Source organism: Anopheles moucheti, chromosome 2, assembly GCF_943734755.1.
Source record: "Anopheles moucheti chromosome 2, idAnoMoucSN_F20_07, whole genome shotgun sequence".
In the NCBI taxonomy this organism is placed as follows: domain Eukaryota; kingdom Metazoa; phylum Arthropoda; class Insecta; order Diptera; family Culicidae; genus Anopheles; species Anopheles moucheti.
In genome coordinates, this window is record NC_069140.1 from 67496504 (window position 1) to 67568592 (window position 72089).

General features: G+C 41.2%; 2 protein-coding genes and 2 pseudogenes across 2 annotated transcripts; 2 read left to right on the forward strand and 2 right to left on the reverse strand.

Moving 5' to 3' along the window:
* Window positions 1–5923: 5923 nt before the first annotated feature.
* On the forward strand, window positions 5924–7081 carry LOC128298565 (uncharacterized). Its single transcript, XM_053034332.1, has 3 exons — window positions 5924–6047; window positions 6516–6732; window positions 6925–7081. Exons 1-3 carry the CDS (start codon window positions 5924–5926, stop codon window positions 7079–7081), a joined length of 498 nt encoding a protein of 165 aa, XP_052890292.1.
* A 9970-nt stretch (window positions 7082–17051) lies between these two features.
* Window positions 17052–38555, forward strand: LOC128298368 (uncharacterized). Its single transcript, XM_053034124.1, has 12 exons — window positions 17052–17181; window positions 17383–17619; window positions 28690–28857; window positions 33815–34203; window positions 34314–35723; window positions 35850–36122; window positions 36234–36380; window positions 36422–37078; window positions 37189–37722; window positions 37764–37844; window positions 37957–38298; window positions 38340–38555. The coding sequence occupies exons 1-12, from the start codon at window positions 17052–17054 to the stop codon at window positions 38553–38555; spliced, it is 4584 nt and encodes a 1527-aa protein (XP_052890084.1).
* A 10685-nt stretch (window positions 38556–49240) lies between these two features.
* LOC128298379 (uncharacterized) lies at window positions 49241–57021 on the reverse strand (annotated as a pseudogene).
* Window positions 57022–71830: 14809 nt separating this feature from the next.
* LOC128298390 (uncharacterized) overlaps window positions 71831–72089 on the reverse strand; it is a 549-nt pseudogene continuing 290 nt past the window's right edge.

The window sequence follows — 72089 nt, forward strand, 5'->3', positions numbered from 1 at the left end:
ATCGACCTTGAAAAAGCATATAACAAAGTCAAAACAAAAACTTTAATAGAGAAAATGATAGAAACTCAGATACCAACACAAATAACCAAATGGATTCAATCATTCCTGACTGTTGACACGACTTGACATGACAGCGCCAGGTTGATGGAATAACAGGTGCGCTAATCGATCAAGCGTTGATCGATTAGCGTGTCCTAAAAACACCGCAAGGAAAGCAGGGTTCGGCTCGATCGAAGGGTCAACATTCTGCGATCGGCCGAAGAGGATTTGGCGAATCCGAGCGCGCGAAAAGTATATGCCCAAATAAGGTGCTGTTTAAGGTGCAGGAGCATAAGGTTAAGGGACGATGCGTGCCCAACGATGCGTGGGAGAAACGTGACGATCAGTTGCGATTTAAAAGCCAAAGCGAGAAGTGCCTAATTTGTTAAAAGTTGGCTTTGCGTTATGTATATAGGTATATATATATATATATCGAAGTTTAGTTAAAATAAAGCAAACTAAACCCAGCTAAACAAAGCCACTTATCGATCGCAGCTACACCTGACTAATAGAACAATAGAATTGGAGAGCAATAATCAAATAATTAAAAAACTAGTCACAGATGGACTACCCCAAGGTGACGTTATGTCACCAACCTTATTCAATTTCTACACCAAAGACTTACACAAACACTTAGATAACAACCACATAAAACTAATCCAATACGCAGACGATTTTGCCATAATTAGAAACGGAAAAACACAACTAGAACTAGAAACAAATCTACAAAATGCAACGAACATCTTCGCCCAAGAAATAACAAAACTGAACCTAACCATCAATACAAGGAAAACAAAACTCATGACGTTCGAAGGCAACATAAACAAAATAATAATTATCATCCAAAACAACCCAATTGAGGAAGTACAACATTACAAATACCTTGGAAATATCATAGACAGAAAACTTACATTCAAACCTCACATAGAATACATTAAGAACAAAACAAACACCAGACTAAACATAATAAAAATTTTATGCTCCAGAAAAAACAATATATATCCACACAAAGCCCTTAACATATACAGAGCAAACATTCGAAGCATAATAGAAGCAGGAAGTTCTTTCACAAACAACAGCACCAAACAAATCCAAAAAACTTTAAACACAACCATTAACCAAGATCTAAGAAAAGCAACAGGTTGCACTAAAACCACGCCTATAAACACTTTACATGCTTTAGCCGCAGAAATCCCTTTCAATATAAGGAACAAGTACACAACGCGGAAAGAACTAACAAAAAACATAGTTTTCTCAAAACCAATAAGATCACAAATAGAAAGACATCAAAAAACCAACTACAAAAAAAGGAAAAAGACCTTTCAAGAGTCACTATTTGAAAAAGACAAACACAAATATACACACCTATGCATAGCCACAACAAACAATATTGAAGAACAAATACGAATAGACACAACACTAATCAGTGAAATAGGAAAAAAAAGTAACAATAACAGAGACAAAATGAAACAAATAACGTTACAAAAAATAGAACAAACAAGCCAAAACAGACCATCCATATACACAGATGGAAGCATAATTAACGGTAAAGCTGGAATAGGGATATATATTAAAGAAAAGAACGTACATACATACCTCGATTACGGCATAAAAAAATACGCATCCATAACCACAACCGAAATTATAGCGATAAACAAGGCCCTCGACAAAGCAGATGAAATGGAATTAAAAAAACCAGTTATATACACGGATAATCTAACGGCATGCAACATACTCAAAACCGCCCAACAAAAACTACTAATAGAAGAAATAATATACAGAATAATAAAAATAGACACAAAACTCAAAGCAGAAATAGTTTGGATACCATCTCACACAGGAGTAAGACGGAACGAGATCGCGGACAACCTAGCGAAAAAAGGGACCATATCTCAAGTTCAAATAAACAACAAATACAGATATCCGGATATCATAAAAATCTTTCAAACGGAAATGATTAAGGAAACTAAAGAATGGTACCAAAAAACAATAAACAACAAAGGAAAAAAAATCGTCAAATTCCAAAAAGAATTAAATACCGAACCCTGGTACAAACAAACCATCTTAACAGCTAAAGAAGTAAAAATCGCAAACAAAATCCTATCAGGGCACGACCTCTCCGAATTCTGGCTGGAAAAAATGAAAATAGTTCCTGAAGGAATTTGTAATATCTGCGCTTGTCCAAACACCGGGTGGCATAAAATTTTTGAGTGTCTAAAATACATCAGAACCACGGAGATTAACCTGAATTCCCTAATTCAAAAATGGCAACAAAAATCAGGACGCACTTTAAAGAAAATTAAAGAAATGATTGACAATAACAATATTACAATATAGGAAGTCTATAGAAAAATAAACAAAGACAAAAATACAAACATCCTAACACCAGAACATTTAGAAGCAGACAATAGAACAAAAAGGAGATTCCTAACCCTACTGTAAGAAGAGTAACAAGAATCACCCTATACACTCAATAAAATAAGATATTCTGACATAGAAAATTCAAGACAATACGTAAAGCTTCGAACCCATATCAAACCACAAAAAAGAAGTTCTTTACTAAAAAAGAATAATTAAAATGCGCCAACTATTCATAGTGATGGCTGACGACCCTTTGCTGGACAAAGGTTACGCCAAGGAAAATCAAGAATAAAATATCTTACACAACAAATAATAGGAACAAACTCCATAGACACATAGGAAAAAAACAAAACAAAAATAGGATCAAGCAAAACAGGAATACGAAATACATGTTTTTCAAAGAAATAAGACACCAACCTTCTAAGCACCACCCCAAAAAAAAACCAAATAACAATATTAACACCCAAAAAAAACAAAAAACAAAAATATATATACATAACAATAATAATAAAAAAAAACTAAAATGACACACTAAAAAAAATAATAATAACAGAATACAAAAAAAACAAAGAAAAAACAAACCCACAAACCATACTAACTGGAAAAAAATGAAGTGAAAACGAACGAGCTACTATCCTAACCAAAGACGTCTAACACAATCTCGGTGACGGAAGATAAATACTGACCCTACAACGCACAAAAACGCCAAACACAAAAAAAAGACAAGAGGCGAACGAAGAATGTAAACAATAACAACATAAACGCGGAACAGAAGACATAAGACTTTTGACATTAGAAAAGCACCCAGGACACAACAATACAACAACAAAACGCAAAGGAAACGGAACGGACTACGAAGAAACAACAGAAATTTAACATAAAATCGATGACAGAAACTAAAAACAAAACTCACATAACCCACCCGGAAAAATAACACCAAACATAACAGAGAAATGGACACGCAGTCCGCCTCTCTCACACACAGGATGGTACGCCTCTGATTATGACAACAAACGTCATAGGAGGTTGCAACCCATCACCCTAAGAAGAAGAAGAAGAAGGTGATAGATTACGCAGATTTCGAAAATCGAATCTGAGGGCAACGATCGCGTCAAACCGATGGCGCAACGGCCATCGCGGGAAAAAAATGATATAACGCACGCGCGTAGGGCAAGCTCGCTCTCTTGTTGCGACGAACCGTAAAGAATACTGCGTTTTTTTAAACCGCCAAAGTTAGATTGGAATAAAATTAAAAGTTAGATTGGAATAAACTAAACGGTGTCGTTTTATTAATGGTTAACACGGTCGTCGAGGAGCCGGCAAGTTGCGTTTGCAACACTTGTTAAAGATCTAAAGTTGGTTTCAAACGTTGAAGTTGGTCATTTTTATGAAAATGAGTGTTGAAGATCGTGTTAACGAACTTGTTGAAGAGTTCACTAAGACTGGACTCGTAAAAAAGTGCGTGGAAGTTGGTTTAGCCATAGACGGAAATAAAGAGGATTTGGCTGAACGACTAGTTGAAGTTAAAGATGCTAAGATGAACGCTTCGTTTTCAGTATTTCATGATGCAGAGGCTGCTGCGGCAGGCGCACAGCCTAAGGAAAATTCTAAAATTTGTGCACAGCCTTACTCGTTTCGTGATGTGGAGGACGGTATTTAGCCATATAGGCACAATATCGCAAAAGATATAAGAAAATGGCTCGAAGACTTTGAAGCGGTAGCTAATATGGCTTATTGGTCCGACCAGTGCTAGTGATGTGCATCGTCGGTTGGTTTCACGTACGAAAAGAAAGAACGAAACCGCATTACAGTACGTGTACGAGATGCAACAAATCACCAAACATTCGCCGATGGACGAGGAAAGCTTAAACGAATACATCGCCGATGGCGTTACCAACAATACTCGATCGCGTGCGCAGTTCTACGAATGCAAAACTATTAAAGAACTTCAGGAGAAATTACGCTAAGGTTCCCGTTGTTAGAACCGAGGTAACGACCGACGTTCCCGTTCCGGGAAAACGTTTGTACAATTGCGGTGATCGTGGACATCAAGTACAAACGTGTCCGAGCAAAGAGCAAGTCCTAAAGTGTTTCGCCTGTAGTTCCTTTGGACATCGCGCTACTGAGTGTCCACAAAAGAACGTTTCGAGAACAAACATGATTTTGGATAATACAGAAATGATCGAGACTATTATCAATACCACGAAGCTTCAAGCTTTGTTTGATAGCGGCAGTCAGCAGAATTTGATCTCCAGAACGACCTACAATCAAATTGGCGATTCATCATTTGCCCACACCACGATGCAATTTTGCGGATTTTGAGGCGTGAAAACTAAAGCGATCGGCTGCTTTGTCACGGACCTGAACAATAGATAATACGGTATACAGGGAAGTGAAGTTTTTCTTAGTACCCGATAAAAGTATGCCGTATCATGTTGCTTTCGGCAGGGATTGCTTGAATCTGTTCGAAATAAACATCACGTCATCCGGTGTCGAAATAATTCCGCGAGAATGTGCCAGTGAAGTATTGTTGATGCAATGATTATTGCAATTCATTATTGCAATGATCAAAAAATAAATGCTCAATTGAAATACGTTGGTAAAATACAAAAGCTTATTGCTAACTATTTTCCAGCTACACAAGTGAATAGTCGAGTTGAAACGAAAATAATTTTACACGATGAAACTCCTGTACGTTCAACTCCGCGAAGGTTCGCGCCTGCAGAAAAGGCCGTGCTGGAGAAGACAATAGACGAGTGGTTACCCAGTCATGCAAAGGCGAATTTTTTTGGTTGCATTTCTTTTGTTCCCCAGTCATGCAAAGGCGGAGTTTCTTGGTCGAGTTTCTTTTGTTCTTATTGTCGAGTTTTGTGTCAAGTCGGATTCGAGCAGACCACCGACAGGAAGACGAATTCGACCTTCACGCACACACTCTCACCGCGATGGTATATAAAGCGCCGCGTAACCACGCCCGCTTCAGTCGCCCGGCGGCTTTTGCAGCGTGTGGACCTACGCCGGGTCGTAGCAAAAATATGATTCTATGCAAAAAAGGGGAATGGGGGAGCTAGCACCACTCTGTGGCTCTCTCGAGAGAGCCATTATCAGAGAATGATACTCTTTTTCCCCATACTATTTGTGTGGCGATAGTGCTGTAACTAAAGAGAACATTGGATTAAGTCGGTCGAGCAGCAGCAATAGGTACATCCTTCAGGGTCGCGCGAGTAGCTTCCCAATTGACAACTGGTCTAAAATAAACGCTATAATTGTAGAAAAAAATGCTCGACTCTGCTCGAGCCATACTCGAATCGCTCGAAACTGTATGTGTATGCATGACCAACTGCTTTTCGAAACGTGAAGTGTGCTTGTGTGTGTAATCCTCCGTGTAGCGACTTGGCAACCATGATGACGCTTCATCTATGTTTACATTTTCTATCGGTGCTACTGTCACAATTTCAGCTTTCAACTTATTTCGGTCGTGTGTTTGAAATTTTACCAGCAAAGAAAAACGATTAGATCTATCGAAATGTCTTCGCTGCCGTTGAAGAGAAGCCGCAAATTGACGAATCGGGCCAACAAGACGCTGAAGGAGTTATTTTCTGAGCACCATCGCGAAGAAAGCCTGGATGCGGAAGTGCCGGGAACGAGCCGTTGGTGCCTCAACATAGCGGTAAGTTTTTGCTTAATTATTTAGCTAATTTGAACACTTAGGATTGTTTGGTGTAATACAGTGTGTGGAATTCAGTGCAGTGACGAAATAGTGAAAGAATTCTCCTTCTTTGCCTTCGTATGTGTTGTGAAATTACACCCGGAGATCCCCAGGTAACGGCCGGCTGGCCGGCTTGAGCATCCTAGCGGTGTTTGCCGGCAGAACGTTTTGTGTGAAAGTACGGTTCGATACGATTCGTGCGTTCGGAAGATTATTTGCGCACGATGAAATCTATGAATTGCCCACTCTCACCGAAATAAAAAAGTGATTGAACGATGGGCGTTAATGTGAAAACATCGGGTCATGTTTGTACTGTTGCGTGTGCTTGTTATTGCTAAGGTTTAGCATAACAAAAACCTTATTACGATTAGCCGTTAAGTTTTGTTAATATCATTATATTGCAATAAAGGATTACTAATAAACTCAATCCGTTTTACAGATTCAACGTCGCAGGGAGCCAATCAACCCCAGCAGATAGAAGATTCGTCGCAGCCTGCAAACCCGGCCGTCACAAGCGAAATTAGTTTTAATCTTTCTGGTGGTGGTGTTCATGGGGATGCAGTTTTAGATGACTTAGATGATAGTTATAGCGTAGATCAAGAAGGTGGTGGGAATATTAGATTAGATAGTAGTTTAGAAATTGTCGAAGAGGAAATTGTCGATTACGCGAGTAACCTTTCTTCTGATAGCGACAATGAAGATGTTATTGGCGAATGTACGACTGCTCATAACTGTAGAAACCACCGCAATATTAGCGATTGCTTAAAAGATTGGGCAGTCGTGCATAACCAACCACGTTCATCAATTAATGAAATTTTGGCTATTTTCAGACAATGGACCGACCTTCCGCTTCCCAAGGATTCACATACGCTGTTAAAAACATCAACCACCATCAGCCAGGAGATACGAACCGTTGAAGGGGGAGAGTTTTGGTACAAAGGAATTGAGAATAAGCTCAACAGCTACTTCCAGTAAGTAAATATTTGTAATATGTTCAGCAAAAATGTATTCCTAATTATGTGTCCATTATATTATATTTTAGGTCAACTGTTCCTCCAACGGACCAACTAACCATCATTTTGTCCACTGACGGGCTTCCCCTTCATAAAGGTGCACCAACACAGCTGTGGCCCATCCTAATGAAAGTGGTAGAGCTCCCCCAAGCCCCAATCATGATTATTTCGATGTTTTGCGGACCGGAAAAACCAACCAGCCTGCAAGTCTTTTTGAGGCCGTTGGTAGAAGAGCTGAATGCGATTCAACAGAGAGGATTGCAGCTCTGCGATAAAGTTGTGTAATTGAAGCTTCGCGCTATTGTTGCCGATTCTCCAGCACGAGCGTTCATTAAAGGTCTGTATGATACAAACAACATTTACAACATTTACAGTTCATTAACAAGCTAACTCATTGGGATTTGCAGCAACAACCAACTATAATGGATATCACGGCTGTATGAGGTGTACGTGTGTCGGCGAATATCATGCTCACCGAATGATTTTCGACACGGTTGGTGCTCCCCTACGGACGGATGCAGGATTTCGAGCGAAGGAATGTCCGGGTCATCATCAACTATGGCGCTCGCCCTTAGAAGACTTGCTGGGTTTCGACATGATCGAGAACGTGCCAACGAGCGATCGTCTGCATACATGCGATCTGGGAGTGACCCGTCGCCACCTATTATACTTAGTGGAAAATAAGTATTCCAATTTCGCTCCTTTGTCCTCTGCAGCAAAAATGTGGATATCGAAATTCCTTACCAACGTACAACTGCCCTCTGAGATTAATCGTAAACTTAGAGGGTTAAATGTGATACGTTTTTGGAAGGGTTCGGAATTTCGATCATATCTTCATTACGCCAGTGTAGTGCTGATGGAAGAGTTTTTAAGCGTGGAGGCATATAGTCACTTTTTGCTTTATTTTTGTGCAGTGACTATATTTTCTTCCACGTATCATCAAAGACATTGGGATCGTGCAGCTGATTTTTTGAACAGCTTTGTTCAGCAGTATGGGGAGATTTATGGCCGTGAGAACCTCACCAGCAACGTCCATAATCTCCAGCACATTGCTAAGGACGTTTTTAAATACGGACCGCTAGACGGTTTTTCTACGTATTGTTCTGAAAACCACCTGCAGGTGATTAAACGGTCGATTCGATCGGGCTTTCGGTGTGGGGTGCAAGCTGCAGCACGTTCAGAAGAACGGTCTGCATTGGGGATGGCAAGTGATAGTACGAATCGTCACTATCCACGTTTGACCACAAATGGGAAAGGCATTTTTTTGGCATCCGATTTTTCTCTACGTCCATTGCCTAGAGACGAATGGTTTTTGACAAAGGGTAACGGGGTTGTCAAATTTTTGAATGTCGTTCAAACAAATGACAATTTTACGATAGTGGGTAAACAATATGATTACAATTTGGATTTATTTTCATTTCTTTTCAGCGAGGATGATCCGGAGTCAATGTTTTCTTCTTCGGATATCCTTATATATAAAATACCAGATGATGTTACGACACAAAACGTAGAAGTGGATATAGCAGACATCAGATGCAAACTTGTTGCCGTTCATCCATCTGTTCAACCCAAATCAACAGTTTTTTTCCCTCTTTTGCATACACTTCGGTCCGAGTAAGTGTGTTCAATAATGTTAGTGATAATTTTTACTAATGCATAAATTGTACTCTTTTTAGCTAACTCCAGCAAGACCGAAATGCGAGACGATCGTGCTTGACCGTGAGTAGTTCATAGATTATATCCAGAAAGGACCGTATACCTGATAAGTTAGTAAATTCAAATCATAATTGTATTTTGAGTAGTCAAAGCAATTGTGATTTATAAACTAGGAATGCAAGTTGAGGAATAGTCATAATGAACACATAATGAATCATTAACAATTTTTTATTTATTTACTAACATTTTTTTCACGTTTGTGATAACACTTACTAGAGCTTTTAATCACTCCTTTAAAATTAGTTGCGCTGCTTTGAGCATTGTTAAGTTTTATTACAAAGAATTTTTTTTACATCTTCCTCACCTACTACAAACCCGACATCCTCACCTATGGCCTTAAATAGTCGCAAAACATTAAATTTTTCATCTAATCTTATTTTCGGACCAGATTTTCCCCCGCCTCGCCAGCTGCACTGCACAACAAATTTTTTATCAAATAGTATTTGAAACGCGCTATGCATTCGGCTCTTCACATCTGTTTCCGATTCCAACCTATCGACAAGAGTTTTATGAATTTTTTGAAAATAAGTTTTTTCATGGAGCTGATCTTCAAAACACGTTAATTCTTCTTCAGACGTAATGAAAGGCAGAAATGATGACGAGTGCTGTTCTTCTTCCATTACAGCTGTTCCATTGGGTCGATGGCTTCTATAATCCGTCAAATTCTTCATCTAGGCCCAAAGAAGCATCAACGATTTATTCATCACAGCTAGTTGGTCTGCCGTGTCTTTTCCTTGCTCAGAACGCTCTGGAACTGGGTCCGGTGTTGCAGCAACGACAGTTGATGATGCTGTACTGCAGGATGCGACTTTATATGATGTTGTAAGTATTGACCGATAAAGTTTTCCTGGTTTTAAACGTAATTGATTCCCTGTTATTCCTACATTCTCAGGAAGGCAAGCTGTCGGTGGTGCTGAAGCGATGCTGGATGGTGTTATAGTATATACAGGTAACCTTGAAGATGTTCGATGCTGGTTATTACTGCAAGGATTTTTTACTAAAGGTGTTGGTCGGTATATTTTTTCGGTTTTTGTAACTTTGGGATATGCTTTCATCTGTTTTAGCTCATCTGTTTTAGCTGTCGATGGTGATGTTGTTTGCTGAGAAGCTTTAACAGTAGATACTGGTGGACAGCTTTTAATTGTTAACTGTGGAAATCTAGCCGCCAACGCAAGAAGCGAGGAATCCGGTGCCTTAGATACCGATTCCCGAGACATTTTTTCCTGCAAGCGAATGAGAGTAGGTTAAAAATCACTTTCAAATACAATATCAATATTTAACATACCTTTACGTTTTTATTTCAGCTTCTGTACGCGATACTGGGTTTGGTTGGGAAGGAGGAAAAGAAGGTTCGAACACATCGGTGGACAATGCCAACCTGGACTGACGATGGCCTATGGACTATGCCGAACTACTCTGGACCAAGGGATAAGGATAAGGAGGAAGAACTAAACCCTGGCAGAACGGACCGATTATGCCGGAGAGCGCCTTATGGTGTCACACAATCGCTACCAGTTACGGACAATTGTGTGACATTCTATTTCCACTGTGACAAAAACGAGCATTGTAGATTCCCAGATTTCTCGGAAAAAATAGTGATTGTTCTTGCAGTCGTACCCACGTACCCACCCCCGAACTTTTCCCCACCCCCGAAGATGCGAAATTCAACTTTGTATACATAAAGGGGCAGTGTTCTAATTCCGCAGTGCTTTAATTCCAACAATATAAAACGTCACAACAACGGCCCTTTTGATTTTTAATTTTTTTGTTTGCGCCTTTGGCTTTTGATAGCTTGGATGACAATGGTAGCGCTAGAAGAACTGCATGAAAGCAAGCGTCGAACTGGTATAAACGTGCCTTAAACGTCTGCGATTTAAGGCACATTTAAGGCGCCACTTTAAGGCACCGACCGCTCGAAAAACGCTACAATTCTGCTATAAAATGTCAGTTGGGTTGGTTCACGTGCGTTGCTGACGGTTTATAAACAAAGCCTAACGGGAAGGATTTTTGTCATTGAAAACATTGAAAAACATTCAAATGGCTTGGCGATTGGCTGTTTTTTAATAAAACATAAAATTGAAGGCATTTTGAAATATTTTTTGCATTGAAAAATAATGAAAAAAAAATTTTGAAAAAAAAAACAGCGTACGCTGTTGGAAACTCGACAGATCCCACCGCAGTACATAGGCGCGTACGCTGTTGTACGCTTTGAATAAAGTTCGTCTCTGTTGAAATAGTTACGTTCCATAATCCAAACCGCACCTGTAGCTCTATAAACCTTGGTCAACCGTCAAGTAGGTTTTTGGTTTTAGTTAGTTGAAAACTCTCAACTGAATAGGCTGTATTCAATTATTACGTTCAAGCACTCTGAATAAAAACTCTCAACAGGTTATGGGCCCAGCGAGCCTACCAACGTGCGATAAGTTTTAGTGGTTTAAAGAAAGAAGTGAAGATTTTTCTTTTTTGCGAAGGTTTTGTCAGTGAAGTGCGAAAATGGCCAAAGACATCAGCTTCGACAAATTGAACGGACGAATGAACTATGCGTCCTGGGAAAAGAAGATGTTATCTTTCCTGAGAACCCGTGACTTGTATAAGTGCGTATTGCCCGCTCCGAATACTGAAACGGACGAAGAAAAGGTGTCGCGTGCTGTTGGTTGGTTATTCCTAGCCTGTGAAGACCATGTTGCGCATCATTTTGGAAAAGATGATAGCCCATTGCAAATATGGGAATCACTGCGAAAAACATTTGCCGAGACCGTTATTGGTTTACATCTTCAGGCAGTGATGACGATTTCACACACGTATATAAAGGATTGTGAATCCAATGACGACTACGTTGGGAAGATGATGGAAGCATGGCGGCGCTGTAGTGAGGTCGGCATAAAATTCGAGGACAGAATAGTGGCATTATTTATACTAGGGAACCTTGGACCTGATTATGATTCGTTCCGGCAAGGTATTGTTGGAAGTGGTCAGCCATTGACGGTTGAACGAATAAAGTCAGGCCTTCTAGAGTTGACGCCAGTACAGAGCAAAAGTACAGAAGTGGCGTATTACAGTGTACCACGACAAAAGCAGATTCCTGGAAACTCCAACGACTCAAGAAAGAGTCGCGACTACAGTGACATAAAATGTTTCGGTTGCGGTCAGAAAGGTCATTTCAAGAACAAATGTCCTAAAGACAGCGGCAACAGTGTAAAATGGCGTCCAGGCGGCAGGAGTGCAAACGTAAATAAGAAGGAACACAATGAAGCGAATTTTGCAGCAGCTTTCTCAGTCGTTTTCGGTGAACGAAACAATGATTGGTTTTTGGACAGTGGAGCTTCGCGGCATATGACTCCGAAACGGGAAATATTGAACAATTTTCGGAAGATTGAAAGTCCAGGAATAACAGTTGCGGATAATCGCAAATTGAATGTGGAAGGTTGCGGAGACGCTGAACTCATTGTTAAAGGGAAGAAACTGTTGCTAAGAGACGTTTTGTATGCACCGGAATTGAAGGCAAATTTGATGTCGCTTGATATCACGTAAGGGTCACAAAATCGTTTTTGAAAAAGGTGTGTGCAAGGTTTTGAACCATGATAAACAATTGATAATCGAAGCAATCTCAACAAACGGAACGTTTAAAATAGATGCGAATCATGTGTTGTGTATGTTGGCTGATAAAAATACGCTGGTTGATTGGCATCGCAAAATGGGACATTTAAGCTACGACGGTCTCAAAAGGATTAAGAAATTTGGTGGTAACGTGAAATTCTCCGACCCAAAAGAATCCATCTCCAATTGTGAAACTTGTGCGAAAGGCAAACAAGCAAGAAAAGGATTTTCGAAGAAACAGGAGGTGTTAATTAAATCGAAAGGAATTCTCGAGTTAGTGCATGCAGATCTATGTGGTCCCATGAGTCCGTCATTAGGTGGTTCAAAATATTTTGCGGTTTTTGTCGACGATTTCTCGCGAAAGGTTTTTGTCTCGTTCTTAGTTGAAAAATCAGCGTTAGCTGCTGTGTTTCGAGACTTTATTGTCAGAATGGAAAATCAGACTGGAGCAAAGTAAAACGCCTTCGAACGGACAACGGAGGGGAGTTTGTGAATGCGGAAATGGAGAAAATTTGCAAACAGTTTGGCATCATACATGAAACGACAGTGCCATATACTCCCCAGCAGAACGGTATATCCGAAAGAATGAATCGGACGATCATCGAACAAGCACGATGCATGCTTGTTGATTCCGGGGTTGATCGGAAGCTTTGGGCCGAGGCAGTAAATCATGCAGCGCATGTCATTAATCGCTCAATCAATCGTTCCTTAGGTGATTGTTGTCCTGAAGAGATTTGGACCGGCAGAAAGCCAGACCTATCTAGTTTGCGAACCTTTGGAGAGCCCGCGATGGTCCATGTACCCAAGATAAAACGTACTAAATGGGATCCAAAAGCTGTCAAAATGTTGTTTGTTGGATATATGATCACAGAGAAAAACTTCAGGTATTATAACAAGTCGGATGGAAAAATATACGTGAGTAGAGACGCTAGTTTCTTTGAAAGAGTGTCCAACAAACAATTCGTTGTTGATACGACAGAAGATTGCGAACAGCTAAAGGCTTCAGTTGGGGTTCCGGACGTATTAAATATAAAGAAAGCGGAAACACCAAATGAATCATCAGAAGAAGAGGCAGAATTCGAAGATGCAGTTACAAGTCCAACAAACGTTCCAAGACGATCCCTTCGTAAGCCGTGTCCTATTATACGAGATGATTTTGTATCGTTTTTCACAAGAGATTGCGAATCGGGTGATCCTACGGATCGAGAGCAAGCAGCGATTGCGCATGATGCTAATTCATGGGACAATGCGATAAAGGAGGAGTTGGACTCCTTCTATAAAAACTAAACGTGGTTTTTGGTGGAACTTCCACAGGGCAGAAAGCCAATAAAAACCAAATGGGTTTTTCAAACGTAAGCGTGCAGAAGATGGCTCGGTGATACGCCATAAGGCTCGACTTGTAGCTAAAGGTTGCAGTCAGCAATCAGGTATTGACTATACGGAGACGTTTTCTCCTGTAGTGCGCTACGAATCCATACGTCTACTAATCGCCCTTGCAGCCAAGAAACGAATGGGTATTGACCAGATAGGGCAAGGACCAATAGATGAAGAAATATATGTTGAGCAACCCGAAGGGTATGATGATGGGTCAGGAAAAGTCTATCGACTTAATAAGGCGATGTATGGACTTAAGCAAAGCGGTCGATGCTGGAATGCCTGCTTGGATAAAGCCCTTCAGTCTTTTGAACTTAAGAAATCAGCCGAAGACCCATGTGTATACTACAACAGCGATAATAGTCTCTTCATCACCATATATGTAGATGATATCTTAATTTTTTGAAAGATGCTGATGTTCGTGACCAGTTGAAGTCGAAATTAACCAGCGTTTTTCAAATGAAAGATATGGGAAAGGCTCGAACGTGTGTGGGAATGACGATCGTTTATGGAAAGGATTATATAAGCATCAACCAAAGCAGATATGCTGAAGAAGTGTTGGAGCGTTTTGGTATGCAAAACTGTAAAGCTGTTTCTTCACCATGCGATGTCTCTCTAAAACTCGCGGCCAGATCAGATGCAGAGGCACCGATAAATGTACCTTATCGTGAGGCTGTTGGAGCATTGCTATTTCTAGTACAAGGCACAAGGCCAGATCTAGCTTTTGCAGTTAGTAACGTGAGCCGTTTCAACGATAAATACAACGAGACACACTGGATAGCAGTTAAGAGGATCTTGCGCTATCTAAGAGGAACAACCTCTTATAATATTACTTATCGACTTGGCTCAGATGAACCTGTGTACGGTTTTGTTGATGCTGACTGGGCAAACGATCCGGACGAGCGACGATCATTCTCCGGATATATTTTCAAGTTTGCCGAAGGTGCAGTTGCCTGGTCGAGTAAACGGCAACAGTCTGTTGCTGTCTCCAGTACGGAAGCGGAGTATATTGCCATTGCGCATGCTGCAAAGGAAGCTGTGTGGTTGTCTCGATTCATCCGTCAATTCATAGAATTGAAAACCATCTTGCTGCATTGCGATAACCAGAGCGCCTTGGCTATGACAGGAAGAGAAGCTTTCAGCCCGAGAACAAAACACATCGACGTGAGCTTCCATTTTGTCCGGAACTTGGTGAAAAATGGATTGCTTACTATGAAGTACGTGCCGACTACTGACAACCTTGGTGATTGTCTGACGAAAGGAGTATGCGGACCCAAGATGATCTTCTCTACCAACGGTTTTGGGATGCATGCGACTTAGGCGGGTTCGGATTTTAGTTTGCAGAATTATGGACCGAGTTGGGGTGTTGACATAGTTACGTTCCATAATCCAAACCGCACCTGTAGCTCTGTTGCAACGCAACGTTCTTTCCAATTTCCGTTTCGCCGTGGACGCGTTTCCTAACACCAATTTTTACAGGTTTCTAGGTAATTTTATTTTCTACTTCAAACTTCTTTCGCGGAGCACTGGTTTTGGGCAGATGGTACGGCTTCGCTGGTATAATTCGGGTGCGTGGTACGAGTGTTACGAGTGGTGGTGTTAAAAAATTACACGTCTTATCACTTGCGCGTTTCGGTTGTGAATCACTCTAAATCGATGGCGCACACGCGATGGCCGTTATCGTCCCTTTTCGCGCCTCGATCTCGATCCCTTTATGGCATCGTCCCTTCGGTAACGGCTTCTGTCACCCGTCACCGAGCTGTCACCGTAATTGCGTCAGGTGACGAAAACAAAAAACAAATCATGCGTTAAACTACAAGTGCCGACTTCACCGTTGTCTACAACAAGCTCTATAAACCTTGGTCAACCGTCAAGTAGGTTTTTGGTTTTAGTTAGTTGAAAACTCTCAACTGAATAGGCTGTATTCAATTATTACGTTCAAGCACTCTGAATAAAAACTCTCAACAGTCTCAAACTCGACAGACGCGAGTACAGTACATGTACAGGTACCTGTCGACACACGCGTTGTCGGTCGGTCGCTTTGAATGTGTTGGTGCGTTGCGATGTCGATATACGCGCGATGGAGGGTGTGGATCGCGTACCGTGATTTTGCGTGTGTATCACGTGTGTGTTCGATTTTTTTATTCGCGTCGCATGTAGGAGAACAGAACGAGAGGTCCAAATAAAAAAAAATGGACAGGCGTGGTCGAATTGCTCGTTGGGATGTTTGCAGTCCGGAAATACAACGAAAAATTGCAAGGGCAGTGAAATATGTGCAACATGTGGTAACAATTGCCCAAAATATATAAAAGAAACAGAGATAATCAAAATTTAAATAGACTGCAACTACTCCTTCCGTGACGTCAAACTAGCATATGAACAAAACATTCACAAACAAGCTTTCAACAGCTTCGCACAACAGAGAATTACCGCTGATCAAGTAACAGATCATAAAGACAAAATAATCGAAAACCTTACGCAAACAGTCAATATGTTAAAAGATCAAATTGCTTCGCTCACTAAGACAATAGAAACATTATCCAACTCAATGAGCAAAACAAAACAGCACGACGAACTGAAGTATCAGATTCAGATACAGAAGGATCACTTGTATATAACAATGCACCACAGACAAACCAGCCCACTTCTAACACCCGTTAACCCCCTCGAAGGAAGAAATCGCCACAAACAAAAAAGCAAAGAAAGAGGCCATCGAAAATGATTTTACAAGATATTATCTATCTAATTGTTGTGTGTTTCGGTCCCCTAATAACAATGGTGGATTGATTTGCAAGCAAAATCGAATGTGGTGAATGGTGAATTGGATGGTGAATTCAAACGCTTGTGAAAGCTGTGGTTAATTCAGAAGAAGCAAGAAAGAAGAAGGGAAAATACGAAAACTGTCAACAAATCAACCGGTGTTTTTCAAAACAACTGTTACGAATGCGAACGAAAATCTTGAGCAAGCGTACCTTATCAAAGAAGGTAATCATAAGAAACTTAGAAAACAGGAAAACGATTATCATGTAGCCAAAACATTAAACCGCAATTAGGGTAATGCAATAAAATACCCAAAGGTTCCATCGGTCAGAAAGCATACCCGGACACGTGTAATTATGAACACTTGAATTAATAAACGAAAATAGGGCCAAGCGAGCGCGCATACAAGGGTAACCAAAATACGGTGCAAAAACAACCATCAACGTTCATTTGACGTGATCTAAATCCGTTTAAATTGTGCAAAAATGGATGCGATCAAGGATGGAAAGAAGAGTGGCCTGTTCACGAAGCGATCTTTGGCAAAGATGGCAAAGATCCGGATCTTGTTGGAGCCTGAGAACCAACCCGGTCCTAGTACAAGCAGGGAAGCACAAGGTAAGCGAGATTAAACCTCTCACGCATAACAAGTTGATCGTGATTTCAAGCCCACACAAGTGATAGTGATAAAATCATTCAGAGTGTTGAAGAAAACATTTGTTGTTCGAGTGTTTCGCGTTATTGCTATTTACTACCAAACATTTTATGCTCGGCGAACTTTGCTTTATGGTAAATGATAACATTTTTATATTGTTGTAGATTCGGAAGGTGTTCTTCCTGTGGCCGAACAAAGCATCGATGATTCATCGTCGTTGGAAGATTTAACATCCATGGATTATTTACCAATTGAAGATGAGCAGGAACTGCAAATTCTCGAGGATGACGAGGATAGTGATGTTTCAGACTTCATCATAACGGATACCGATGAGGATGAAGATGAATCGGACCCGGTTGTTGAGGATGATAGTACCCAAACTCATAATGCGTTCTCTAAGCGTTTGAGAGTATGGGCTTTATCGCATAAAATAACTCATTCCGCTTTAACTGCTCTGCTTGTACTAGTTCGCGAAACTACGGATATTCATCTGCCAATTGATTACCGAACTTTTTTGAAGGCTCCAATAGGAGTGGGAATACAATTTCGACCGTAGCTGGCGGACAACTATGGTACTAAGGCATTCAAAATTCAATGCAATTTTATTTTCGGTAAGTTCTAAACACTGCTATCGGTGACTTCTATTTTTTTCAATAACGTTCGTAATGTTTTTATTTTTAGAAATTAGACACCTGCTGTGGATGTGGTATCGATAAACTTTTTGGTTGATGGTTTACCGTTATATAACAGCGGAACAACACAACTTTGGCCGATTTTGATGCAGCTTCATAACGTCCCGGAAGCGCCTATATTGGTGGTTGGAGTATTTTACGGATTATCAAAACCGGAAAATGTGGAAGATAATCTGCGCCCACTTTTGACTGATTTGAATCACATACTAGAAGAAGGAGTAATAATTAGCAACAAATCGTTCGGTATCTGCTTCAGAGCGTTCATTGCAGATTCTCCGGCACGATCATTTATCAAAGGTAAAATGTTATGACTTGCAATATATGTACTGGTTGACATTATTCTATTTACACTGGATTTAAATCCTTCAGGAGTTACTTCTTACAACGCTCCTTGCGGCTGTACGAAGTGTAAATTGTTGGAAAATACAACAAGCGTTTTCGGAAGACGGTTTTTGTAGGTGTTGGAGAGGATCGAACTGACGCAGAATGGCCATCAGAAACGGCAAACACCATTATTGGATGTAAAAGGAATGGATATCATCAAGCAAGTATTGGTAGCAGATGAACTACATCAAACTTTAGCAGCAGAAATGCATACTAGATGTTCGGGTACTTCCGTCGGCTGGTTCGTAGATTCACCATTCGTAAACGTGGAGTGGACAGTTCACTTGATGTCGGGGAAGAGCTTTCCAATTCCATTCCTAAAATGGCAACACGAGGTTATATCATTTTATGCAAGATACCAAACAGCCGATGGAACAGGACGACGCCACTCACGCAACCGGTAAGGTTCACATTGCTAATACTAACCTTGTAATTTATCTGAATGTACTACGATGGATGGAACAAACAATTTGAAAGAGAGCAAAACCACGACGCAATACCGATGAGAGAAAGGAAAGCAGCAATCCACAGCAAAGAAACAAAAAAGCAACGCCCCGCCCCCCCCCCCCCCCCCCCCCCCACACAACAGAGGCCCCAATGTTAAAAGAGACAGACGATGGAATAAAAAAATCAAAGTCAACACTGTAAACACTAATGGCCGCTTTTTTGTAAACTTCATAAAAACAGGTACAGCCATAATTTCATTGGTGGTGTGGTGTTGTTATGCAACCTGCTATTCACCTTTCCATTTTTCCCCATTCCACCATTCTCTTAGAACGCTGAAACGCAGGCAAGTTTTTGGTGAATTTTGTGGTGAATTGTTATTAGGGTCATCTATCCTTTATTGATGCTTAAGCGGTACTGAGCGCGTTGCTTAAGGTTACAACTTAGTTTCCTGCTCAACTTATCACTAATACATAACTAATTACTATAATTACCTAACTGCTATAATTACCTGCTACACTAATGATTACGCTAAACGAACCAAAGAAATGATTAAAACATCCCAGTGAGTCCACAAACTAACAGCAACAGCACAAAACTATCAAGCGAACCAAAACTAATTTTGAATTGGAATATTCGCAGTTTCACAAAAAACCTAGACGAACTAAAAATGCTAATATATAAACACGAACCAAAAATAATCACTTTACAAGAAGCTTACACCAATTCGACTCTACTCAATAGCACGCCACTAAATAAATATTCATGGATTACCAAAAACTCCCATACTACTGCCCACAGCATCTGCATAGGAATTTCAAAAGATTTACCTTATAATAGCATTCCCATGAATTCAGCCATCCCATCCTTATGCATCAAAATAAAAAGCCCGTTAAAAATGAACATTATCTGCATGTTATCACCAAACAATAGATACAATATTGAAAACGAATTAAATAAAATAATCAATAAAATACCACATCCTATGCTAATCATAGGTGATTTCAATGCGCAACACGAAGACTGCGGCTGCCCGATAACTAACAATCGTGGCAGGATTATCCAGGACATTTTCGTGTATAGCCTAATACACACACTATATCACAACTTTCCCACACGCATTGCCCCTTCTACTTGCCACACAAGCTCATTAGATCATTATGCAATGTCCCATCCCTCAGTTTCAAATCTCAGCTTTTCATCTGAACAAGATCTTTTCGGCAGTGATCACCTTCGATTAACAGTCAAGCATACACCCACAATTCCAAACCAATCAAGCTCATGATTTCAAACAATAATGGGAAGTTTCCAATGGGGTTCGATGTCAGTGAGTGAACAAAGACTCATAGAGTTGACCGCATAGAGAAGCCGCTTCGAAAAGCATCCCAAAAACCAATGGGAAAAAGATATGTTCCTTAACATATCTAAGAGGTAGCTGAAGCAATAAAACTTAGAAGAAAATACCTGCGTCAACCCAAGAAACTGGCACCTTCAGATAGCAATGATCACACTCTCAATGAAAAGTATAAAGAGGCGCACAAACAATCCAAAAGTGCAATATCGAAGGCCAAAACCGAATGCTGGGAAAAATTCGTCCAAGAAATTAGCCCATCCACATCTTCAAAAGAAATGTGGCAAAAGTGAAAATGTTGACGGGACAAAAATCTAGTTCATACATTCTTAGCCTCATTAACCCTCAAAATCCCATAACCAATCCCTCCGAAATAGCAGAAAAATTTGCAAACCGTTTCCAAACCATATCCTTTAACAACAGTTATCCTGATAAATTTTTAAAACTGAAATCCTCTGCCGAAAAAAAAAGCATATCCTTCACTACATCAGAAAAAAATACAGTCTGTTTTGTTTCAGTTCCGTCAAGGCTTTGCCAATGTCCAACACCGAATGTTGTGTATGTGAAAAGCGACGCAGTCACCTGCCAGCCATCCCCCGAGCCTCCATGTGGTTGCCAAACCACACTAACAGCCATCACAACCACAATTTCATCTACAACAATAGCACCGGACCAAAATCAACACACAAAACAATAGAACAGACATAATGATTACAACAACGATAGACAAACCGACAAACAACACAGACATACTCCAACATCCAATACAACCGAGTATGCCCGGGATAAGGCAAATCGCAAGGAGGAAATGCCTTGTGACAATTGTTATTATCACTCAACACAAGCGGTGTTGAAAATACGGCATTGCCGTCATAATATAAATTAAATAAATAAAAATAAAACAATGAACCATTTACAATGAGAGCTACACCACGCACTAAAAAAGTGTACTGGAAAATCCGCAGGACCCGATGGTGTGGGTTACTCACTGCTTCAACATCTTCCAAATTGCGCTTTGGAAAATTTATTACAAATTTATAATGAAATTTGGGAATCAGAAAAATTCCAAACCACTGGAAATACAGCTATGTCATACCAATACCAAAACCACAAAAATCTCTTTTCGAAATCAATAGTTACCGTCCAATATCATTGCTAAACTGTATAAGTAAAATATTGGAAAGAATGGTAAATAGAAGACTCACTCATGAATTAGTGCGCAGAAATTTATTATATCCAAACCAACATGCATTCAGATGTGGACATGGCACAGAAACATATTTTGCAAAACTTGACAACATAATTTCAATAGCAAAGGAGAATAATAAACACATTGACCTTTCCTTATGTGAAAATTGCCAAAGCATACGACCTGACCTAGCGACATAGCAAGCTACAGCAGCTTAAAAGATGGGAATTTAAAGGAAAGTTCCTACAAAACTACTTACAAAACCGAACTTTCTCAATTATATTAGGCAATATTTTATTCACAAATTAAAACAGTTGATAATGGAGTTCTACAAGGTGCAATCCTTTCCCCTACACTTTTCCTGATAAATGTTGAATCCCTTTTTCTTTTCATGAATTATAATTATACTTATTAAGCAAAAATTTTAGACGTTATTTTCGACACCAAGATGTATTTCAAATCACACTCTAATCACATCAAAACCTCCACAAAATCTCACACTAGTCTCTTCAAAATGTTAGGTTTCCGAAGAATCAAAGCCTCTCGCGAAACCTTGATCCGATTAGTAAACAGCTGGTTCCTTTCGAAAATCCTGTATGGAACAGAAATTGTTAGTTCACAATTCGATAATTTTTACAAAAATATAGCACCCATTTATCATGAAGCTATCCGACAGGCTACTGGACTAGCTGCTAGCATTCAAAACTAGCCCAATTAACTCCATACTATGCGAAAGCGGAACAGTTCCTTTTTCACATATAATAACCATACAATTAATAGGAGCTGCATACCGGTGCGTTGAAACGGATTTTGAGTGTGAGTCACTCTTCAAACAAGCGAACGAAGTATTCAAAAAAAATCACAAAAGCAATACTGCCAGCGATACTAAAAATCCAACGAATATGAATATCAGGTCGTCCATCGTCACAAAGTGCCCCTAACCAGGACCATACACCAGCTTTCTAGAACTAACCCAAAACAATCGTACCAAATTTCCATAAATCATATAAACAGTAAATACTTAGATTTTTTTTATTTCGTTAAAATGGCCTGGCCGTATCGACTTATTTTACCACGTAGCCGGATAGTCAGTCCTTGCTACGGGGGATTGGTCTGGATGGGATTTGGTCCGGTCCGTTCGTGTGAAGACCGGCTCCGCTACCATCATGCCCCAATAAATACTTAGATTATCACAAAATGTATACAGATGGCTCAGTACATTCAAAACAGGCAGGATGTGAAATATATTCCAAAAACACAAATTTAAACATTAACAGCGCATTAAAACTACCGGAATACTCTACCATATTCTCTGCCGAAGCCATTGCACCATCAAAACACTACTAGACCCTAACAAAGAGAGGAATAATTTAAAAATACCTGTTCGCGCCTATGCGTAGGCTATCCGCATTACGTACATTTGGTAATTGGGTTGCAGGAAGTTCGTGATATAGTATTAGTATTAGTATGTAAGGCACAATTGTAATTACGGTACCTGAAATACAGGAGTCTAAGTCGAACCATCAAGGGAATTACACGCAATTTGTTAGCTATCGAAACATTGGTCCTTCGAGCCGGATATGATAATTAGGATATTGGATCCAGCAGAACTATCCTAGTTAAGTGTAATCGAGTGGAACGATTTGGATTCAACCCGTTGAGAACTTGGTGTTACGTTTAGTGTGGTTGCACGGTAGCTGCAAGGACCGATAAAGGTTGAAACTGATCATCGTGAAAACGTGCTCGAGAACATTGACCTCTTGCGGGGTCAACCGAGATCATTCTACGTGAGTGCCGGTACGCGTGTGTTACGTTGTCTCGTGGAAGTGACGTGGAGGTAGATCAGATCAACCAGTGAAGCAACCAGATTAACACCAGTGCGCGAGATAAAGCGAACAATACCCATGTAGCGAAATTGACTATATTATATATAGTCTACTGATTTACGTGGTTAAAAGGTTTGAGTTACCTTACAACTCTCCGAAGGACATATTCGACTGCAAGGGAGGTTTATTTCTCCTCTCCTGTTCGGTCTGATGACCTAGAGGTAAATAGATTTGAGTTACCTTCAACAACTCAAATACCTTAAATTATCCTTATTCACAATATCTCCTTCCCTATTATCCCATAGCCTTATCCTATTTATCCTAAGAGATGAAAGTGGCCTTTCGGCCCGAAATCTCTTTAACAATAAAACAACAACAACAACCTACGCCTGTAAACGCAGGTTTAATGACTAAAGGTCAGGACCCACATCCGGCGAAAGGATCATGCGTGCGTTACGTAATGTGATCGTGCTCTTTTTCATCCAACCACCAAGGAGACAGAACGAGTTTTTGTGCTCGCATCACACCGCTCGCACTCAAAGCACCTGTTTTAAAATAATCGTAACAGTATCCGTAAATTCTCTTGCCCCATCCTGCGTGAACGGATATCTAAAACTACGTGTAATTTATGTACGGATCGTACATGGATCGTACACGGATCGTACAATTATGTACGGACAATAAAATTGTAGTCGCATTAAATCTTGCTGCGTATTTATTCATTTTACGACTTCAAGTGTGTGAACCAAGAAGTTTATAGAACTTGTTGACTCAAACGGAGTTAAACCTCATCCGAAGATTTGATGCTGCCTAGCGTAAATTCAATACAGCATGAAATCTATTGTACGGGAAACTAATTAGTATCCTGGACATGTGTGCACGACAACCCATCAAAAGAAGAACTATACATTGAGTCACTGCTTATGTGTTTATGTTCAGTTTGAAAACATGATCATAATATTAATAATTTAAACCATAATTGTCCCTCCCCAGTGCAGTACTTGATAGCGCCACCGGTTCCTAAATACATGATTTTAGTAACATCCATTACGGAACGTACCTTTATAGGATTGATTATCTGACACTATAAAACAAAAACCGATACGGCCTGACCGTCCTAACGAGTGAACCCTAATGCGCATTTTACAAAAAAAAAAACAAAACACAATTTTAACAAACGAAGCGATCAATTGGCTTCTTGCAATTGGCAATTGGCAGCTGATTAGCATGCCGTATGTGACACATTTTATGCAAACGTAGCAATCAATCAGAAAGCCAAACATGTAACATATTGGTGACAAAAATGTGGCCACTAACTAACATCCCTCAGCGCACTGGCAGAACTGTATCCGACCGAGAATTGGTTGAGCGAGGTAGTGCTGGACGGTGGATCTTTTATTCCCAAAATCAGCGGACCACCAAGTGAATCCACAGTCCGTGTTTTCATTATTTATATATGTGAATTCATAGGAATGCATAGTCAATGAAATTGCTCGAATCCAGGATCCCTGGTCAATAAAAACACGAGACGTGCCTAACAGTTGCCGATTCAAAACATTGAAGCAGAATAAAGTGTATTCATACTAGAGGAATTAGTACCATACCTTGACGTATTCCTTTAACTCATGGATGATATGGGTACAAACTTCTCGGACGATCAGTGAAATAGAGTTGCTGGAAACCTAAAATTAATTTTAAGATTAATAAAGAGTACATTTTGGTCCAGTAAAGAAGTTCGCTCCATCCCCAACAATGGCCTGGAACATCCGAGTCCACACAAGATCCCTTTCCAAAAAAGGTTGGTTATGCAGCAGCGCCGTCCCGCATTCTGCTGCTGCTCCTCCTCCTCTTCTAGTAACAACTCTACTAATCTTGCAATTTCTGCAGATGCAGCAGGCACAATTGTATTTAATGCCATTTTAATTTAAATAGTCGATGAACCCAGCGAAGGCAGGATCTTCGAACTTTACTATTCTAGAAGAAGAAAGAGAGACAAACAACAAAAAACGTAAAAAAAAAACAAGGCTACACATAGGAGAAACCTCCGAAACATACGTAGATAAAGCATATATAATACTGGAATGCATAACACCGGGTAAATCTTTAGCGACATACAATCCCTTTCCTTTTGCAAAAGCTACAGAACAAGCAATCGGAAATAAACCACTGCAAACCACCCTACTACGTGATGGTAGAATCCTCATCAAGGTGAAAAATACGATTGAGGCAAAAAAACTGGAAAGATTAAACTTTTCGCACGGCGACAACACAATACAGGTAAAAGTGTATGAACATGAAGCTTTAAACTCCTCAAAAGGTATAGTGAGATGTGACGCTTTCAAACACCTGTCAGAACAAGAGGTTCTGGAGGGCCTAAGAAAGCAGAAAGTAACTGAGGTAATAATAATGAAGAGGAAAAACATGAAGAGAAAAAATACGAACACACGAAGCAATAATTAGTTTCAAAAGCACAAGACTGCCTAGATCCCTAGAGATAGGTTTCTACAATGAGCGGGTAGAACAATACATGTCAATGCGTTGCATGAATTGCATGCAATATGGGCATACGAAGAAAACATGCAACAGGGAAAAAGGTTGTGCAAAGTGTAGAGAAACATGTCACGTGGAGTGTAACAAGCAACTCAATTGCGCTGAATGCGGTGAACCCCATTCAACACTATTCAGAGAATGCCCAGTATTTAAAGACGAGTACGAAATTAAAAATATTCATACGGTAAACAGAGTAACTATGAAGGAGGCAAGGAGAATGAGAAGGGAAACCGTACCGACAGTACCAAGAATATACACAAACAGACAATATGCCAGCATAGTGAAAGGTACTCGTCAAAATAATAACAACGTTAAACAGAAAAAAGAAAAAGCCCAGGAAACAAATATAAAACGACAGAAAATAATAACAACCCCACAGAAAAATAAATACGGGGCGAAAAGACTTTTCGCTCTCTCTCTTCCAGCGAAAACTCCACCAAAGCCTACAGCACAGAAAGGAAAGAAATTATCCGAAATTCACTCGCGAAAGAACAGCGAAACTGAAATCTTTACGAGCCCAGTAGACAAAACGTTCAATCTGGAAATATCTCCATTAAAATCTCTAACGTAAGAAAAAACACAAAAAGTACCACAGTAAAAAAACACACGCGCCGATCAAAAAGATGGCGGTCAAAATCCTGTCCCCATTTAGTATCGTGGAGCGTGATCTTCTCACGTGAAGGATGCGAACTGAACGTGCTGAGAAGACCCTCGGAGAGGGTGGTGAAGCCAATGCACGTCCCATGACACCCATCATAGCGAGAGAGATGTGCGCCCGAGATTAAAAGCCATTGTAATCGGAAAAAGAATCCTACGTAGAGTTAAAACAAACCCGACTCTACAGTCGTTGGGAAAGCAGGTTTCGAAAATTAGGCGCACAAGAGAAGGCAACATGATCTTCGAACTGAAGAAGGAAGATTCTGTTAGCGGGGGAGAATTCGCCGACCTATTGCAGACATGGGTGAAGCAGGCCAAATTCCTCGTCGTAGAAATCTCGCGACTGTCGAAATTCGCGACATAGATGTGGCGGTCAACCTAAACCACTGCGAGGCCGGCACAGGATCTCCTGTGGCAAGTGGTTACTCAAGAAAAGAACGACGTTGCTATCTTATCGGAGCCATACCGAACCCCGGCTGGTAGCAAAAACTGAACTTCGAACAAAACAGGAATTTCGGCAATCTGGGCATTAGAAAGACCCGCCTGAACGTTATAGTGGGCAACGTTGGCTCGATTCCCACTCTTAACAAATGTAAACAGTCCGACCAAGATAATTAAATCAAACCGGTCGAAAACCGGTTTACCAAAAGAGAGCGCTGCCGTCGCAAGCAAAAGGCGGCACTTCTTTGAGCTATGCGTCGCTGTCTCTCGCGAGCCTTTGGGGTTTGCCTTCAAGGTGCTGATGAAGAAAGAGAGAAAACACGAACCTGTAGAACGATGCCCCGTGAAGCTTAAGGATATCATCGACCAACTATTCCTGATCCATAATGCTTCGGATTTGAGCCATACTTTAAATATCTCAGAGTCCGATCCTGGGCCGGTAACAATCGACGAAGTCCTTAGGATTGCTGGTTGCCTCAAACCAGGGAAGGCACCCGGCCCGGACGGCATCCCAAACGAGGTGGTAAAGGCAGCTATGCAGGCGTATCCATCGGTGTTTCGGGCCATCCTACAAAGCACACTCATTTCCGGCCATTTGCCGTCGATATGGAAGCAGTAGAGACTGGTGCTAACACCAAAGCCAAATAATCCTCCGGGCGATTCGTCAGTCCTAAGACCCTTGGTACAGGAGATGCTGATCCAGGCGTCGTCAGGCGACGCACACGGAAAGTCAAAATGGTGTTTCGGAGCGGCAGTATGGCTTCCGAAAACAGTGATCGACAGTTGACGCGATTCAAGCTGTGCTGGAAAATGACTATGCGGCGTTTCGGCGGAAGAGATGGGGAGCTCGTTACTGCGCGGTCATCACCATTGACGTCAAGAATACCTTCAATAGCGCTAGAAAATATGAGCGTTCCCCCATATTTGTGCAGGGTGCTTAGAAATTAAATAAGCATCACAGCAGGCGTTCCACAAGGGTCAATTCTTGGTCCCGCTCTGCGAAATGCCATATATGACAGCGTGCTAACCCTTGCACTGTCCCCAGGAGCACAACTTACAGGGTCAGAAAACAACTGTCCACATTATAATAACAATCGAATTTTTTATTAGAGACCACTGTCTACCACTTGTACACACGACAGACGGCGTAAGCTACTCTGTCCAAATGATTAACACAATAGTCAACTTTAAATGAAAAACTGTCATCCTTGCCATTCAAGCTATATCTTTAAAATGTACATTAACATGCACATATACCTAGCTTTTCCTTGCCTAAATTATTGTTAAGAGGTAAGATCTGCGAAAGGATAATCACAATTTTCGCTGTAACTACTAAATAACTTTTATATTTCTAAAGATGAAGACGTTCTTCTTATTTACTGCCGTATTTTGCGGGTTTCAGTTCCGTTTATATGTTTCATTTGACATGAACGGTAAACATAAAGCAATATCTACGCGAAGCAATGATTCTTATTTGCCTCTAACAATTGGCTTCCAATTTGCTTTTATTCATAGCCATTTAGTATTAAAATTCAATCGCCTAACTCACCTCTGCCCCAAAATTTAGGCAATCTAGAAAAACTCGGCATACAACTCGGCATACGGTATGTACATGATAAAGATATAGCTTGAATGGCAAAGATGACAGTTATTCAATAAAAGTTGACTATTGAGTTAGGGCTTGCTTGGTGGTATACACTAGCCGCATGGAAAATGTATGAGATTTGACAGATAGTCTTATGACCATTTTGGTTGTACGACCAAATCAAAAAAAATTGATTTTAATTTGATTTGATTTGAAATTTGATTTTGAATTCGGTCGTATGCAACCTTATCGGTCAAATTGAACTCGCTTGTTTAAACTTGTTTTTTTCTTGAAATGACAAATTGTAACGAAAACAGTAATATGTACACAAAAACAAATCATATCTTTTCAGCAACACTATTAGCAACAGCCATGGCGTACGTGAAAATTAACGAAGAGCGACTGATTAGTCTGGTCCAAGAATGCCGGCTAATTTGGGACCTGAGTGATCCGAAATATAAGGATAACCGGTTAAAGAAAGCAGCGAGGGATGAGATAAAAGATCAGCTAAATGTTCCCGGTAAGTATGCAACGCGATAGTAATGTTTCGTGGCTGTGGTGAATATGGGAAACGGTGAACGCATTCGCATAGTGCAGGATTCGTCCCTACAGGCTTCGACACACAACATGCATGTTATATTGCAAATTACATACTTACCATTCGGATATGCAACATGATGTGATGTTGTGTGTTGGATTCTGTCATAGGAATTGTTTTTCTGAACAATGCGCCTTCATATTTCAGTACTAATGGTGTCAGTAATGCATTGGATGGAAGTTTCGCATTACCGTGCATCTACCCGTAGCGATAATACGTTAGCTAGGGTACCCGTCATTTTGGTCCAACACGAATCACGAGGAACTCCCATCGTACCTGTTAACGTACCTAGTCCAATGGTAAATGGGTTCACTGTAGATGTACGGTTAGCGAGGTAGAAGAACTTCCCTATCGCTTCGATATCGTCACCGTCCACTAATACTCTTCTCAACACTGGCGGGCTGTGTCACTGTCAGAGCCTATGACTGGCTAGATGCCAATAGAATCCTACAGGCCTCGCGTTTCAGTTAGTTATATGTGGATATACATTTGTTATAAGTTAGATATAGGGTCCGGCTGTTCTTCCGATAAATAAAAATATAAGCTGGTGGCAGGAAGGTTTTCAGTAGACATATTCGATTATATCACATCGGGGTCACCAAGGAGGGAACGAAATAGAAACACAACCGAACGGTTTAAAACTAATACTAGTTTTGTTCCATCTCCTCACCGTAAATGATGTTGCTTCGTTACAACTCAATAGTACAATCGAAATCGCATAATACAATAATGTTGTAGTTAATAATAAAGCAATAAAGACATCCGAACAATTACATATTTTGTTACAATTCGAACAATTACAAAATGAATATATTGTGCATATTAATATAACACAATAAATGAAAGATTGATGATTACTTTGATTTATTCATTCAAAAAAAAAATTACAAAGAATTTTATAGTAACGTAAACTAAAAACAGTTTCGACTATTTGATGGTTGGAAGTTAACAATAAAAAAAATCGGAAATCTTGGAAAGTATTGAGAAAACTGGACAAAAAAACCATGAAGCATATTAGAAAGTATGAGAAATGTTTTTTTATCATCGTATGAACGGCCAGGTCATAAATCTTATATGAAAAATCGTAAAGTATTAAAACTAATTCATTATAACATATTTTTGAAAAAAGCAAATGTGTGTATGTGTGCTATGTATGTAACAAATGGTTTATTATTCGGTTATTGCACATGGAAAATAGTCCTTAAAAATATATCGAATCTCTGTTTCCTCGTGAGATAAATGGTTGTTTAAAAATAATAAACACACTGTTTGCACTAGTGATGGGAAAAGTTCCAAAAAAAAAGGAGCGGTTTGAAAACGTTCACTCCTGGAAAGGAGCGGAATCACTCCAACAGGTTTTTGAACAGGGGGGGGGGGGGTCAATGTTGCTTTCGGACGTCATGTTGTCAAGAAATATAATATAATATACCGTTTAAGATGTTTTACATGTAACATTAAAAAAATTACATCACTTTTAATTCCTTTTTGAATTTTTGCCAAACTCTTACCTACCGTAATTGTAATTCAGAAAAATCAATTCTTCGATTTTTTTGGACTTTAATCTATTTCTACGCTCGGTGGAAATTTGCCCTGTTTTAGAGAAAATTCTCTCGCATGGAACAGATGTAGCTGGAACACACAACCGTTTCAGCATGAGATTATGTAAGTTAGGATAAAATATTTTATTTTGCTTCCACCAGTTAAGAGGATCGGCATTTCTGGTTAAATAAATATCTTTCATAAAATGTTCTACCTCGCTTGTTACACATACAACACAGAAACCAACTACACAATCAGAAATAGCCCGTGTGCATGTATGTGCGCGCGCGTCTTTCATCGATGCGCCGGTCTTCAGGACGGACATGTCCGTTCCCCGTCAACAAAGTGTTGATTTCGTTGCTCGAACGCTCGATCTACATAAAAAAATCCTTTCATAAGGAAACTCGGCCAATCCATCCGCGCAGCCGAGAACACTTCCTAAAATCTTGTTGTCCTAGCGCAGCTCCCTACCATTCCCCCTGGGCGTAACCGCATTGACATAGTCAAAAACAGTGAAGAACTTCGCAAAGTAGAAGTGCAAGCGTGACAAAGAATGATTTTCTGTCGGGCTCGGGCCCATGTGAACGACGTGCCGCTCAACGTGGTAAACAATGCATATGAATCAGTGGCGGATCAATCCCCTTGGAGGCCCTAGGCGGAATGATAGTCGGGGCCTCAAATTAAAAATGCTGGGGGGGGGGGGGGGGGGGTCGCGAACAATTTTTTTCGCGGGGTCCCTTGTTGTACTCCTCGGGGCCCCTCTATTCTTCGCTTTCTGACATACATTCTATACACCTTTGTCTACTAAAAAGCACACCGCCCCCCATTCGACGAGGCCCCTGGCGGCCGCCTACTCCGCCCACCGTTAGATCCGCCACTGATACGAATTGTTATAAAGTTTTCAAGGAAGAAGTAGGTAAGACAAAAATGTTGCGAAATTTTGCATGACACCGCCGATACGGAAAGGACCCATGAACTGCGCAAATCAGACCATCCAGCAATTGGAAAAAAAATGCAAAGGATAATGTTGTTGGACCTTAGAAAAAGGGATAATCGCAAAACAAGTGCATAATATTATATCACTATTATTCATATATTTATACATTTCATTTATCTTACATTTATAATAATTTAACATTACTTGGATGCATTAAATTTATTTAACATAACATTAACATTGGATGCATAACAATTAAACTCGTATGCATTCATAATCTTCATACAACGTTCTAACAAATTAACAAATTAACACGAAGATAAATTTCACAACAAACCCACGAGTGATAAATTTCACAACAACAAAATGCACGGGCTAGCTTATAAACGATAACGACTGAAATTTGGATCCGTTCCTAGGATTAAAATTTGATACCGTTCCTAGGAGAGAAATTTCAAGCCGTTCCTAGGAGTGAATTTTGGTACCGTTCCTAGGAGTGAAATTTCAAGCCGTTCCGAGGAGTGAAATTTGGTTCCGTTCCAAGGAGTGAAATTTGGTTCCGTTCCTAGGAGTGAAATTTAGAGCCGTTCCTAGGAGTGAACTATGGAACTGTTCGTAGGAGTGAACTGTGGAACTGTTCGTAGGAGTGAATTTTTGAGCCGTTCCAAGGAGTGAATTTTGGAACTGAGGAGCAAAATGTTTTGAACCTGGTGTCGTTCACTCCAGTGATGGAGCGGAACCGTTCCACCAGGTTCGTTCATATTTTCCCATCTCTAGTTTGCACGATTGTTGTAACGTGATCCGGAATTATCGGTAATTCTGTTTTTAAGCATCGCCATTTAGCGACCAGTATTTCGAAGGCGTATTCTATGCAACGCAACTATGCTGAGCGATTCGTTAAATTGTAATTTTGCTGGACCTGTATTGTTCTCTAGAAAGGGTCGTAGTAAAAAATGCGTTAGAGGGTAACCCTGATCGCCCAAAAAAACGTGTGGTTTTGTACACTGCGCGAAGTACCCGGAAGAGGTTTAGGAGGAGGAATATTGAGACGATTTGATCGCATTAGTTCATACAACCTTGAACAGTTGAACACTCCACTATCACTGCGACTGCCGTATACGCCCACATCTACGGTTATAAACTTGCATTTCGCATCTGCCACGGCTTGCAAATGCACAAAGAAATATTTTTAGTAGTTGAAATATTTGGTACCAGAGTTTGCCGGAGTCTTTTGATGCACATGTTTGCCATCGATGGCACCAACAAAATTAGGAAAATTCCACTTTTCATATAATTCTTTTTCAACTCTCTCCAAGGCATCTGTCGCTCAGGCTATGTAATAAGCGCGCCACTCATACAGCGTGCCGAGTGCATCATAAGTGCATAGACGCAACAAAGTGAGCGAGCTTAGTGTTAGGAATATATAAAGTTCAAATCCCGAAATTGGTCAGGAATTAGGACGAAATCTTTTTGCAAAAGGAAACAGGAAGAAACATATTTTTTCCTTTATTGAAGATAAACATCGCTAAAACACCGTGTATGGAAACGATGACAATGGTATGGAAAATAAAACCCAAATTAGCAGCGAGGATAAATACAGTGCAGCAAATCTTTTTAACCGAAATCGTTCCTCTCCTTCGCAACCAAGAGACGCGACCCGAGCGTTCGACCTGCTGTGTTCGACATTTGGCAGGTTTCCCCTTCCGTCCGCATAGGACCCCGCAAGTTTGGGGCAACTAGCTGCAAAGCAGTCGCAGGCGACAATCGGCGGGCGTTCTTATTGCTCGGAGTCTGGCGGCACTGGGAGACAAGCTACCTTCACGGCTGGTTGGTGCACGACGGTTTCCGGACAACAGCATCTGCCGTTGGAAAAGGTATGAACTCTGGCTCATAATACGATTGGAAACATTGTTTACGATACATGTGAAGCAATTTGGAACACAATGAACGCATACGAAAAGTGAACGAGAGTGATTTGAAGGTTATGCCAGTTGATAGAAAAAAACCTCAAAATAGAAAAAATAGAATAATAAAAAATTTAGTCCAGTTAAAATTTAGATTAAACAACACTCTTATAAGGTATATAATAAAGAATTTTCTTAGCATTAAAAGTTAGTCCTGTGTAGTATAATTTGTTTTGTTTGTTTCAGGTATCGTGGCTAAAAATAAATGGCGCGGCTTGCGCGAAGTTTTTTCGCGCAAGCTTGCAGAAACGCGCCAGCCATCTAAGTCTGGATACAAACATATTCGATGGAAGTTCTTCCACCAGATGAACTTCCTGATGGATAGTTTGGCATCCAGACCCAGAAGGGATAATCTGGAAGCAGCCGTGGGTGTGTATAAAAAATACATTTAATTAACCATTATAATTCGTTAATCAATTTTTGATATTATTATCCACAGAACAAGTAACCGAGGAGTATTTGGAGGAGTTCGACGAGGAAGAGGAAGAGATTGACCACGCTGGGGGGGAAACCAGTAACAGCGGTCTCCAATTTATCCCCAACCAAAATATACAGCCGTCAGGGCAAACATCGGCCGGTCGGTCAAGGCGCGAAACCGACGGTGCCCTTCTCGAGGAGCTGGTGGCCCAAGAACAAGTAACCGAGGAGTATTTGGAGGAGTTCCACGAGGAAGAGGAAGAGATTGACCACGCTGGGGGAGAGACCAGTAACAGCGGTCTCCAAGCTATCCCCAACCTAAATATACAGCCGTCAGGGCAAACATCGGCCGGCCGGTCAAGGCGCGAAACCGACGGTGCCCTTCTCGAGGAGCTGGTGGCCCAAGAACAAGTAAGCGAGGAATACTTGGAGGAGTTCGACGAGGAAGAGGAAGAGATTGACCACGCTGGGGGGAGACCAGTAACAGCGGTCTCCAATTTATCCCCAACCAAAATATACAGCCGTCAGGGCAAACATCGGCCGGCCGGTCAAGGCGCGAAACCGACGGTGCCCTTCTCGAGGAGCTGGTGGCCCAAGAACAAGTAACCGAGGAGTATTTGGAGGAGTTCCACGAGGAAGAGGAAGAGATTGACCACGCTGGGGGAGAGACCAGTAACAGCCGTCTCCAAGCTATCCCCAACCTAAATATACAGCCGTCAGGGCAAACATCGGCCGGCCGGTCAAGGCGCGAAACCGACGGTGCCCTTCTCGAGGAGCTGGTGGCCCAAGAACAAGTAACCGAGGAGTATTTGGAGGAGTTCCACGAGGAAGAGGAAGAGATTGACCACGCTGGGGGGGAGACCAGTAACAGCGGTCTCCAAGCTATCCCCAACCTAAATATACAGCCGTCAGGGCAAACATCGGCCGGCCGGTCAAGGCGCGAAACCGACGGTGCCCTTCTCGAGGAGCTGGTGGCCCAAGAACAAGTAACCGAGGAGTATTTGGAGGAGTTCGACGAGGAAGAGGAAGAGATTGACCACGCTGGGGGAGAGACCAGTAACAGCGGTCTCCAAGCTATCCCCAACCTATATATACAGCCGTCAGGGCAAACATCGGCCGGCCGGTCAAGGCGCGAAACCGACGGTGCCCTTCTCGAGGAGCTGGTGGCCCAAGAACAAGTAACCGAGGAGTATTTGGAGGAGTTCCACGAGGAAGAGGAAGAGATTGACCACGCTGGGGGAGAGACCAGTAACAGCGGTCTCCAATTTATCCCCAACCAAAATATACAGCCGTCAGGGCAAACATCGGCCGGCCGGTCAAGGCGCGAAACCGACGGTGCCCTTCTCGAGGAGCTGGTGGCCCAAGAACAAGTAAGCGAGGAATACTTGGAGGAGTTCCACGAGGAAGAGGAAGAGATTGACCACGCTGGGGGAGAGACCAGTAACAGCGGTCTCCAAGCTATCCCCAACCAAAATATACAGCCGTCAGGGCAAACATCGGCCGGCCGGTCAAGGCGCGAAACCGACGGTGCCCTTCTCGAGGAGCTGGTGGCCCAAGAACAAGTAACCGAGGAGTATTTGGAGGAGTTCCACGAGGAAGAGGAAGAGATTGACCACGCTGGGGGGGAAACGAGTAACAGCGGTCTCCAATTTATCCCCAACCAAAATATACAGCCGTCAGGGCAAACATCGGCCGGCCGGTCAAGGCACGAAACCGACGGTGCCCATCTCGAGGAGCTGGTGGCCCAAGAACAAGTAACCGAGGAGTATTTGGAGGAGTTCGACGAGGAAGAGGAAGAGATTGACCACGCTGGGGGAGAGACCAGTAACAGCGGTCTCCAAGCTATCCCCAACCTAAATATACAGCCGTCAGGGCAAACATCGGCCGGCCGGTCAAGGCGCGAAACCGACGGTGCCCTTCTCGAGGAGCTGGTGGCCCAATAACAAGTAACCGAGGAGTATTCGGAGGAGTTCCACGAGGAAGAGGAAGAGATTGACCACGCTGGGGGGGAAACCAGTAACAGCGGTCTCCATTTTATCCCCAACCAAAATATACAGCCGTCAGGGCAAACATCGGCCGGCCGGTCAAGGCGCGAAACCGACGGTGCCCTTCTCGAGGAGCTGGTGGCCCAAGAACAAGTAACCGAGGAGTATTTGGAGGAGTTCCACGAGGAAGAGGAAGAGATTGACCACGCTGGGGGGGAGACCAGTAACAGCGGTCTCCAATTTATCCCCAACCAAAATATACAGACGTCAGGGCAAACATCGGCCGGCCGGTCAAGGCGCGAAACCGACGGTGCCCTTCTCGAGGAGCTGGTGGCCCAAGAACAAGTAACCGAGGAGTATTTGGAGGAGTTCGACGAGGAAGAGGAATAGATTGACCACGCTGGGGGAAAGACCAGTAACAGCGGTCTCCAAGCTATCCCCAACCTAAATATACAGCCAGGGCAAACATCGGCCGGCCGGTCAAGGCGCGAAACCGACGGTGCCCTTCTCGAGGAGCTGGTGGCCCAAGAACAAGTAACCGAGGAGTATTTGGAGGAGTTCGACGAGGAAGAGGAAGAGATTGACCACGCTGGGGGGAAACGAGTAACAGCGGTCTCCAATTTATCGCCAACCAAAATATACAGCCGTCAGGGCAAACATCGGCCGGCCGGTCAAGGCACGAAACCGACGGTGCCCTTCTCGAGGAGCTGGTGGCCCAAGAACAAGTAACCGAGGAGTATTTGGAGGAGTTCGACGAGGAAGAGGAAGAGATTGACCACGCTGGGGGAGAGACCAGTAACAGCGGTCTCCAAGCTATCCCCAACCAAAATATACAGCCGTCAGGGCAAACATCGGCCGGCCGGTCAAGGCGCGAAACCGACGGTGCCCTTCTCGAGGAGCTGGTGGCCCAAGAACAAGTAACCGAGGAGTATTTGGAGGAGTTCCACGAGGAAGAGGAAGAGATTGACCACGCTGGGGGGGAGACCAGTAACAGCGGTCTCCAATTTATCCCCAACCAAAATATACAGCCGTCAGAGCAAACATCGGCCGGCCGGTCAAGGCGCGAAACCGACGGTGCCCTTCTCGAGGAGCTGGTGGCCCAAGAACAAGTTATCGAGGAGTATTTGGAGGAGTTCCACGAGGAAGAGGAAGAGATTGACCACGCTGGGGGAGAGACCAGTAACAGCGGTCTCCAAGCTATCCCCAACCTAAATATACAGCCGTCAGGGCAAACATCGGCCGGCCGGTCAAGGCGCGAAACCGACGGTGCCCTTCTCGAGGAGCTGGTGGCCCAAGAACAAGTAAGCGAGGAATACTTGGAGGAGTTCGACGAGGAAGAGGAAGAGATTGACCACGCTGGGGGGAGACCAGTAACAGCGGTCTCCAATTTATCCCCAACCAAAATATACAGCCGTCAGGGCAAACATCGGCCGGCCGGTCAAGGCGCGAAACCGACGGTGCCCTTCTCGAGGAGCTGGTGGCCCAAGAACAAGTAAGCGAGGAATACTTGGAGGAGTTCGACGAGGAAGAGGAAGAGATTGACCACGCTGGGGGGGAAACCAGTAACAGCGGTCTCCAAGCTATCCCCAACCTAAATATACAGCCGTCAGGGCAAACATCGGCCGGCCGGTCAAGGCGCGAAACCGACGGTGCCCTTCTCGAGGAGCTGGTGGCCCAAGAACAAGTAAGCGAGGAATACTTGGAGGAGTTCCACGAGGAAGAGGAAGAGATTGACCACGCTGGGGGAGAGACCAGTAACAGCGGTCTCCAAGCTATCCCCAACCTAAATATACAGCCGTCAGGGCAAACATCGGCCGGCCGGTCAAGGCGCGAAACCGACGGTGCCCTTCTCGAGGAGCTGGTGGCCCAAGAACAAGTAACCGAGGAGTATTTGGAGGAGTTCCACGAGGAAGAGGAAGAGATTGACCACGCTGGGGGGAGACCAGTAACAGCGGTCTCCAAGCTATCCCCAACCAAAATATACAGCCGTCAGGGCAAAAATCGGCCGGCCGGTCAAGGCGCGAAACCGACGGTGCCCTTCTCGAGGAGCTGGTGGCCCAAGAACAAGTAACCGAGGAGTATTTGGAGGAGTTCCACGAGGAAGAGGAAGAGATTGACCACGCTGGGGGGGGAAACCAGTAACAGCGGTCTCCAAGCTATCCCCAACCTAAATATACAGCCGTCAGGGCAAACATCGGCCGGCCGGTCAAGGCGCGAAACCGACGGTGCCCTTCTCGAGGAGCTGGTGGCCCAAGAACAAATAAGCGAGGAATACTTGGAGGAGTTCCACGAGGAAGAGGAAGAGATTGACCACGCTGGGGGAGAGACCAGTAACAGCGGTCTCCAAGCTATCCCCAACCTAAATATACAGCCGTCAGGGCAAACATCGGCCGGCCGGTCAAGGCGCGAAACCGACGGTGCCCTTCTCGAGGAGCTGGTGGCCCAAGAACAAGTAACCGAGGAGTATTTGGAGGAGTTCCACGAGGAAGAGGAAGAGATTGACCACGCTGGGGGGAGACCAGTAACAGCGGTCTCCAATTTATCCCCAACCAAAATATACAGCCGTCAGGGCAAACATCGGCCGGCCGGTCAAGGCGCGAAACCGACGGTGCCCTTCTCGAGGAGCTGGTGGCCCTCGAGAAGGAGAGGCACGCGATGGTTGCGAAGAAGAGTGGCAACTACCATGCCATGATGAGCTTGGTCACTCTCATGGACATGCTGACCAGGACCAAATTGACGCGCTGGAGGAGATCCTGCGGTTTGGTCACCGCGTGTTGAAGGAGAAGTTGCGTAGCTATAAGGATAGTTAGTAAGTTAGGTTAGCTAGGTTTCATTATTTTTGTTTTTCTTAGATAGGTTAATGAATTTTGTTGGGTTTCATGAATTTTCATTTTCATGAATTTTTTTTTGTTAGATAGGTTAATGAATTTTGTTTTTAGGTAAGGGTGTTGAATTTTGTTATTATGAATTTTTTTCCATGAGTTTTTTTAAGTAGGTATATCGTTTTTTAATTTTATTTTTCATGAAATTATATTGTTTATAGTTAGTACAGCATTTTTTTATTCTTTTTTTATTGATTTAGTTTTAGTTTGTGTAGTGTTTTAGTGCCAAGGGCTTCTGTAGCAGGCAAAGCGGTTATGGTGACTGATAAGCAACTCAGGTTTGTGGCAGCGATGCCGGTCAGTAACAGACGCCATACAGAAAAATACAGACCAATATAGTATGTTCCTATAAACCTTTAAGGTTGTTAAGCAATTACATACACCTAAATTTAGAGGGCCCAACGAAAGTCTATGACCTTAGAAAGACATTATGAAATCTAATCAACATGGTTTCGGTAGTGAGTCGTGAAGCCAAAAACCAAGCATTAATTATTACAACTTTGGACTGCAACAAACGGCCAAGCCGATCGATTTGGTATGAAAATCATTATAAAGGGTGTCCCAGAAAGTATAAGCACGATTTAAAAGATAGATAAAAAAACCTGTTCCCGAAACATAATGTTTATTTGATAAATAGAATTTGTCGCGTGTTTTGTACTATTTCCAACAAAAAAAAAAAATTAAAAAAAAAAATCAATCGTATGCTAATGATCGCACTTTTGCTCGGACGCTTCCCATCAGATTCAGCACAGACTTGTCCCGAACGACACTTTCTTCCAGTCTTTTTGAAAACTGTCGATGTCCTCCGCAGCTTTGAAATGCTTTCTCAAGTGTGCCTTGGTTTGCGCCCAAAATAACTTAATCGGTCTGGCTTCAGGGCAGTTCGAGGGATTCATTTCCTTCGGCACGTACCGTACCTCATGTTCTTCATACCATGCGATCGTGTCTTTGGCAAAAATAAATAGAGGCCAAATCCGGCCAAAACAACACTGGACCAGCAACACTCCCGGATGTAGGAAAGGGTCCTCATCGTCTCCGTTGTCGGACGGAGACGGTTCGGACATCATCCCGCATTCGCAAATGGCGTGCCACAACATCGCCTTTTTCCGAATTTTTCCGAGATTCGTCGGCTTCTTCGACGTCCTGGCTTTCAGGCACGGTGTAAAATTGACTCCCCGGAAGAGTTATGTAGTCAAAATTTACGTACGACTCATCGTCCATCACGATGCATGAGGATTGGCGACACTGCAGCTTGTCGTACAGCTTAAAACCCGGTATTTAACGCATGCGGCCTATTTTGTACTCCGTTTCGGTTTATTTGGCTTCTTATACATTTTTAAATCCAATCTTGCTCTGGCACGTTGGATGTTACTGTTTGATATGCCCAGTTTTTGAGCCACATCGCGAATGGAACTTTCCTTTCTTTGCTCGAATGCTTTTGCTTCCCGGTCCAACTGTTGATCGACAGGACCAGGATTTCGGCCACTTTTCGGCGTATTTTCGAAGCTGGACTCCTCCCGAAACTTTTGGATGGCGGTTCGTACGGATCCGATACTCACACCTTCTGATTTCGCTAATTGACTTAGCGAAATGTTAGGTGTCGAGCACCGTTTGTGCAGAATGCTTTTGCGCTTTTCGACGGAAATGCCTCGCATTTCAACAGACGATATTGAAAAAAATAGTTTCAATGCACTAACTTGTAGCTCTGAATGTAAACAATCAAGCATATCAAGAATCAGCTGTTTTACGCCATCCGTTTACTAGATTCGTCATTTAGAAATCGTGCTTATACTTTCGGGGACACCCTTTAATGACTATCATCTAGTATTGATGACAATATTTTAAGTGATGATACTATGATTGATGTAGCGCGGGATGGTCTTAAACGTTTCAACCTGCCTCCTAGCAGCCATCAACTCGAAACAGAAATTGCTAAAAAAAAGATGGAGATGGATAACTAGTGTGTCACGAACATTCGTACATCTAGTGAAAATTCTTCCCGGCATTCAGGATGCAACAGTCTCATCACAATTGCAACGGCAGGCGGTATCTCATGTTGAGTATTTACGGTAAACACATATACACACACCTATTTTTAAACACATATACACACCTTACTTTCAATTACAGTTCACAGATCACAGCACCTTGCTTTTTTCGGATTTGTTATTGTATAGCATTAACATAACCTAGTTTATCTTTCTATGTTTGTTTATATTCAAACGTCAAACCAAGAAATGTCGTACGACTGATCTTGTCATACGACTGAGCAATGACACCCCCTTCGTTTGGTTGTACGACTGATTTGGTCGTACGACCGAGCAATGCCACTACCCTTAGCACGCGAAGGTGTCTGACGTTGACTGCCACATCACCCATTTCGTGGGTGATAGAAGCACTTCCAAGGGGGCCACATCACCCAACTTTTGGGTGATGATAAAAGCGCACAACGTACCGTGTACGAAAGACACTAATACCATGCCGAGCTTGCGAAAGGCGGTAAAAACGAATCGATTCTGATAAAATACGGAAGGCAAAAATTTGTTGCAACTTGATAACCATTTTCAGTTTCGATTTGATCTTGTCTAATTCACACGTTATTCTGTTTCGGGAACAAAAATATAATCGTCTAAACATTTTACCGACCACCAACAAAATGGAAAAATCATTCATTTGTGATGTAGACAGTAGCGACGAAGATGTTTTTGGAGCTATCCAAAACATCGACAAAACCACAGATTCTAGTGAGGAAGATATCATACCGCAAAAAAAATGAATGCGTCGCAATGTTATATCGTCAGATTCGGATTCAAATTGTGCTGAAGACCAGTATCATGATGACGAAGATATTTTCCGTGAGCTAGTGCTTGAAGAAGAACGAATTCTGCATAACATTGAGGGATCAAGTATCGAAAGTGTTGAATGGAAAGAATTTAGTGGTCGACAGAAGTCATTTTTTGTGTGAGCGTATGAATTGCCACAATGTGCAGTTACCCGTCGATATAAGTCCATATGATGTTTTGATTATGATTGATTGTTCGTAGATGACGATATCATCAATTTGGTCGTTCAATAAACAAACCGTTATCCACAACAAAAGTTGAGTTCATTGAAGCTTTTACCAAACGCCCGTATGCAGAAGTGGAAAGAAACTAATCCACAAGAAATAAAACATTTTTTTTGATTATTTTTGTGGATGGGGTTAGTAAATGTTAGCCCTATGGCCAAATATTGGTCCAAAAATCATTTATATAATTTCCAAATAATTGCTGAGCAATATTCATTTTGCTGATGACACCAGTATCACTCGCGAAGATTGGCTTGGAAAAATACTGCCTTTATTCAGCAAGCTTTAAGAAAAATATGAAAAAAATTATACACCTGGCGAGCATATAGTTATCGATGAATCGTTGATTCCTTGGCGTGGAAGACTCATCTTCAAACAGTATATACCCAGTAAAGCTCACAAATATGGAATAAAACTGTTCAAACTTTGTTCGAACGACGGTTACACATGGGAAATGAAGATATGCTCAAGAAAATCAGCCAAAGACATTCGAGAAACCGGGTTAGCGCATAATGTCTGTTTGCAACTTGCAACTAAGCTCTTCGACCAGGGGCGTACTCTATACGATCAACTTTTATACAAGTTATAAGTTAGCAAAATCATGCCTAAACCGGCAGACTCATGTTTTTGGTACGTTAAGATATAATAAAAAACCCTTCCCAAAAGTCGTCATGGACAGTAAACTAAAAAAGGAAGAAATGGTAACCAAAGAGGATAGTAATGGCATTGTAGTGCTGAAATGGAGGGATTCCAGAGATGTTAGATTGCTATCCACAAAACACGTGCCTATCATGGTGCAAATAGACAAAAACATTGGTGCTTCGTCAAGTGTTTCAGTTACAAAATTAAAACCATTAGCCGTTACGGAATATAACAAGGGAAAGTGTGGAATAGATTATTCAGATCAAATGGTATCCTATGCTTCAGCTTTGAGAAAAGGAATCAAATGGTATCGTAAACTAGGAATACATTTGTTGCTAGGAATTTCTGTGGTTAATGCATTAGTGGTTTACAAAACAGCTACTGGTAAAGGAATGAAAATTAGAAAATTTAAGGAAATTATAGCGAAACAACTATTAGGGCTGGCTACCAACAATAATACCAATCTTCTGATAAAAAGCATACTATCGCCATCCGGAAGAATGATTTGGGTAAACCGATACGCCGTGCTTGTAAGCGATGTTATTCCTTACGAAGAAATACAATGGACTATTCGAAGGCTCACTGCAATGTAAAAATAACTACAACATATTGTGCCCGTTGTCCGCATCAGCCACAAATGTGCGAGGATTGCTTCAAATTTCTACACCGCAATGAATCTCATTGAACTATGTTTTGAATAAAAAATTGAATTGATGTTTGTAATATACCAATACAGAATTTTTTCATCGTCCAACACAACTTATAAGAACGATAATGACATATCAGGGCTAGCCTTTTCTCTACTGAGCACAATAAATTTGTCTTTCTTAGAATCATTGCTGTAAATTTACGATGCGCTGCGAACCAACACATACGCTTGAACCGTGGCCTCACGAAGATTTTCGCTCAAAAATGCTTGGCAGTCAACGTGTTAACAGACAGAGCTTAAATGTATAGTTGATCTCGGCATCATGTGTTTTCCGACATACGTAGATTGATTATATACTTTGCACACAGCACATAATTTTTGGTGTTGGTAAAATTGGAAAAATGCGTACAATGAATTGGCCTGTGCCGGAAAAAAGAAACGCATATTACGAATAAGGAGCTATACAGTTCGTATTGCAATTATTAGACCAGATAAACTATCGGATAGTTATACTAATGAAAGAATCGTTTCAATCAACTGGGCTGTTTTACACTGGGGACGTTGTCTTTATAATTATTACCGCATGTTTTAAACAAACCATAAAATAACAAAATAAAAAAAACCCAATATTTAAAGCAGAAGCAATTTTCTTTTCAATTGCAAAATCATAGTTGCAAATTGCAAGGAGGAAATGCCTTGTAAAATTGTACACCACTCGACACTACGGTGTCGATAATATGGCGAAAGCCGTAATAATGGAAATATAAATAAAGAAAATAAAAATATAAAATCTTAGTTAAAAAATGACACTATAAATGTGCGGATGATATTTCAGTAATAACCACAAAAACGGACAAAATAGAAATCATTAAAAACGCTTTTCACGATTTTGGCATTGGATCTGGAGCAAGACTAAATATTAATAAAACATCATCGATTGACATAGGGTTTATACCTGAAAACAACAAAATATCTGTTGACTGGCTAGAAAATTCATATACAATTAAAATTCTTGGAATAATATTCACTAACCACTTAAGACTGACTATTAAACTAAACTGGGAAGCATCAACGCATAAATTTGCGCACCTAATAATAAGGCAACATAAAACTAGAGAACTCAATATTCAGCAAAAAATCATACTAGCAAACACATAACTCACATCTAAATTATGGTAAGTAGGTTGAGTATTATCAATCAATAAGTATTTTTTAGGAGGTATAACATTTCAATTAGGATCATTTATATGGAATCAGGGAGGACTTCGCTTAAAAATGCATCAACTTGCGTTACCGAAAACAAAAGGAGGATTACACCTTTTTGTGCCTGAGTTAAAATTAAAAACTTTACTTATAAATCGGTTCCTTAAAGAAAAACAAGTAATGCCGTACACCAGTGGATATATCAAATATGATAATCCACCCAATATTTCCAATATTCCATCGTTCTACCCTTGCTTAAAAACCTTAAAAATTGAAATTGTCTATCTTAATAAAAGCACTGTTGAATAACCATCTGCTAAATTATTACACAAAACAGTTTTTTCACGCACAACAACACACCAGCACTAGTTGACAGTTGACGAACGGTTTCGTCAAGTTTCATCAACTGTCGAAAAGTGAGTGCCAGGGGTACTCAAAGAAAGTTATAAATGCAAAACAATAAATCGTCCTCTTTTTTCTACGCTACACCTCGAGTCCGGTAAATATTCCAAGCAAGCAAATAAATCCAAAATCCGCAATTACGTTCACAGTTCTTGAATCACGGCCGTTACCACACGTGCAAACAAAATATTACTAATATAATTGGAAAAGGATTTGGAAAAATAATAACTGCAACGCCCTTAATTCTAAACAAAGAAGCCAATACTACCTGTTGGTTAACGAAAAAATCTGAACACAAGAACTAAAATATAAATTTGGAATGAGTACACATGCAAACTGTCTTGAATGTACGACAATAGAAAACGTAGAACATAAGTTTAAAGACTGTAGAGCTGTATGTCATATTTGGAACTTATTTTGCGAGATAAACAAATGCCGTTACCGCGATTTGAGCAGCTAATCAAACCTGTATTAGACAATATGAAGAAAAGGTACAGAACTGCTATCATGTCTGCATTTATAAATTATGTTATAATTATTGAAAACAAAGAAATATGTAACTACTCAAACAAATACTCAAACAACAACAACAAATAATTTTCGTTTAGTAATATAGTTAGGAAATAAGCTTTGAAAAAAATAGAAATAAATCTTGTTTTGTTAAAAAATAATAAATAAAAAATACTGTTCAACTGAATCTCAATGCAAACAATGGTAATATATGTGCATTATCAGTTATCATAAAATTATCTAATCGGTTTATAACTAGCCGCTATATAGTTAGTTCGTATTCAAACCTTTACGACCGCACTGATTGACAGGTACTGCAATTTCGAAATGTAAACAACTAACGGTATTAGGCTGATTAATCACAGCGATTGCCAAGTTGCTAAAAGAAGCACCATACAAAGATTCGGACCGTGAAATAGGTGTTTGTGAGGAAAAAGTGAAAGTGTTTTTTCTGCACCAAAGAAGGAAAGAATTAGGAAAGAAGAATAGGGAAAATGAGCGCCCTTAGCCAGGTTAAGTCGATTGCAGAGTTAGTAGCTTTAACGCAGGATGGGCGCCAGTTAGTTCGATTAATGCAGGAGGCAGGTTTATTGAAGGGAGAGCAGGTGTGCGAGGAGTGCCACCACTCGATGGTTTTGCGTGTAATTGAGTGACGCAATGCGTACAAATGGGTTTGCGCAAACGACAGTTGTGTAGGGTCGGAATGCACTATCCGGAAGGGAAGTGTGTTCCAAAATTCGAAACTGTCGCTTGCGCAACTCCTCCGCTTAACCTTCGAGTGGTCCCGCAACTCGCACGTTAGCAGCACTAGGGCCGAGGCAGATTGTAGCAGGAAAACAGTAAACAACAGGTTCAGGGTACTTAGGGAAAAGTGTATAGAGCATTTAGAGCAGCATAGGGAAATCATCGGGGGACCTGGATACACGGTGGAGGTAGACGAGTCCGTCCTCACCAACCGTAAGTACAATAGAGGCCGAGCATCTCAAAAAAAAAACCAAGTCTGGATAGTGGGTGGGGATTTGTCGCGAGACAAAATCAATATTTCTTGAGATAGTGGAAAATAGAAATAGGTCTACGCTCCATGACATAATCCTGGAGAATGTTTCGCCTGACACGATCGTCCTGGCCGATTGTTGGCGGGCGTATAGCGGGCTCGAGGCTTATGGTTATGAGCATAGAACGGTAAATCATTCACAAAATTTTGTAGTGCCAGGAGATAGGGAAATTCACACACAAACGATCGAAAATTTATGGGGTAAGCTAAAGCCGTTCTTAAGAAGAAAGGGAACAAACAACGGCAGTTTGGTCTCGTACGTCAGGGAGTACGAGTTCAAACGGCGTAATCAGAATGTTTTTGCTTCCATTCTGAACGCCTTGAAAGCTAAGTAGGCCCAGCTTAGGACCAGCAAAGAGACAGGTGTAGGTAATTGGAATGAGTGGAATGGGATGGATGGGATTGGGATGGGGATTGGAATGGAACACACCCACATACCCGATAGGGTTGGGGCATTTTTGGATTGTGTCGAGTAATTTAATAACTAATTTTCATTCTTGGCGGCTAGCAAATGCTGAAAAATAAAACACTATTTCAGCACTCCGACTCCAACTTCCACGTGGTGCTGGCTGGAGTATTACTGCGGGGAATATATTATGCTTTTTGTATATCGTTTCAGATACTACAACTATCAGCCAGCAGTGCAGTGCGAGCAGTGCGACCTACACAGGAGCTGAGCAGGATTGTTTGCTGCTGCCAAGCCAAATGAGCTTTTTCCTGGAGCAAACCATAGTAGGTACCTACAATACTTACGTGCATATATGTCGTGCAAATTAAGCCATCCAACTTTTGTTCGCAGGCGGTTCCCGTACTGGGAAATGAAGACAATTCGCTGGAACAAAGTATATAGCTGGAATGATCGCATAGTCGATCTAACACAGTTACAGTACTGTGTATTCAAAATCGGACACTGTTCTCACTTTGTGATGCGTTTATCGCTATCCTACAATTACCAACGGTCACGAATACTTTACAGCGGAATTCTCTCTTTTTCCCCCTGCACGTTTATGAACAAAGATTGCCAAGAATGCTATTGCTTACGAAAATAGGAGGTAAGAATTGAAAAAAGTCTTCTTTTTGCGCTGGACATTTAAAGTCAGACACTTCGATTTACTAGGAATTTTTGTAAAAAATGGGCAAATTGTGACAAAAACACACTAGAATGTGTCTCTGCTTTCAGTAAGTTATCTGTTATCAGAAAGTTGTTAAGCTTCAACACAAGTTTAAAATGACAAAGCAAACATCTGTTGAAGTTCGAAAAATTGTTATTTCTAAAATGAAAAAAGAAAAAGCGTCAGAGAAATCAGTGCAATCACCAATATAAGCAAGTCTACAATACACGATATAATCAAACGGTACAAAACAGATGGTAGAATCGCCAACAAAAAGAATTCAAATCAATCGAAACGAAAAGTTAATGATAGAGATGAACGACACTTACTGTGGAAAATCAGATCCATCCCTTTCTTGACCTCTACTGAGCTTTAAAAGCACCTTAAAGATATTCGGAATGTTGACTTAGATTCTTCAACAATGCGGCGATACCTGAGAAACCATAATTTGTTCGGTAGAGTGACAAATAAAAACCAGTCATATCAGAAAAGATTAGGGTGCTCCGGCTCGAGTTTGCCAAAAAGTATATCGATAAAGATATAGCGTTTTGATCAAAGAGAATAAGAGTATTTTATTAAAAACATTTTTTTTATTGCTTTTATGTATGTTATGATTGTTTTTAACAGGTTTTGTTCACGGTCGAGACAAAAATTAACCTTTTTGAATCTGATGGCCGTCGTTACGTTTGGAGAAAACCTGGTGAAGCATACGATGGAAAATGTACCATTAAAACTTGTAAACATTGCGGAGGTTCCATCATGCTGTGGGGTTGTATGGCAGTACAAGGGGTTGGAACATCACACGTAATACGTGGAAACATGGATGCCGCATATTATATCAACATACTGAAGGAAAATATTCAGCCAAGTGTTGAACATTTGGGGATAGCAAACAATTATGCGTTCTACCAGGACAATGACCCGAAACATAAGGCATGGACAACACAAATGTGGTTTCTCTACAACTGCCCAACAGTATTCCCTCACAGTCATCAGACAAGTGAGGAGGAGTGGCAAAATTTCAAACCATCGATGATTTCGACGAACGCGTTTTGGCGATTTCAAATTTGGACAAAAGTCTTGCAGCTGTACCTGATTCAATTTGTATTGGAGTTCCTGCTTTAATAGAAATAGAACAAACAGAACAGCAACCGGGACCATCCAGCACTCCCGAAAGTCACGAACCACCACCAAAAAAAACTGCACATGCAATTCAGGATCCACCCATCATCACAACAGATAACCAAGAACAGAACAACACTCCAGACCAAAAGCTACAAGAAAATCAGAAAACAACCACAGAAAAAGGACCACAACCAATAAATATAAACCAGGACTTCACGCAAACGGTCATCCAGCAAAACGAGCGGATCATACAAAACCTACAAAGATTTAATGAGTTGCACGAAACATACGTGAATGGCACGTTGCAATTTCAACAAGAGATTTTGGCTTTTCTAAAAAAAACCTGATGTTTCTGTCCCACATTAATTTACTAAAAACGTTAATTTGTTTTTTTTATCTTTTTGTCTATACTTAATTTACATGAATATACTTAATAATTAATAATTTACGGGTGATACTGAATGGTTTAATGCTAATTTAAACTATATATCTTTAATGAATTTCTTTAATGAATCTTAATGCATTAATATATGCGTACATATGAAGTAAAATGATAAATTTAAAACCTTTAATACAAATTAGTAGTCGTATAAACCTTTATTCGAACATTTATATTTTTTAATTTACATGAAACAAGCGTACATACAAAACTAGATACATACTAAGCAAAAAATACTAAAAAATACTAAGCATAAAAACATAAAAATACAAAAATACGTAAAAAGCAAAAATACTAAGCATAAAAAATACTAAGCATAATATTCTAAGCATAATATTCGTCAGTCCGCTCATTCGACAGTGGTGCATTCATCTATATCTACAAAATCTCTTCTGGCATGTTATAAATAATGCAGAGATTGTGCAAGGCACAGCAGACGTTTATAATACGCGCACATTTAGATGGCGCATATCGTAACAGCCTTTCACCAAGGATGCATCTGAATTTTCCTTTCAGGACACCAAACGTATTTTCAATCACAGTTCGAGCTTTCGAAAGCCGCTGATTGAAATTTGCCTCTGGTGAATTGGGGCTGTGCATTTCTGTGTGGCTTTATTAGCCAAGGCTTGGCAGGATACGCAGAATCACCTTAGAAGAGATAGATATTAAATATGTTAGTAATAGTTTAATTCATGTGCTATTAACATTGAAACAAACCCAATAATTTAAACATTCTATCACCGTTTCTCCACTTCTGTTCAAAAAAACCATATGCTGGGCTCATGCTAAAAATGCAAGAATCATGGTTGGAGCCACTGAATCTTGCATCGACGAATCTAATAAGTTTTCTGTTGTCGCATATCTGCAAAACAATTTTTGTTGATCATCTTTTATATACATTAAAAAAAAATGCTTAACTTACCATCAACACGTTTAAACTGCAATATCCTTTCCTATTGTAGTAAGCCGCAGGATTGTCGTGAGGAGCAAGAATTCTCACATGGGAACCATCGACGCACATTACAACGCCATTGATACCTGATTTCTGGTAGAAGTAATTTACGGCATCGCTCTTTTCGTTTTCCGTCATTTCCAACGAAATGTACCGTGCCAATTCCTTCTCCATTGCTCGCAAAGTCTCATCTAAGACTTCCGAAAAGGTCGACTGTGCCATCGGTACGGTGAAATCATTACCAACACCTTGTTGGTAAGACCCTTGAGCCAAAAACTTCAACGTTGCCGCTAACTTCTCCTTTGCCGAAAGTCCTTTGTTGTAATGTGGTGTGATTTGCGATTCAATCATCTGCAAAACGTGATTGAACAAGGTTTTGTTCAGGCGGAAGTTACGTTTGAATCTGAAAAATAGAGAGAAGATTTGATAGCGCACCATACCACACACCACACGGCTTCATATTGAATAACTTACGCTGTATTCAATAAACTCATAGGGTCCAAGTTTTTACGCAATTGTCTGCGATATACCGCCAAATCCACATACGTATCTGTAGCTTCGGCAGCAAAAATTAAGGGTAAAATGTTCATTTTTACTACAACACAACGAAACGACCATAAATTAACGTCAGAACATCAAATGTATTCACACAAACACACACACATTTAACAGTTCCAAATCTGCTCGAGGTAAACGTCATCGTCAATTTTGACGACTGCGAGTTCACTCGTTCGCGATGCCAATGGCGAGTAGTTTTTACCAAATTTGTTAAAATTTTGACGACGGTTAATTTTAACCGATTTCTTTCGCGATGCCGGCTAGTGTTGTGGAATGTGCTTGTGTAGTGATTAAGCAGTGATTTTAGTGCACATATTCATAACTATTTCTATCATTTGTTAAAAGGTGCTCTCTTTTTTTGATTATTATAATGACTTCGAGCTTTGACAACAATATTTACCGGCGAAGAAAGCGTAATTTGGAGGAATTGGAGCGACAAACTGAGGCCGAATGGACCCAGCTAACCTTTACAACCAGACCGGATGGATGCATTGAAATTCCTTGGCCAGATGTGTCAAGCGGTATGCTTCATCTATATAAAATGCTTTCACATCGTAGGAAATGCGGCCGATTTGAAAAACGACGAAACATTCCGTAACTACTTTTAGTTATTCAGCAGGCATTCAGTGTGTTGCATTCCTTCGTACGCACGGAAAAGAAATTAGTTAGGATACACACTACAATCCGCTGACTGCCACGCGATTTGCTGGTGGCTGTAAAATGTGTTTAAAATGGTAATTAAAAGAATCGGTAAATTGACCGGTGTTTTATGAAAGATGCCATTAGGTCCTCAAATGTAAATAGTTTTGAAAACAAAACCCGTACACAAACTATGCAATAATGGATTGATGTAGTCCAAAGCAGTGTTGTTACCCAACATAAGTATGTTGCACAATGAAAACATTTTATAGGGTTGATTTGGTGATCAACTTGTAATGGCTCAGACACACGCTGAGAGCTCGAGCGAGGCGAGAGATCGCTCAGCCTCGGAATTTGAAAGATACACGCTTCAAACGCCAAACGAAACCCTTAAGCAAAATGGCGGTCGGTTGTTTGTTTATGTTTTCATTCGCTGTACGTTTCGGTCATTACTAAATTGTGTTGTCGCTGAAAACAGTTAGTGCGTATATTAAAGCAAAGCTAATGTTTGTATCCCGTTTAACGATGTGAAATGCTCGTAAATATATATTACAATATGATTTAATGCAAGGATTTCGATACATTTCAGAGATTACAATGGATAAAAAGTTTAGTACTTTGAAGACCACAGTGTACAGAACCGTAAGCATATGTTTGTCTATTTATTGATATTTAGTGGCCTTCACACCATCACGGAGAACAAATAAAGCGAACCACGGCTGGAACTCAGAGCTAACGATGTTGGCATCACGAAAAATCTACCAGAACGGATGAGCCAAAAGAAATACGTGGTTGGTAAATGGCCTATGTTACCCGAGTGCAGAACATTCTAATGTGAGCACGTTCAACGCCATGCCAAACATCGAAATAGTTACTATAGTGGGGCCATGATCAAAGTTTATTTGTTTTTTTTTTTGTAAAACAAATTCCCGTATTTGCATATTATTGCCAGGCGGTAACCATTGGCGGCGGGAATGAGTTAAGGTATTGAAAACTAAGTGTGACCCCCGAGCTCCGGAAATTTTACCCTGTATCCCGAATAACCTTGCAGAACAGCAGGATACCCAGTACCTGCGGACCTTTCATCGTTGTTATATTTGATGCGAATCTATACTAGTGAGGGTTCATAAATGGTCTTCTAGGATACTTTGGAAGTAGTTTATACTTACTAGGATATAGCTTATTTAACTTATCTTATAAACAGAATTACCGTACTAGAAAACATACCAACAGAAAAAACAAAGTGAACATTTTTCACAAGAGAAGAACATGGAACTTGGAGCGCCGTGTCAAAAACGTTCACGACTTTTTCCATAGAGCATCACTTAAATTTTGGTGACGCGGCGCTGAACGTGTTAAGAATCTATAACATAAGTCTAGTGTATATAAGTTTAAAATTATTTATATCGTTATGGTAACGATAACTATTATTTTTAACGCACAAAAAGTGAATAATATGATTCACATAAAAGACTTTATGTGAACATTACAAAGTTAAATTTCAGAGTTCAATGTTTTCGCGGATAAATGATAAAATCACAAACGATACTCATTGCTTACAGATACAGATTGCTTGGAAAAACACAAATGGGCATACGACGTTTCGCCACTAACATTCGCCTTTGAACCCTGCGCAGAAAAAAACATGGTAAAAGATGGTAATTTCTGGAAGACGCTTCGTAAAAAAGTCTTTAACACCACAGATCCCAAACGAAGGATTCATTCTCTAATCGTCCACTGAGAGAAGCTTAAGAAGCTCGTTTTAAAGTTCACATTACATGACGAATCGATGTAATCTATTAAGAACAAGAATTCGCACGTAAATTATTTATCAGTACTATTCCTTTCTTATTTATCCAGCAACCTTTCTTTTGCGTAGTTGTTTTCTGTTAATTCTCATTATTCATTCTCTTTTTTAACTAATTTATTTTTTGATAAAATACAGATTTAAAGGATTTAAAAAATAACGAAAGTATAAATACATTTGTTGGTAAAGTAGATTTAGTGAATAATTCAGTTGTACTGTTGTGCTTTCTCTTATGCCAACTACTATATTCCATGCAACTTACAATACTGAACGTTACTTTGATACGCGTAATACCAAAGTGAAAAGCACGGCCTCCTAGAGTCCGTTTCTAATTGTCGCTACATGACATTTCCTCCCTTCTTAGAGAGGCTCTATGGGGAGTATCTAATTGGTGGGCGGCGTACGCGATCACTGCGACGTAATACAGGGGATGCATTTCGTTCGGGACTGCTGACAGGCGTCGCATATTGAGAATCGGATGATTCCGTCCCATCTGAAGATACTTCTTCACTGCGTTGTGATTGTGTTGTGATTGTGTGTTGTAATAATGTCTGCGTGGATTTGCTCTGGTGGTCTCAGGTTCGTTTGATACACTTGTTGGTTGATTGTTGCCCAGGAAAGATCTCATTTGATCAATATGACGTTTTAGATGTCTTCCTTGAAAGAGGACGTCGTAGTGTAGATCACCACTTGTCCATCCTAACGTTACCAGACAAACAGTAGACTTGCTGACCGGGACGGAAAAAACGATATGTCGGTTCGAATCGGGTCTGCTGTTTCTCAGTGAGTCTAGAGTGTGGATCTCGTGGTCGCACTAGATCGATTCGAGTTCTTATGTTTCGACCTAAGAACATCTTCGCAGGCGATTCTCCTGTTTCCGTATTCGGTACTTTGCGATACTGTTGCAAAAAGCTATTGATATTTGTCTGTAAGTTACTGCTTGTAGTCCTCATCGCTTTTAATGCTCTTTTGACAGTTTGGACGTAGCGTTCTGCCTGTCCATTGGTTGCCGGATGGTATGGAGCAGATAGCTTATGGAATTTCACACCACTTTGTTGCAGAAACATCTTGAATTCTGTGGAGATGAATTGGGTACCGTTATCTGACACAACTGTTATTGGCGCTCCATATGCAGTAAACAATTCATCCAATAGATTGATAGTTGCAGCGGTTGTTGTTGAGTGCGTTGTTTTTACCTCAACCCACTTGCTGTAAGCGTCAACGACGATTAGTAACATTGTTCCTGATACAGGTCCAGCATAGTCAATGTGAACTCTCTCCCATGGAGTTTTCGGATATTCCCAGTGGTGGCTGCTGAACTTCGGCGGTAGTGTTGCTTGTCGTGCGCATTTGCTGCGTGATTTGACTGCTCGTTCGATGTCCATATCTATGCCTGGCCAGTAGACATAAGAACGTGCCAATGCTTGTTTTAATTTTGACCATCCCGATGTGCGCAGTGTGGAGATCACTCAAGATTGCTGGACGAAGAGTGGTTGGGATAACCACTCGGTGCTCGAACAAAAGACAATTTGCTACCATGGTATACTTATCTTCCGGAGCTTTATAACCTGCGTGTTCAAGGTTTAGTCCTAATTCGAGGTCCTGAATTATTCTCCCGAGGTGAGGGTCTTTGCGTGTCTCCATCGCGATATGTTCCGCTCGTATTGGCAGCTGCTGAATCTGATGTAGCATGAAATCTTCAAATTCATCATGAGGGTTTCCTCCCTTGTACAGAGAAAGGCTATTCACATCAGATTTCGTGGGCGTGCACGGGATACGGGAACAGTAATCGGCATTCGTGTTTTGGGAAGTTGGTCTATACTCTATGGTAAAATTGAAGTGTGACAGATAATCTGCGTAATTTACCATACGACTGATGCATAGAATCGGCAATGATTTTTCTGGATGAAAGATCTGTGTCAAAGGTTTATGATCGGTTATCAGGGTGAATTTGCGTGCGTATAAGTAATGGAAGAATCTTTTAATTGCCCAAACGATTGCGAGCGCTTCCTTGTCGATAATAGGATATCGCTGTTCGGTTGGTGACATGCTGTGGCTGGCGTAGGCGATTGGTCGTTCAGTTCCGTTACTTAAACGGTGTGAAAGCACTGCACCCAAACCTGATTTGCTGGCATCAGTAGCTAAAATTAGAGGAAGGGTTGGATCATATTGCATAAGTACCTGTGGCGAAATCAATATTTGCTTGAGATCACGGTAGGCTTTATCCGTTTCGGATGTCCATATGAAATTGCCCTCTTGTAACATGTTTCGCAGCACTTTTGTTCGTGACGACAGATTCGGAATGAATGCGGAGTAATAAGTAGCTTTTCCCAGAAAAAGTTGGAGCTCTTCTGGCGTTGATGGTCTTGGAGCATCTCTTACAGCTTCAATGTGCTTACTAGATTTATGCAAACCTTCGTGATCGATACGATGTCCCAAACATTCGAGCGATGGCACAGCGAAGACGCATTTTGAGCGATTGAGCTTCAGTCCACTCTGTTGCAGTCTGCTTAATTTTGAAATAAGGGCTACTAGAAGTTCATCGTAATCCGCAGCGAAAACGATAATGTCATCGAAGAAACTTACAACATTTTTCAAACCTTGCAGAACTGTTTCCATGCGTCTTTGCCAAATGTCGGGAATGTTTGCTGCTCCATACACTGCTCGTTTTGGCCATATGAGTCCGTGTGTAATAGTATTTAATGTGAGAATTTTGCTGAACTCTTCAGCAATTGACAAGTGTGTGTATGCATCTGTTATGTCTAGGTGACAGAACAGAGTGGCTCCTTTCATGCTGTTGAAAATAGTCTCCACTTTCGGGATTGGGTGTTCGTCGATAATCATTCTTGGATTTACCGTAGGCTTGTAGTTTCCGGTGATTCGAAGGTTTCCGTTTTCTTCGCAACAAAATGGGTCGGCGAAGCCCACTCGGAAAATTCCACTTTCTCATAAAACCCGATTGAAGTTTCTTCTCAATTTCGGCTGAGTATCTGTCGCGTAATGCAAGCGGAACATCACGTGCTTTAGCGAATATCGGCGTTGCACCCGGTTTGAGATGAACAGAAGCAGGCGGCCCGATTAGTTTGCCTGCTACATCACTAAAGATACCGACGAAACTGTCTAGCAATGTAGTTAACAGTGATTCGCGGTCTTGTGTTAGCTTATAGCTAGCGATGTCGTGGATGGGTGTGCTCGAAGCTATCATATTAGCCAGGTCGATCTGATCCACGAAGTGAGCGATCCACTCACGCCCAAAAAGAGAATCGTTTTTTCCAGATACCATGTACAGATTCAATCTTCGAGTTACAGAACCAACGGATACGTCCACAGGCAAGCGGCCCAGACAATTAATGCGATGACCAGTGTAGCTGGTGAATTGTCTGTCTGTTGGTAGTAGAGAATATTGTGCTTTCATTGCTTTCAACGTGGTTTCACCTATAATACCGCAAGGGGCTCCGGTGTCTAATTCCATCTCGGTATTTTTTCCGTCTATTTTTAGGTTTATCTTATTTTTGGTTTAGGCTTATTTGTACCTTCGCTTAGTGTTATCGTTGTTGCTGTGGAGATATCCCAAACCGTGTTGCGCGTTGTTTCAAGCGTTAGAGCAATATCCAAAGCTTCTTGGAACCTATCCGGATTTTTAGCGATGACTTCGTCACAAATATCGCGTGCTTCCATTCCGTGTAGCATTTGTTCAATCAACATTCGGTCGAGAAAATCGTCATACTCACAGTAGGCTGCGCGTTGTTTGAGTCGAAGGACGAATTGCGAGATTGTTTCGCCCTTTTGCTGTAGAATATTCCGGAACTTTACACTCTCGACAAACTTGTTTTTCTTACTATCGAAGTGGTTTTGAAGCGTCGTCCGCAGCTCTGAATATGAAATTTCTTCCGGTTGTCTTGTGGTAACGAGAAACTTGAAAGCGTTGTTCAGTTCGGTTCCCATATGTACACGAGCGTAGTCGGCATATTTGCTGACGGGAATGTTGCTGAGTTTAAGACCCCATTTAAATCGGTTGAAGTAGTCTTCTACCGTGGATCCATCAGCTGCAATAAACGGTGGGTGTGAGAATGTTGGCAACTTCGGCGTATGAGCAGCGTTGTCTCGATTTGCCGGTCCGTTGGCGGTGCCCAGGGCGGACTTTAGAGCTTCCGCGATCATTATGGAAAACTGTGCCATGGATGCTTGATCTAGCTGGGCCATTCTGATTCTCACTTCCTTTTCACTGTACTTTTCGAGGAAATCTCACTTCTGACACCAAAATGTTGTGTATTCTCTTAAGCCAACTACTATATTTCATGCAACTTACAATACTGAAGGTTACTTCGATACGCATAATACTAAAGTGAAAAGCACGGCCTCCTAGAGTCCGTTTCTAATTGTCGCTCATTGACAACGACTCATATCTCGTGGATGCCATACATGACATGTACGAAGCTGGGTGCATATAGAACTTATATAGCTCTAATACTTACATACGCCAGTGAGACATGGACTTTGTCCAAAACTGACTTAGCCGAGTTCGAGAGGAAGATGCCCAGAAGTTTTTTTGGCCCCGTATGTGTGGAAGGATAATGGAGCCGCTACAATGATGAGCTCTATGAGTTGTACGGCGAACCTACAGTCGTACAGCAGAATAGACGACCCAACAATTTTAGCCGGTATGCTGAATTCGAAAACGACCATACAAGCACCGATCACGATGTTGCACGTTCTAGTTGGCAAAAGTTATTCATTATACCGTAAATGAACTTCCGAACACTAAATGATATCGAATAACTAACTGATGTATGGTTAATGATTGATGTATGATTGTATGAAGCTCTTTACGATAATGGATAACTTGGATGCATCATTCTGAATCTGTTTAGAGCTCTTCAAGCTCAATGTAAGTTTTAAGAGTCGACGATGCTTGCTATATGACAATGGATCCAAACTGGATCCACTACAACACACAGGATTCCATAATCACCATCTGAGTGGACATCAGAAGTCATCAATGAGTGGGTATCAAAAGATACCAAGAATCTTGACCTTTAAATAATCGAAAAGTAGATAGGTAATATGGAGTTTGTATAAAAATCCCTAAAATAAGTTAATTTTCCGTACAAAGACTATGAAGCGGGAATCTAAGTATAATCTTATTATATTTATTTTTATTTATTTACTCTGGAACGGCCAGGCCGTATTGCTATAATCTTATTATATGTTACGTAACAAAAAGTTAAACCCTCCCTCCCCCCTATGTAACAAATCGTAACGCTGCTACTGACCCCCTCCCCCCCTATCAGCGTTACGTAATAATTGAATGAGCCCTTAGCGGCTTCGTCTCTTAGTCTGAGATAGCCATTTGTCTGATCTGGATATCTAGCGTCGTGTTTTAGATATTTAGACATTGTTGTTGATTAGTCCCGGACCTTGGTCAGTTATCACGATTGAAATGTATCGTAAAAATATAACACACGTCCTGTTTGCGTTCAGCTCCCACTTGGACTGTGAAACTCATATACAACATATCATTTTAACATGTGTTTTCCAAATTACACTTAAGCACTTTATAACATTCTTACGTCAGATTATATCCACTGTTGCTTACTATGCTTACAGGTACCACTGATTACCAATGATTTTATCTGACTTCTCCCACCGATACAGTATATTTGAGTCATGCCTTTCCAGTAACAGGCACATACATGTTTAGATTTCATATGGTGCCATTTTATCAGATGTGCCTGTTAGTGTATTTGGTAACGGCGCCAGTCTTCATTCGATAGTACCGGTGCAAACTTGCATCCGGACCAAGCCCTCGTTCCCAGGAAATCTCTTGATGTTGTGCTTAGCTTGTGTAATGGATTATTGAAACACTGAAAATCTAAAAAAAAAAAATGTTTACCCTACTAAAATTCTTTTTATTTCGTAAAAACTCCAAACATAGACGGTAACAATTCTGCTATCACAACCCGAAATATCCGGTGAAGTACAATGATCAAGATGATAATGAAAGTAAGTTCTCTTGGCTGATGTGATTTGAACTGACGATTGTTGCCAATGATTTTAGCGAGCTTAAGTTTTAAGCTTAAGAGCTTAAGAATTTAAAATTCTTGAAGTTTATGGCGATATTACATACTTTGTCTATTTGCTTTTCATTGCGTCTTGACCATTGGGACTTAACTCCACAAAATTCTATGTCTCCAGATTCTTCGTTGTCTGGTTTGATAAAAATTTCCTCTATATAAACAGAGAAGTAGAATAGAGCACAACAACCACAGCAACTGCTCATGAAACACTCTCGTTAATCTGATAGTAAAAGTTTGAAGAATTGCAGCGAATGAGCAGTAAAACAGCTTCTTAAATACCTTTATAGATGCATCCTTTTGTATGCTGCTACCTTTGTGGGATCAGTGGCCGTTCTTCTTTAATTTATATGAATCAGGATAGTGTGTCCTGCCCTCACTTGGCACTTAGAAGCCATCGGTCGGCCCGGTGGCATGATGGTGTAGCAGCGCCGGTCTTCACACGAACGGACCGGGACCAAAATGTCATCCAGGACCAATCCCCCGTACTTTGGACTGTATATTCAGCTACGGGTAAATAAAGTCACAGAAAGTCAGAAATGTCAGGCCCCTCTTAAGAAACCTCTTAAGATTGTTGTGCCGATAGAAGAAAAAAAAGTGAGTCCTGCGTACAGGGGTACGGCTCGAAAAGGATTTTGCACCAGTTTTTTCGTTTTAGAAACCGTTCACCCTGTATTACCGACCAAAATTAAAATCTTTTTGAAAATGTTGTAAAGAATCCGAACGCAAACTGTTAGAAAACGCGTAAATACCCAAGGACAACAACTGAAAACATTCTCAAATTGCGCGTCTGTGGACGTCGATATAAACTACGTAAAAACATCCATTTGGTAAAACCATAGTATGCATGGAAAAATAAATTGTTGGCGAAGGGATCATAGAAGGCCTAGCGAAAGAAAGAAGTTTAAAAAAGAGATGTGGAATCACAAATGCTCCACACAAAAAAAAAGATCCATGGAACGTTATGCGTCGCCTCCAACTAAAATTTGTATAGCGATAAGTTTCATTTATTTCATATTTGGTTACGGAACATATTTCTAATATATGCCCTAATAACACCTAATATATACCTAAATATAGGAACATAAAAAATGATACTGCGTAGTAGAAAATCGCTGTGTAGGGCAACAGCAACACAGCAAGCACCCTATCTCTTTGGTTCAGACCATTTGTGGCAGCAAAGGCCCTGAGTTTTTTTCATCCGCTATCAATCCTGTCACTTAAATGTAAATTTGGCAAGAATTCCTAGACACACATTCTGTTAGACTACATTCTGTTATAAAATATATCGTGCGCTATATGCTCACGAATTTTTGCCATCCGTAATGTTCCTCGCACCGGAATGGGTTCCAAGGGCAGAAAGTTTCTTTCGCGAGAGGGATTATTTCTGGTGATAACTCTTCTGCGCCATGAATTATTCCTTCTGCGTAAGAAATTGTGCAGATAAACTGTGCACAACACAATTTTTTTCGCTACTCTTGGTTGCACATGCATGGACGTGTGGAAAACTCTAAATACATTGCTCAAAATACCAAACGTTTGTTCAACAATGAATCTAGCTCGCGTGTGTCGCGTATTAAAAATCCGCTTTAAGGATCCTGCTGGATTGGGTCCTCCGTATGGCCTGATGCAATAATTTGACAAAGCAAACGCTTTGTCCCCTAACAACATATACGGAACTTTTAGTGTATATGGTATAGCTAAAATTTCTGGTTCCGGAATATTCAACGCTTTATTTTCGAGTTGAGTGTATATGCGGCTATTATGAAATATTCCTCCATCAGAAATACCACCTTTTCCTCCAACGTCAGCATACATAAAATTACCGTTTGCATCTACAATTGCTAATAAAACCAAACTGAAGAACCCTTTGTAATTGTAGTATTGGGAGCCACTTCTATTTGGGGAACGTATTCTTACATGCTTTCCATCTATAGCACCTATCGCGTGTGGAAAGTTGTATTTAGTTTCAAATCCTGTGGCAATTTCCTTCCAAGATTGAACATCATTTGGCAACTAGAAATTCAAAAGACAAAATTAAAATGAATATACTGTAGGAAGAATACTAAAAAATGAGTCAACTGTTTACTAACGTGGACGAATAGGATATAATTAACTTAACATTGTTAAAATGTAAAATTTTTGGAACTCAGGTTCAATTAGACATATGTCCATTGAATAATAATAAATAATAATAATGTGTAAATTAACGAACAGCAAGAAGAGTGGATGTACAAATAAAGGATGTGTGTAAATGTGACTGCAAACATTTGAAAGGCATTGTACTCTACACTCTCGAACCCTCGAACTCACTCTCTTTCAATCTCTCTTATGTGAATTTCTTTTACTGGTGGCATGCTATGTAAATATGTAAATGACTAATTTTGTTATTCTGTGCCTTATTTTAGGAAACACCAACACAAAATCAACCAACTGTCGAAGAACCAGTTCGAAACACCGAACCCGACACTTCTGCCGTAGAACCCATTCCATGCACAAGTCTGGCAGCAAAACGGGCGCGTGTAGCACGAATGGAAAATAAAAATCGCCAACGACAACTATCGGAACTGATCGAAATAACGAGTGCTGTTATGAAAGGACATGTTTCACGGTTACAAAAAGAAACGGACACTTTTTCGAAATATGTCTCTGAGACACTCCGGCGAAAATATCCTCGACAAAGAAGTGAAATTGAATCTCGGATCGTTCAACTCCTTGCCGAATATCCGGATGTGAACGAAGAAGAGCCGACTCAACCCGAAACCATTTCACCACAGCTTTACGTAGAGGAGTATTTAGAAGATGTGTAGGAGGTGTTTTTTAATATCAATTTATAAAATTGTCTATGAAAAAAGAATTATAACACAATGCCAAATACAATAAAAATATGAGGTTGGATATGTTAATCCCATGGTTTGATGAAAGACTCACTTTCTCGAGCCATATCGAAGACATTAATTGTAGAGGTCGGAACAGCGACTCCTTATTGGTCTGCTCGTGGCTAAGGTATCATTCGGTGGACTGGTCCTCTAGATCCATGTAGCTCGTATCGAGACATAGAAACAAGACAAATTAGACACAGAATCAAAATGAAACATATACTTACTTTCACATAATCCTGTAAAGCTTCAACCAAGCACTCACAAACTTCAGGGATTATTCGTCCAATTAGCTGCCGGGAAACCTATATTAAACAATTTTTGATCGTCATTTAAGTATTACCATTTTCCGTCATTCAACACTGATTATTTCCCTACCCGGAACAAATATTGGAAGCTATGATAACTGTCGCCAGTAGCCAAATACCGCAAAGTAATCAACAGCCTTTCGCGCGGGGTTACAGGTATTCGCATTTCGGTGGTTTGGCGAACAATTTTTGGTGTTACAAGAAGGAGCAGATACTCAAAATCCTCCTCGGACATTCGCAGAAAGTTTCTAATTGTAACATCAACAGGTTCGGCAGTTATATATTTGAGGAGGCGAATTCCGTATTCTTGGCGGCGGTACAACAGTCTACGGCTCCAAACTATGCGGCTTGGACGATTTCTTTCTCTTTCTTGAGCTAACATTTTGCAAATGAGCGTTAGTGCAGATAAAATAATTTCGAGCTCCGAATCTAAATCCATTGCAACTCTTTTATTCCTAAGTTCTTCACAAAGTTAATTCGTCAAAACACAGATAAAACGAAATGATGAATTTGAACAACTACCGGCTGAATGAAATAAATAAACAACCGACCGCTTCGTTTGACGTTTGAAACGTGTATCTGTCAAATTTAGGTGGCTGAGCGATCTCTCGCCTCGCTCGAGCTCTCAGCGTGTGTCTGAGCCGTAAGAGTACAACAAATGTGATGTTTAAATGTTGTCCGCTGTGTTAAAATTGTATGAAGTGTATCAGAAATGCTATTTTTATTTAGTCTTTCTACGATTCATAGATTCATATATTAGTTAGATGCAAATAAGTAGTAAACAATTCCACTCCTAATTTCGAAATATTCTATTGTTAAGCATTTTTATATGGTGGCTTCTAATACATTGTACGAATATAGATGATAGTGACTTTAACAGCCTAATTTCAAATATATTATTGAAACTATGTTCATGGTTTTGCTTCATCACAATTAATTGCTTGTAATTTATTCTATTTTCAGACGATTCCGTAAATACTAACAACAATGGTGGTGGTATCGGTGACAACACTAACAACAATTTTATGTATGTTGAGGATGATTTGGCTACTAACATAGATGATAACGTAACAGGTTGGCTGATAAGTCCCCGGTCTGACACATAGATGGCGCCGCTAGTATTAAATGCATATTATTTTTATATAGCACCAACCTTCAAATGATTCGTGTCAAAATTTGACGTCTGTATTAGTGGTGGGTCATACGATTCATTTTGCGACCCGACCCGGAGTCTGGTGCGAACCCATCGGAATCGATTCCGACCCGTGGGTGCAACGGGTTCGGGTCGGAATCGGATCCAAGTAGGTTCAGTAGGTGCAACGATTTCGATTCCGGGAAAGCCCAATAATGTTTAAAAGCTTTCACTATGATGTTAGATAAAATGATAAACTAAAAAGTGGTTCGTTTGGATAGCCATTGCTTTCTATTAGGATTTGTTTGATAGCGACATCAAGCCCCCAGAAAGTAAATGTAACCTTTTGCGTAATGATATAATATTTGTTGGTCAATATTTGTTCCTTTCTTCCTTCTTCTTCGTTTAGAGTTTGCTATTAGTAGATCATCCTTTCTTCTTTTTTGCTGCATCTTTGTTGAGGGCTTGCTGTTTTCAGGAAATCTTCTCCTTTGAAATATTTACTTCGACTGACACCGGTAAGCTACTTTTGTCTCCTTATAATTGGAAATTTGTGTCAATGTGCACTAAAAGCTAGTGCCAGGCAACAGTGAAATTCGAAACGGATTTGAGTAGTAAAAATTAGTATAAATAGAGGATGATGAATAGAGGATGAGGTCGATACGGCCAGGCCGTTCTAACGAAACAAAAAAAAATATGTGACCGTAGTGCTCTGTGGTATAATCCAACGTATAGTAACTAATGTTTCGTTATTTTCGATAATTTCGTTATCCGTTTTAGATATATATAATAAACGCAAATCTTAATAGAACGGAACTTATTAATAATGCCTCCTACAACAAGTGATGTATGGCAACATTTTGAGAGAGCACAAAATACAGCTAAGTGCAGATATTGTCATGTAGTCTTGTCATATCGCGGCGGATCAACTTCCAATTTAAAACGCCATATTGAAAGGAAGCACGTGACAATTCCTACGAAAAGGACAGAAGAGCATCAACCATTGGGAAACATCGTGGAAAACTCGAGTAACATCCCATCAACATCGGCAGAATTAGTTGGCATACATCGTTACTTCGCAAACAGCAGCGCGGTTAGAGCCGCGGAGTTGAAGCGTGACCTAGACGAGACGCTATTAATTATGACGTGCAAGGAATACTATCCATATAGTATGGTAGAAGATAAGTATTTTAGATTATTTGTAAAACAAACTGCAACCTACTTATGAATTGCCTAGCAGAAAAACATTAACAAACGCCTTATTGCCAACAATTTATGAAAAAACATTACTTTCCGTCAAAAATAACCTCATTCAGGCAAAAGCTATTTCTCTCACAGCCGATGGTTGGAGCAACTTAAACCAAGTTAGTTTTTTGGCAATTACTGCCCATTTTATTACCGAAAATTTTGAATGAACAGCATGGATGATCCACTCAGCTGGTGGAAAACTAAACATTGTTTACATCCCCAGCTGTAAGAAATTGTACAAAAAACTTTATGCATACCAGCTACATCAGTGCCATGCGAACGCATATTTTCTAAAGCAGGAAATATTGTTACTGAAAAGAGAAACAAACTGCTGCCTAAAAAATTGAACGAAATGTTGTTTATAAAACAAAATTTATAATCCATATTGCAATAACAAGTTGAAAATTTGAACTTAAATAAACAATGAACATTTATTTACTTACGGTATTAGTGGGATTTTTGTTATTATAATTCAAAGCATAAATGTATTGGATGACAAAACATTTTAAAAAAACTAAAAAGGTGTGTTAAAAGTGCAACATAGTGAAAGCTTTTAAACATTAATGTGAAGTCGGGATGTTAGGATGCTCATCAATAATCGTCTGAGTGACTTGAGAGGCGTGAGTGATTGAGATAGGCATGAGTGTGTATGTATGAGAACGAGTGTATGAGAATGAATGGATGAGGGGCTATATAAGCGGCGTGCGCTTGGGAAGGGACAGATTGGTTTTGTACTTCGAAACGGAATAAAATTGGTCTCAAAAAAGGTTAGCGTTGTTTTCTCTAATCTTTACATTAATGGGCTGAAACATTAATAAACAAATATGAAATAAAAAGGAATCTTTGCACTAAATTACAAAAGAAACACAAATTGAAATACTCCAAAAGAGAAGAAAGAAAACATTGCTTAATCCTCTAAGCGTTGGGCTAAATTTTGAAAATCGCTTATAAAATTGTCACTCATGCTTATAACGTAAATGTAAATTACAACAAAAAAAAACATTATATTTGAGCCTGTATGCTGGATAAACTATCATTTTGTACTCCTCTCACACTGATGAAATTCATACAAAACCGGAATTGTTGCACCTACTTGAATCCGATTCCGACCCGAACTCGCTGCACCCACGGGTCGGAATCGCTTACAGTGTTTGCCGGTCCTGATCGTCGTTGCTGCAAGCACTACCGTCATCGTGTCTTTTAATTCCGTCATTCTTGCACCATGAATCGTCGTTCACGCACCTTCTTCGTTGTTGCGTCAAAGCAATATGTCAACAGCGCAATGCCAGTTGGCGCAACTGCCAAATTGGTAGATTGTTTACAACGTTTCTCCCGGGCTTTTATTCAGTTAAGCGTACTGTAGCATTGTACCTCGTATTTTGCTGTTAATAGTAAGTTTCTCTCAAAATTTGCTGCGGTTTTATGTTTACTACAGAACTACAATATTCATTTATGTAAGGATATATACCACAATGTCAGGAGTTGCTATTGATATAGAGATTGAAAATGAAGGTGATTCAGCTGCAGACGAAATGTTTCCAATGAAGAAATCTCATGTTCTTACAAGTGATGCAGATAGACAGCGAGTGGTGAACGCGTATCTCAATGGCACCAGAATTTGTACTATTGCACAAATGTTCAACATAAAACGAACAACTGTGCAAACGATCATAAAAAAAATACCAAAATACTGGCAAGATAGAAGCAGATGCTAGAGGAGGAGCGAAACAAACAAAACTTACCACCGAACAAATTGCAAAACTGCAATCATGGATAGATGACGATTGCACAATCTCATTGAAAAAACTAGGCCAGAAAGTTCAAGCGGAATTTGGCATAAACGTTTCTACGAGCACCGTAGCTCGTGCAATTAAAGGATTTAGCTACACATTAAAACGAGTGCACAAAGTACCGGAACGTAGGAATGTTGACAGCACTATCGAAATACGTAGAGCATATGCATGTGAATTTCAATCATTGCTTGGTTTATATTCGGAGTCCGGGGTTATTTTTATTGATGAGGTCGGCTTTAATGTAAGCATGCGAGAAAGTAGAGGCAAATGAAAAGTTGGAACACCTGCAATTCAAAATGTAGCTGCTATTTATCGAAATCTATCTATCTATCCCGAAATTTATCGATCATTTGTGCGATGAATAGACAGGGTATTTTGCATTACGTTGTTAAACATAGAGCGATTAACAAGATGCTATTCATTGAATTTATAGCAGGCTTAAAAGATAAATTGAGTCAAAACAACATTCCTAGATCGGTAATGATACTAGACAATGTAGCGTTTCACAAATCAAAGGAAGTGAAAGAAGCGATGGAAAATGGTGGAAACACTAAAGTAATGTTTTTGCCGCCCTATAGTCCATGTTGCGAACAACGGTTCATTTGAACCAACAGCAGCCCGTTCAGTAGGTTTACGCTAGGTGGCGCTCGCGTAGCAGGATCGTGCGCTCTTCTCACGTATTCCCGTTCTGGGAAAACGGGAGAGAATGCCGATAAAAGCAGCGCGCAGGGACAGCTAGGGTCTTTTTCGATACCAGCTTAGGCAAAGGATAGAAGTTTTTTTAACCGCCCTATTCCCTCTCTTAAACTAACACGAGAGATACACTCTCCTTTAGAATAAAAGTGTTAAAAGAAGCTATTAGTGTCGCCTTTGCGGTAGAAAAGCGGTCGCTGGACGCGACCTTTGTTGCTGGACGCAATAATTTAAAAAAAACTTTTATTGAACGTTCTAAATCACTTCGCGAATTAATTACGCTATTTCCTAACCACGCGTGACGTCTTCGGTAGGACATCGAATCTTCACGTGGCTTCGTTGGAAGGACTCCAAGAGAAAGACAGTGTTAGTGAAGTGCAGTGTTAAGCGAGTGAGAGAATATGGATCAAGTTTGCAGTATTTGCAATGGCGCGAACTTGGATGACGCCGTCGCATGTGATAAGTGCTGCCGATATTATCACCTCGAATGCGTGAACGAGGACGAATCCGTTCACAGCCGTGAATGGATATGTAATTTGTGCACTCCTAGCACACCAGTGGTCGGTAGAAAGGGATTCAACGAGTCTACGATCGCCACACCGACAGTGTATTTTGCCCAACCCGCGGCAATAACGCACGACGAAGAAGTGTCCCGAGGAAGTGAGGAGCCTGCCGCAAGTGCGATGCCGATAACCGCTACGTCATCACCAAACCATGTGGCGCATTCGGATGCACAAACACCTAATGCTAAGCTCGAGGAAATCAGCCGCTGCTTCCATAGGCTGATGGAAGAGCTTGAGTCGAGCCGCGATCAACGGAGAGAGGAGCCTAGTATCGTAGAACGGCTCGAATCGGTGTTAGGGAGCTTCGTGCAGCGAATGGAGAAAAGCAATGGCGCCGAAGCACGTGGTTCCAGTGGTCGACAACCTTTTTCTATGTTCGATGATGAGGGTCTTAGCAGGAGCCAAATTGCCACCCGACAGGCAGTGAAAGGAAAATTGCCTTTATTCTCAGGCAATCCCGACGAGTGGCTTATGTTTGAATCGTGTTACAACGAAACTACACGGCTTTGCGGATTCACCGATGGAGAAAATACGATACGCCTTCAACAAGCGTTAAAAGGCAAGGCGCTAAAAGCAGTGCAGTGCCGCCTTCGGGAAAAGGATAACCTCAAAGAAGTTCTCGAAACTTTAAAATCGATGTACGGTCGGCCAGAGATCGTGGTGAGTACCCTGTTGGACCAGGTAAGACGCCAAACGCCTCCAAAGGGCGATAAACTGGACACGTTAATCGACTTTGCTATTTCGGTAGAAGAAATATGCGCAACGCTAAGGTCTAGTGATGTTGAAAATCGTTTCGATGGACCTTTGCTGCAGGAGTTAGTCGATCGGCTTCCACCGTACGTTCGACTGCAATGGGGCATACACTGCGCAACTACTTCGCAGACCACGTTACAGGAGTTCGGAAAGTGGATTAAAATAATAAAAAAAGGAGCGCTTCATGTAACACCTCCCTCCCCCAGCACCGAAAGCCGTAAGCGCGTTAACACGCACGTGGTACAACCGAAACCAGACCAACGATGTGCCTGTGACAAAGGATGCAGAAACCCAGCTGATTGTGATGCATACAACAAAATTAGTGTGACGGAACGCTGGAACCTGATAAGACAAAACTCGTGGTGCAAACATTGTCTTAAAAGGCATCGGAACCCGTGTCGTGAATCCCGCGTCTGTGCAAAGGACAATTGTACAGCGCGACACCATCCAACGCTGCATAATTCTAATTCGGTCTCAGGTAAAGCAATCACTAATTTCTCTCACTCTACCACAGCGGAAAGTGATGTCCTGCTCAGACACGTACCAGTCGTGCTACACGCAGGAGATAAAACGATACACACGGTAGCCTTGCTGGACGAAGGCGCCTCAGTTTCGTTAATGGAGCATTCGCTGATGGAAGAGCTTGGTGTGTCGGGAACCTTGCGGCCGCTCTGCCTGAAGTGGACCGGAGGACAGCATCGGTATGAAAATAAGTCAATGGATGTGAGTATTGGAATATCAGGCATCAGGGGCAACGATCACGTGTATGAGATACCCGTACGGACAGTACATCGACTGGGTTTGCCGGCACAGCGGATTAAACCGAATGAACTACGAGCAGCCTACAAACACCTGTCATCACTCCCGTTGTCATCGTACCGAGATACACCACCGAAGCTCCTGATAGGTATGAATAATTACCACATTACCGTACCACTAAAGACTGTCGAAGGATCCGCAAATGAACCCATCGCCACAAAAACTCGATTGGGATGGACAATTTCCGGAAGTATTTCTCCACAGGTAGTTTCAGATAACGCAAAGGTAGTAGCCGCCCACTTGATTGAAATATGCGAATGCCAAAATATCGATACGAAGATCGACGCCGCACTTAAAGGAGGTTTTGCACTTGACGATCCGTACAACAGGCAACACGTGAGTACCAATTCTAAAAATGAAGAAAGAGCAATAGCAATACTTACAAACAACACTAAACTTGTAAATGAAAGATACGTTACCGCGTTGTTATGGCGTTACGATGATGTCAAATTACCCAATAATCGCTCGATGGCTTTGAAACGACTTACCTGTTTAGAACGCCGAATGGCAAAGGAGACTTACATTAAAATAAAGATGGATCAGATATTAGCCGATCATGTGAAGAAAGGTTATATCAGAAAACTCACAGATCAAGAGAAAAAGACAGCACATCCTCGAAAGTGGTATCTACCTATTTTCCCGGTAGTAAATCCAAACAAACCAGGCAAAGTGCGTATTGTATGGGACGCAGCAGCATCAGTAAATGGAGTATCTCTAAACTCTATGCTCCTTACCGGACCCGATCTTCTAGCACCATTAACGTCCGTATTATGCCGCTTTAGAGAATTTAGAATCGCTATGGCAGCAGACATACAAGAAATGTACCACCAGGTTTTGATCAACGAAGAAGATCAAAACAGCCAAAGGTTTTTGTGGAAAAGCGATGCATCGCAAGAGGAACCCGATGAATATGTCATGATGAGAATGACTTTTGGGGCAGCGTGTTCGCCCAGCTGCGCGCAATTCGTAAAAAATGCAAACGCTGATAGATATGCAGAACAATTCCCCCTAGCCGTCGAATGCATTAAGGCAGATCATTACGTCGACGATATGTTAACAAGTGTAGAAACACTAGATGAAGCTATAAAGCTAGCGAAAGAAGTAACTTACATCCAGTCGCAAGGCGGTTTTAAACTACACAATTGGATGGCTAACAAAAATGAAATTTTACAAGCCGTTGGAGGTAACGGAAACCGTATGAAAGATATGACGCTAGACCAATCAATTGCAACGCAAAAAGTACTTGGCATGTGGTGGGATGCTCATAGTGACACCTTCCAGTTTAAATTGCCGAATAAAGGACAAGAGGTCTTACAGGGAGAAATAATACCAACCAAGCGACAACTCTTAAGCGTGCTAATGACAATTTTCGATCCACTTGGCTTGATCGGAGCCTTCATGCTGTTTCTAAAAGTGTTGCTTCAAGAAGTGTGGCGCGCCGGTACAGGATGGGATGAGAAAATTCCTACTAACTTGGAATGCAAATGGAAGAAATGGCTCGCATGCCTACCTGAGCTTCAAAAGCTTTCAGTGCCAAGATGTTACCGTATCACCACCGACCTTAGTAGTTGTACCACTCAATTACATGTATTCGTCGATGCTGGTAAAGATGGGTATGCTGCAGTTGCATATTTTAGAATCGAGTCAAATGGTCAACGCGAAGTAGCCTTAATCGGTGGAAAAACGAGAGTAGCTCCTCTGAAGTATATATCCATCCCTCGTTTAGAACTTCAAGCAGCCGTTTTAGGCATACGTCTGGCTAAAATCATTGAGAAGGCACATAGAATCCCAATTCATCGCCGATTCCTATGGACGGATTCAAAAGATGTGCTATGTTGGCTCAATTCAGACCATAGACGCTACAGTATATATGTAGCTCACAGAGTAGGAGAGATTTTGGAAAATTCTACGTTAAATGAGTGGCATTGGGTACCTACAACTTTAAACGTCGCCGATGAGGGCACAAAATGGTCAAACCTTGACCCACACACTACTTTCACCCACTGGTTTAACGGTCCTAGTTTCTTAGTGAAACCCGAGGATGAGTGGGACATGCCGACACTGAAGGTTCAATCGACTGATGAAGAAATGCGTCAAACCATCACAGTTCACCAGGTTGTGCATCCTGTAATCAGCATCGAACGATTTTCCCGCTGGAGAAGATTGCAACGGGCAGTTGCGTACGTTTGGCGTTTCATAAATAACGCACGCCAACCAAAAGCGTCGCGTATCAAGGGACCTCTAACGCACTTGGAGTTGCAACAAGCAGAACGCACAGTTCTAATACAAGCCCAGTATCAGGAATACCCAGATGAGTATAGGATCCTGCAAGAGGGGCTGGCGGACACTAAAACGAAAAGAATTAATCTTAAGAAAAGTAGTCCTCTTTTTAGGCGAAGCCCTTACCTGGATGAAGATGGAGTCATACGGCTACACGGACGCATCGATGCTTGCCAGCACATCAGTGACGAAATGAAACGGCCCATCATCCTGCCGAAAACCGGTCACCTCACGGACCTGATTATCGATGATTATCATCGACGGTACCAACATGCAAATCATCAAACCGTGATGAACGAAGTACGACAAAAATTCGACGTTCCGGCTTTGAGAAGCGCTTGCCATAGGATACGGAACAACTGCGCAACGTGCAAGATCCGTAACGCTACACCTACGGTGCCAATGATGAGTGGGCTTCCCGCCGCCCGTCTTTCTCCATTCTGTAGACCATTCTCATTTACGGGAATCGACTACTTCGGACCATTCCTCGTCGCTGTTGGACGGAGACAGGAAAAGCGCTGGGGTGTATTGTTCACCTGCTTAACCATCCGAGCGATACACATCGAAGTGGCATCCAGCCTGTCAACCAGCTCCTGCATAATCGCGTTAAGAAACTTCATCGCCCGGCGCGGTACCCCATTGGAGATCTACTCGGATAAGGGTACCAACTTCATAGGTGCAAATCGAGAACTGAAGGAAGCCATAGCCAAGATAAACACCAACGAGCTG

Bases quoted from the DNA above. Each gene is read 5' to 3' on its own strand.
- LOC128298565 (XM_053034332.1), top strand. From the start codon at position 5,924: ATGTCTTCGCTGCCGTTGAAGAGAAGCCGCAAATTGACGAATCGGGCC. The intron at 6,048-6,515 runs GTTGGTGCCTCA...ATTGCAATAAAG, and splicing joins GGAAGTGCCGGGAACGAGCC to GATTACTAATAAACTCAATC. The intron at 6,733-6,924 runs TAGTAGTTTAGA...TAATGAAATTTT, and splicing joins GGTGGGAATATTAGATTAGA to GGCTATTTTCAGACAATGGA.
- LOC128298368 (XM_053034124.1), top strand. From the start codon at position 17,052: ATGGATGCGATCAAGGATGGAAAGAAGAGTGGCCTGTTCACGAAGCGA. The intron at 17,182-17,382 runs GTAAGCGAGATT...ATATTGTTGTAG, and splicing joins TACAAGCAGGGAAGCACAAG to ATTCGGAAGGTGTTCTTCCT. The intron at 38,299-38,339 runs GTAACAGCGGTC...CAAAATATACAG, and splicing joins ACCACGCTGGGGGGAGACCA to CCGTCAGGGCAAACATCGGC.